This window comes from Aegilops tauschii, chromosome 4 (assembly GCF_002575655.3).
Source record: "Aegilops tauschii subsp. strangulata cultivar AL8/78 chromosome 4, Aet v6.0, whole genome shotgun sequence".
In the NCBI taxonomy this organism is placed as follows: domain Eukaryota; kingdom Viridiplantae; phylum Streptophyta; class Magnoliopsida; order Poales; family Poaceae; genus Aegilops; species Aegilops tauschii.
Window position 1 is genome coordinate 488,918,309 of NC_053038.3, and position 71,406 is coordinate 488,989,714.

At 48.0% G+C, this 71,406-nt stretch overlaps 4 protein-coding genes and 1 long non-coding RNA gene across 5 annotated transcripts in view; 2 read left to right on the forward strand and 3 right to left on the reverse strand.

The window, feature by feature from the left end:
• Window positions 1-5,179: 5,179 nt before the first annotated feature.
• LOC109780187 (WAT1-related protein At1g43650) lies at window positions 5,180-7,213 on the reverse strand. The gene is made up of 5 exons (XM_020338766.4): window positions 6,826-7,213; window positions 6,675-6,737; window positions 6,077-6,587; window positions 5,810-5,961; window positions 5,180-5,623 (listed from the first exon to the last, which is right to left on the reverse strand). Exons 1-5 carry the CDS (start codon window positions 7,032-7,034, stop codon window positions 5,407-5,409), a joined length of 1,152 nt encoding a protein of 383 aa, XP_020194355.1. The 5' UTR covers window positions 7,035-7,213; the 3' UTR covers window positions 5,180-5,406.
• Window positions 7,214-17,102: 9,889 nt separating this feature from the next.
• Window positions 17,103-20,396, forward strand: LOC109780185 (protein KINESIN LIGHT CHAIN-RELATED 2). Its single transcript, XM_020338765.4, has 2 exons — window positions 17,103-18,741; window positions 19,942-20,396. The coding sequence occupies exons 1-2, from the start codon at window positions 17,255-17,257 to the stop codon at window positions 20,123-20,125; spliced, it is 1,671 nt and encodes a 556-aa protein (XP_020194354.1). The 5' UTR covers window positions 17,103-17,254; the 3' UTR covers window positions 20,126-20,396.
• A 13,125-nt stretch (window positions 20,397-33,521) lies between these two features.
• LOC109780184 (RING-H2 finger protein ATL1-like) lies at window positions 33,522-35,016 on the reverse strand. Its single transcript, XM_020338764.3, has one exon. It carries the CDS (start codon window positions 34,575-34,577, stop codon window positions 33,786-33,788), a length of 792 nt encoding a protein of 263 aa, XP_020194353.1. The 5' UTR covers window positions 34,578-35,016; the 3' UTR covers window positions 33,522-33,785.
• Window positions 35,017-65,935: 30,919 nt separating this feature from the next.
• Window positions 65,936-67,654, reverse strand: LOC109780183 (RING-H2 finger protein ATL52). The gene has a single exon (XM_020338763.3). The coding sequence runs from the start codon at window positions 67,024-67,026 to the stop codon at window positions 66,172-66,174; it is 855 nt and encodes a 284-aa protein (XP_020194352.1). The 5' UTR covers window positions 67,027-67,654; the 3' UTR covers window positions 65,936-66,171.
• A 3,085-nt stretch (window positions 67,655-70,739) lies between these two features.
• LOC141021384 (uncharacterized) overlaps window positions 70,740-71,406 on the forward strand; it is a 922-nt gene continuing 255 nt past the window's right edge. Inside the window, exons 1-2 of the long non-coding RNA XR_012182569.1 lie at window positions 70,740-70,961; window positions 71,050-71,406. The exon at window positions 71,050-71,406 is cut by the window's right edge and continues 255 nt beyond it. This is a non-coding gene — a long non-coding RNA (uncharacterized lncRNA). The remainder of the gene's footprint in view (window positions 70,962-71,049) is intronic.

The following is a 71,406-nucleotide window of genomic DNA, read 5'->3' on the forward strand; positions in this document are numbered from 1 at the left end:
TGACCCCAAAGCCCTAGTTTTCAAAGATCTACGTGCCTCTTGGTTCCGCGGTCCTGGGCAAGGTCCGGGGGAGGGCAAGGCTGGCCGAGGAGGCAGAGGTGCAGGTGGCAGAGGCAACTCCAAAGGAGGCCGCGGTGGACGCGGTCTGGGTCAGTGTAGTCAAAATCATGAAGGGGAGATGCAGGTCAACCCAGAATCAGCGGCTGACTTGGAGATGGGAGAAGCGAACATGAACAGAAAGAGAGGAGTAACTATTCCTCTCCTCACAACTCCGGATGCGTCAAACCCGCAGAATGATCAATCAGCGGTAGCGACGGGAGTGGCCCCTGCAAGCTCCCCGTCTAAGCAAGACCAGAGAAGCCAAGAACAACCTCCAACCCTCTAGACAAGAACGACAACAAGAACTAGGTTGCGACTACACACACTGATGCGTGTTTGGCGGGCCCCAATGGTGGGTCACGCCTAGCGTAATGAGTTGCCTAGTTTGGAACTGTCGCGGGGCTGGCAAACCCGCGACAGTTCGAAGCTTCGGGACCTCTCGAAGAAACATGCCCCCTCTATTGTTTGTATCCTTGAAACTCAAATAGAGGGTTCGCGAGTAGAAAATCTAGTTGGTACTCTGGGCTATGATAAAAGCTTTCTTGTAAGCTGCTCCGGGAGGAGCGGTGGCATTGGAATATTTTGGAAAGAAGAAATAAAGCTAGAAATTATTGGCTACTCTGATTACCATATTGATGTTGATGTGAAAGAGCTAACAGAAACCCAGACTAGAATCACGTTTATCTATGGTGAAGCACAGACCCAAGAGAGGTATAAAACCTGGGACACTTTACGTGGTATAGCTGGTACGAGCAACCTTCCATGGGTGGTCATAGGCGATTTCAACGAGGTCCTCCATGCGCATGAACATGACGGAATTGGTTCGAGGAGCCAAGCTCAAATGGATGCATTTCGCGACGCCCTAGATACTTGCGGCCTCTCAGACATAGGCTACGAGGGCCTCAGTTGGACCTTTGAGAAGAAGGTAGTGGGAGGATCCTATATTAGAGTGAGGCTAGATCGAGGAGTGGCCAGCACGATTGGCTCTTGGCGTTCCCAGCGGCATCCCTGAAGCACTTAACAGCGGCGAGTTCAGATCATATACCTTTGCTGCTACGGATGCAGAATGAGCACGTACGAAGAAGGGGCCCTAGACCTTTCAAATATGAGGTAGCTTGGGAAAGGGACCCAACCCTCCCATCGGTGATTAGCAATGGCTGGACGCATGCATCAGCGGATACCGTGGAGCAGATACACACAAAACTCGACTCGTTGTCGGGAGACCTTGCTACATGGGACCGAGTGCAGTTTGGTAACGTCCGGTAGGAAATTAGGGCTTTAAAGATTGAGATCGAAGCACTATGTGCAGCAGCAGGTCAATCTGGACCGCCTCGGCAAGAAATCAAGATCAATGATCGCCTAATCGAGCTCTTTCACCGTGAAGAGATTCTGTGGAGGCAGAGAGAAAGAGTTGAATGGTTACTTTATGGCGATAAAAACACATATTTCTTCCACCTGCGTGCTAGCCGGAGGAGAAGGAAGAATCAGATTAGAGCCTTGCAACGGCCAGATGGACAACTCACTGATAATACAGATGAGATGGAGATGATGACAACAGCCTTCTACAAGGAGTTGTATACCACCGAGGGGGTGACGGAGATGGAACAAGTCCTGGACACCGTACCACGCAAAGTCACTCAAGAGATGAACACAGCATTGAACGCTCCATATAGCAGAGAAGAGGTGAAGGTTGCCTTATTCCAAATGTTCCCAACAAAGGCGCCGGGCCCTGACGGCTACCCAGCTCACTTTTTTCAGCGTCATTGGGATATTTGTGGGGAGGAGATCACTAAAGTGGTAATCAAGATTGTGGAAGGCACAGAGTCGGCCGCATGCATTAACGAAATAGTCTTGGTATTGATACCCAAGGTAAAAAATCCTACTCTGTTATCCCAATTCCGACCAATTAGTTTGTGTAATGTTCTTTACAAGATTGCATCAAAGGTGATATCTAACTGGTTGAAGCTGATACTCCCTGGCATAATATCCGAAGAGCAATCCGCCTTTGTCCCAGGCAGGTTGATAACAGATAATATTATCACAACTTATGAATGTCTCCACTTCATGAAGAGAAATAGGGCAAAGAAGCACCAGTCATACGCACTGAAACTTGATATGACGAAGGCCTATGACAGGATCGAATGGCCTTATCTCTAGGCCATCATGATCAAACTTGGTTTCAGTGAAAGGTGGGTGAATATAGTAATGTCATTGGTTACAACCGTCAAATTTTCAGTCATGTTCAATGGGAAGAAATTGGAAGAGTTTGAGCCATCACGAGGAATCAGACAAGGGGACCCCATATCTCCATACTTGTTCTTGCTAGCAGTAGAGGGCCTGTCGTGCCTGTTAAAATCAAAGAGTGAGTCATCCAATCTTGGTGGTTTGCAAGTGGCACCGTCGGCGCCACCGGTGAGCCATCTTTTATTTGCTGATGACAGCCTGCTGTTCTATAAGGCAAATAGTAATGGAGCTAATGAGGTGAACCTGGTACTGGATAGTTATTGCCAAGCGTCGGGTCAGCGAATCAACTTTGCAAAATCTTCTATATATTTTAGCAAAGGGGTTCCCAAAAATGTTAGAATGGAGATTAAGAATATATTGAATGTCCCAAATGAAACATTGAATGAGAAGTATCTAGGGATGCCCTCAGATGTGGGAAACTCAAAAAATGGTTCATTTAAATATTTGAAAGATCGATTATGGAGCAAGGTGCAAGGGTGGATAGAAAACACAATGTCATCAGCAGGTAAAGAAGTCTTGGTGAAGGCCGTTGCTCAGGTTGTCCCGGTTTTCTCTATGTCTTGCTTCAAGCTTCCAAGGGTTTTATGTGAACACCTCAATATGCTCATAAGGAAATTTTGGTGGGGCTGCAAAGATGGAAAAAGAAAGCCCCACTGGGTCTCGTGGAAAGCCATGACACAACCGAAAGGGATGGGAGGCCTAGGGTTTAAGGATTTCGAGCTTTTCAATCTCGCCATGTTAGCCCGCCAAGCATGGCGCATCCTGTAGAACCCGGAGGCACTCAGCGCTCGTATCCTAACGGAGGCACTCAGGCCACGTTGGGTGGTCATCCCAGCCAAATCTGCAGGGTAGTTATTGAAGGAAGAGACACACTAAAACAAGGCCTCATTCATAGAATTGTCAATGGAGAGACTACATCCATTTGGGAGGATACATGGCTGCCTAGAGATGAGATGTTGCGACCATACGGATGCTTAGTAAACAATCTGCCGACCCTGGTTTTCGAGATTATCGATCACACGAGTGCAACATGGGATGCACAGCGGATCAGGCAAGTTCTCTTGCCCATGGACGTGCAAACCATCATGAGGATTCCTATCTGCACACACAATGCTAGCGATTTCTGGAGTTGGAACTTCGAAAGGAATGGAATCTTCTCGGTCAAGTCTGCTTATCGTATGCTGGTAGTGACCCATCAGCATAGAGAGGCATGGCTGGAGAATGTCACCGGACCATCAACAGGGGTAGGCGACGAGCCGCAATGGAAGAATCTGTGGAAGATTAAAGTTCCCGGGAAAGTCAGAATGTTTCTTTGGAGACTCTCAAAGTAGTCGCTGCCAACTGAAGATGTTCGAGCGCATCGACACATGGCGGATTCACCTCTGTGCGGAATGTGTGGCGCCCCAGACTCTTGGAAACACTCCCTAATCAACTGCACAACCTCAAGGTGCACCTGGGCACTGGTCGATGACGAGCTAGCCAGTCAACTAGTGAATACCAATGAGACCAAGGCAAAACAGTGGTTGTTTACACTCATTGATTGCTTATCGCATGATCAGTTCATAATGGTGGCGGTCACACTCTGGGCAATTTGGACAGCTAGACGCAAAGCCATTCATGAGCATATCTTTCAAACCCCTCGAGCTACTCATTTGTTCGTAATAAGCTTCATACAGGAGCTTTCGGTCCTGTCCAAGAATGGAGCCACCACCATTACAGGAGGGGCTGCAGGGGGGCGCACCTCTACCCTGGCCACACGCCAGAAGGCCCCGCCGATGGGTTACGCGAAAATTCATGTCGATGCCGGAGTCAGAGCGGGCAGGGGAGGCTCGGCAGCGGCTGTTTGCCGAGATCACAATGGTGCTTATCTGGGAAGCTCAGCGCTGGTTATAGCCGGTCTGGATGATCCATTAATATTGGAAACTATCGCATGCATAGAGGCTCTTGCCCTAGCGGAAGACCTAAATATACGTAATGTGCTAATTGCGTTTGATTCCAAACGGGCTATATTGGACATCAACAATGCTAGCATGGGAAATAATGGTTCAATAGTTAGGGAGATTATTACCCGGTCAAGTGATTTTCTTTGTAAATTTACTTTTGAAGGTCGTGCAGCAAATAAGGAAGCACATAGCTTAGCTAGATTTGCTATTGGTAGAGGCCCGGGGCGGCATACTTGGCTAGGCCAGCCCCACAACCCTAATTGTATCCCACTCTCTGTGGATTTTGATGAATAAATTTGCTTTACCCCCTCAAAAAACACAAAGTTTAAAAAATGTTCAAGAATTTCATTTTTGTAGAAAAGTTACCAAATTTCTAAAAAGTTCTTCAATTTTGAAAAAATCGTCGTTTTTTAAAAGAATCATCAAATCTATAAAAGGTTCATCAATTTTGAAAAAAAAAGGTTACCAAATTTGAAAAAAATCATGGATTGTGAAGAAAAATCACAGCTTTGGAAAAAAGACCTCGATTTGAAAAAGTTCAGGCATTTGAGAAAAAAAAAGAAAAAAGGAAATGAAAATAAAAAACCAAATGAAAACCATTCAAAAAACCATGAAAAAAAGAGTCATAATCCTTTAAAAGCTTATAGAATCTCCATCAATTCTGGTTGGTCATTGGCCAAAAAAATGCAAACAGCCTCGCGCAGGTCGTTCGCTCAGGCTGTGCTGTCGAAGAAGGAAAAATAGTGAAATGAGCCGAGCCCAAGTGAAGGAGGGTGTGTGTGTGCCGGTTTTAGTTTGTACTATAACCGGCGTCTGAAGGTCCGAATAGGAAATGCTTATGTTCATGCTGTTTTGTCATACATGATTTGGGCTTGTACCGGAGATACGCGGCATTTCGCCAAAAAACATAGCACATGCTTTTTTTTGCGGGTTAAACAGTGCACATACTGATGCTGCAACAAAAGTTCAGATGGATGCCCCGTTGGTGGATCCATGTCAAAGAATTTTGCCACGATCAACTACAGAATTGTGTTTCTTTCGAACAAAGAAGTACTAGTACGTAGAACAACTGCAGAGCCATTGATGCAGGCCGCTTCTTCTGTTCTTCTGAGCCCTCCTCTTATCTCATCGCCTTGGTCTGTTCTTCTGAGCCATCCCGCGCCAAGGAGACGCCGACCATCTTCTTCCCCTGCCGCTGCTGCTTCTCGCAGTCCAGATCCGGCGAGCCGCCCTGCTCCTCGCCGGTCGCCGCTCCTGCAGCGTTGTACTCCTGGTCCTTGTCCTTGCCCCAGAGCAGCATGTAGAGGCCCAGGATGACCACCACTCCTCCGATTATGCTGGTTCATTAGCAACAGTAATTAGGCTGGTGAGACACACATAGTTGGTGCACGCACGCACGCAGCAGAGCACGGGCGCTCATGCGCATGTTGTGTCCAGGTTGCCGTGCCATGCCGGAATGGAGCACCGATTTAGTTGAGCTGAGCAGAGGCAAGCATGCACCGCACGCATGTACTACTACGTACCTTCCGACGTATAGGTTCTCGCCGAAGATGAAGTAGGCGAGGATGGCCACCATGATGGTGGACACCGGGTTGAACATGGTGACGAACACGGGGCCCTTCTTCTCTGTGCACCACAGCTGCGCGAACACCGTGAACCCGCTGCACGCGAGCCCCTGCACGTTCGTGCACGCGCGCAGTTCATGAGCACTGGCTACATGCATGGCGAGTGACATGGAGGACGGGGGAGAAGACGGTAATAATCTGAGAGAGACAAGGGCAGGCGCGTACGGAGTAGATGATGCACCAGAACTTGAGGCCGAAGCCGATGAGCCAGTCCTGCCTCTCGTGCTGCAGCAGCACCGCGAAGGCCAGCGACTGGACCCCGCCCACCGTGGCCATCCACGCCGTCAGCGACAGCTCCGCCGGGTACCGCTTCACGGACGTGGCCTGCATGATGTACCAGACGGACCAGCACACGCAGCTGGCCACGGCGAGGAGCGACCCCTTGAGCCAGGCGTTGTGCGCGGCGTCGCCGCCGCTGGGGATGTGCACCGGCGCCCTCCAGGGGCTCGCGATCGCCGCGCCCTTGTACAGCGTCATGGTGGTGACCCCCGCGAAGGACACCGCCGTGCCGGCCACCTTGGCGAGGCCCCGCGCGCTGCGCAGGTCCACGATCTCCATCCGGAGCGCGATGGCGATGACGAATGTGATGGAGGCCACGGTGTTGACCATGGAGGTGACGAAGGTCGGGGACGTGTACTTGAGGCTCGCGAAGTACATGTTCAGGGTCAAGCTCACCCTGCAAAAATCCGACTTCCTCTCAGGATCACTAGACAAATGTTCATCTACGTATATATGCACTCTTCTCAGCGGTTCTTCTTCTTACCCTAGAAGTGAGAGCACGAAGATCTCCAGGAACAGCATCCAGGTCATCTTGGGCCTCAACTTCCTGACGCCCAAAAATGAACACATATTCATCATCATATCGCCAAAGTCTGAATCTCCTGGTGTAATTGATGAACGCAAGAGCTTATTACTTCTCGTGGTAGTAGGCGAAGGGCCAGAGGAGGACGGCGACGAGGAGGTGGCGGTAGGTGACGTAGACGTAGGGGTTGAGCCCCCGGTTGAAGGCGGCCTCGGTGACGAAGTACATCAAGGTGTAGCACAGCTGCACCATGATCATCATGTTGTGCGGTGCGTACCTCCTCCACAACCCTCGCAGCCCCGTCGCAGCTCCTCCAGCCATGCCCAAGTTGATCGGTGTCGCTCGGTTTGAACTGGATCGAAGAAGAACGCCGAGTGCAGAGCCTGTCTTTATAAAAGGCGGTGGTGCCGTAGGTTATATAGCTGTGGTGATGGTGAAGCAGCAGCTAGCACCTGATGCATGGGGATGTCACTGTGATAATACAGTGTACTCCTACATATCCGTCTGAGACAGCTCCACCTGAGCAGCAGTGGCGCGTGCAATTTGACATGCACCTGTGCGGCTCTGAATCCACACAAGTGTATGTACGTACTTACTATGTAGCATGGGTGTTGCTTCCTGCTAGATTTGCACCAAGAACAGTGGCAGTACCGATGCTGTCGGTTTTGGTCAGAACTTTGGCTGTCAGTGCCCAAAAAGAATGGTTAACAATGCTGCTAGATGGAATCAGAATTAAGTGATGAGCTCTCTTGTTTCAGAACACAACACAAGCAAAACAAAACAGTAGTGCAATGTGACATGCCAATCATTAGAGATGTTAGTGTATGAAATGCAGAGAGAGAGAGAGAGAGAGAGAGAGAGAGAGAGAGAGAGAGAGAGAGTTGTCGCGTGCAGAAATAGTCGTGCTACTTAACCTACCATCTGTGACACGTTTCTCGCACACCGGATGAAAAGGACTCATGATCGAGGCAGTCTGAGGTTTTCCTTCTTGTCTGTTCAGGTGTCACGGAAAATAGGATCGCCTTGAAATCAAATCATGGCAGCCCCTTTCCCTTTCTCTTTCCAAGGAGAGCACCATATGCTGATCTCAAATGGCTGATCGAGAACATAATTTAACTAGTGGACAGGAGAATCCCGCAAGTGCCTAATGACCCCAAAAGTACAAAAAACAAAGTAAACCGTAATAAAGCGAAAACATTAAATAGCAGGGCCCCAAAAAAAGGAAAAGGAAATCCTTTCGTGTCAAATGCTCATCCTCATCGGTGCATGACAAAGGGGTAAATCAGCTGCGTAAAACTCGAGCCCCCTGTAATCTAGTACTCCCGCTGTCTCAAAATGTAAGACGTCTTTTGACACTAGAGACAGAGAGAGTACCATTCTTCAATTGATTGCTACAAAACACCCAGAGTGAGCTTCAATGGGGCACCCACTACTCAAACCCCATTATGCTAACCTTATCTTGCTCTCTCTAGTCACTACTCACTTTCCACCTTCTCTTTCCATTGCAGGAAGGGATTCCGTAATCGATCACGACTAATCAAAACCACATCAGTTAGCTCCCCCTCAATTGGATCGTCAGGGCTAGAAATGCAATTGATTGTTGGCATAGCTTTTGTGTGTGCAGACGCACCATCTGTGGTCGCGAGAGATGCTACTACCTACTTGTACCTAGTAGTGGTGGGTTAGTTGGGTGTGGCATCCAGGTAGGCTCCCTCCCTGTGCCACATCTCGTTAAAACCAATCCTAAGGCAGATGAATCTGTTCCTCCCTGCACTTATTTGGTGTTGTGAACAGAGCGAATATATTGCACAGTTGTTGCACAATGTTTTGTTTTGTGATGATAGGCCATTGGGGCTAATGAATCGATTCATTTGGTTGTGGAATATGCATATAGCGTCTATGTTCGTTGTCCGTCATGAAATCGGCGTTGTACGAAGAAAGATGCGGCGCCCATGGAAATAGCAGTAGAGAAACGTACAGATCGGATACTATGTGATATCCTATAAATTCAATTCAAAGGGGCACGCAGCCAGCGGCCCGCACACGCTGTTGGCCGGCCACACATTTTTCTTGGGATTCAGAAAGGTGGTTAGAGCATACTAGTACCACATCAGCTATATAGCCAACGCATATAATAAATTGGTTGTAGGTTAGTTGTAGTCTTTAATGCTTGCATGGAGAGAAATGCAAGGAAAGGAACAGTGATTGGTTGGCTGCATGCTCTGCCGTGCGCGCCGGCTGCATGCACGGTTAATTTTATCGTAGCTTGTGTTATCGCTCGGCGATGGATGAAGCGTCGGTTTTCTTCTCTCTCCTGCTTTCTCAATCCTCCATATAAGATTTTGAGGTGCTGATGTGGAACATCTTATACCCAGCTGACTAGGACTTATTGTACTTGCTCTTAGTCCCCTGCAATTAGTTAGGCTTTGATTATTTTGGTGCCCATTGCATGCATACTTTTGTCGGGGATTGCATGCTTCACCTGCCCCAACTTTCATGCCTATTTATTCGCCTTCCAAATTTAAATTTATTGTATCTTTTGCATCAAAAGTTTAATTTAGGTTTCATTTACATTTTTTTGCTTTTTGTGGTGAGGGCTTTGAAACAAGAACACTCTTGTAACCTCTTTGATAGTTTTAAAACTTAACTAGTTTCAAATACTAAAACTTGATAATCGTGATATTAAGTTTTTGCCAAGTTTCACTAAGTTTTACCAAGTTTTCATATGAATCAACTCAATTCGTAATATTAAGTTTTTGTTTAGGGTTTAAGTTTTAGTATTTGAAACTGGGTGAATTTACCATTCTTTCTTATAAGGTTTTAATAGTTCAAACAACTGCCATGTTCGCACGAGTTCTTGGCTGCAACGCTTCTGATAGCAAGGAGGTCTATGATCTATGAAGAGGACACTGAGATGGAAAAGAGAAGGTGGGTGGTGTCACAAACGGATATGTGCAATGATCAGTGATGATCTAAGACACAACCAAATAGAAGGAGGGTTCACAATGGGGTAGTGCTACTTGTGAATTGTGTTGGGATTTCCCCGAAGAGGAGAGGATGATGCAGTACAGTAGAGATAAGTATTTCCCTTAGTTAAGAACCAAGGTTATCAATCCAGTAGGAGAAGCAAGCAAAAACTCGTTAGCAGCACCTGCACACAAACAACAAATCCTTGCAACCCAACGCGAATAAGGGGTTGTTAATCCCTTGATGGTCACGAGCAAGATTAAATTGTATGGTATTTGATTGATAGATCAGACAAAAATACAAAATAAAAGAAATAAAAGAAAAACATACCAAGGTATTTTTGGTTTTAATATATGACAAAAGAGACCCAAGGGCCATAGTTTTCACTAGAGGCTTCTCTCTTGAAAATAGCATGCGGTGGGTAAACAAATTACTATTGGGCAATTGATAAAAAAGCAAATAATTATGATGATATCCAAGGCAATGATCATATATAGGCATGATGTCCGAGAATAGTAGACCGAGACGATTCTGCATCTACTACTATTAATCCACACATTGACCGCTATCCAGCATGCATCTAGTGTATTAAGTTCATGGAAAAACGGAGTAACACCTTAAGAAAGATGACATGATGTAGACAAGATAAACTCACATATGAATAAATCCCATCTTTTTACCCTTAATAGCAACGATACAATACGTGCCATGTCCCCTTCTGTCACTGGGATTGAGCACCGTAAGATCAAACCCATTACAAAGCACCTCTCCCATTGCAAGAAAAATCAATCTAGTTGGCCAGACCAAATAAATAGCCGGAGAGAAATACGAAGCTATATTAATCACGCATAAAAGAGTTCAGAGACGAAAAACTCAAATAGTTTTTATGGATAGATCTGATCATAAACTCATAATTCATCATATCCCAACAAACACACCACAAAAAGTGATTACATCGAATAGATCTCCAAAACATCAAGGAGAATATTGTATTGAAGATCAAATAGAGAGACGAAGACATCTAGCTACTAACTATGGACCCAAAGGTATGTGGTAAACTACTCACGCATCATCGGAAGGCAGCAAGGATGATGTAGAGCCCCTCCGTGATCGAATCCCCCTCCGGCAGAGTGCGGAAAAGGCCTCCAGATGGGATCTCATGGTTCTGGAACCTGCAGCGATGGAAAAAGTATTTCTTGAGCTCCCCTATTAGTTTCACAATTTTAGAGAATTTATAGAGGCGGAGTTAGGTCAAACGGAGCCATGTGGGCCCCAAGAGCCACCAGGGCGCGCCCCACCCCCTGGGCGCGCCCTGGTGCCTCATGGGCCACTGCTCCATCTTCTCGTCCCCTCCCGAAGCTTCCAGGGTCTCTTGTTGCCAAAATAAATCTTCAAAAAGTTTCGTGGCATTTGGACTTCGTTTGGTACTGATATTCAGCAAAACCAAAAACAAGCAAAAAACAGCAACTGGCACTGGGCACTAAGTTAATAGGTTAGTCCCAAAAAATGATATATAATTGCTTGAAGGTGTATATAAAACATCCAAGATTGATAATATAATAGCATGGAACAATAAAAAATTATAGATACGTTGGAGACATATCAGGTAGAGGGAAAGCGAGTCAGCACGTGACGGCCCGGGACGAAGCAAGAGCAACCATTGATTTTGTAGGTAAAAAGCGGATGACTATCTTGCGCTAAAAAAAAAACCACCGTCGCTCATCTAAAGATGTGTGGAGGATCATGTGACACAGTCCATTTCCTCCTATGAGTTAGATCTAAACAGTTGATTTTGTTTTTATACGCATTGCAAGGCAAGATGTTTTGCTTTTTTGTGTGCGATTGTCTAGCACATCTCGTTATTCTCCTCCATATCGTGTTTTTATTAGTATGTAAGATAGATAGTACATTGTAAATATCTATTGGTTGTGATGTATAGTGATTAAAAATGGGGTTCACTTGCTGATCAGATATATTGTTTTGTTGTGAGAATTTTAAGCTTACCCTTCTTTTCCACACATACCATATGTCAAACAATGGAGCTTTTACAATTATTTTTTTGACTATTCTTGGAGTCCGTGGAGATTTTTCTTGTGCTCTTACATAAGCATGTGAAATTCAAGGTTTTTCTCTCATAAGAATGATAATGAGAGGACTTTTTATTGAAATGAGAATGACATGTGTAGACATGAAGAATAAGAATGAGACATTTTTTTAATGAAATGAGAGTGAGATGTGTAGACATGAGCGGAAAATTTTAGTAGTTGTTTTAAGTTCATATCAATTTTCTTTATATATTCTAATGGTTGACATGGTTCCATTTTAATCTATTAGTACACTCACAGGTATGTATGCATAAATCAATTTATACATTATGCGTAGCACGTTTTTCCCGTGACGTCCTAGCCTTGAAAGAGACGCATCCTCACTTGTCTCACATCTTCTTCTTCTTCTTCTTTTTTTTTTTTTTGAGGATTACTTGTCTCACATCTGGATTGAAGATACCACTGACCAACTTTGGATTTGCAACCCACCTCCGTATACGACACGATCTCCAACAATACAGACTTCCATCAAGTCGAATTACATGCTTGTATAAGTGTGGATCTCTCACTATCTGAGCCAATAATTATAAACCGAACAATCAAAATAATTTGGTGATGTGGATCAGTGTGAGGCCTCAAAAACAACCCTATATTGTGCCTTTAGTATATATATACTCCATTTCCTTCTATGAGTTAGATTTAAACTGTTGATTTTATTTCCAGAATTACGGGTGCACACATGTACGGCCAGATGATTGTTTTTGGAGATGTGATTTTACTGAAATGAGAATGACTTGTGTAGACATGAGTGGAGGAATGAGAATGAGACGTTTTTTGAAGGAAACGAGAATGAGACATGCAGACATCAGGGGGAGGTTTTAGTGGATGTTTTAAAGTTCCTATCAACTTTTTTATATATATTCTAATTGATGATATGGCTGTCTTTCGATATATTAGTACACTCATAGGCGTGTATGCATAAACCAATGGGAAACGTCTAACGCCGGACGACTGGCTAGAAATTGGGCCGGTGCCTCGCACTCGTGTCGCCTCGTGCTAGCTGTGGACCACTCTTTCTTTATCTCTTTGCACGGATGCATCCATCTCTTCCCTTATCTAGTTGCTACCATGCATCCTTATCCTGTCGCTCGCCCCCACCAAATTCCCCACCATCATCTTCCTTGCCCGAGCTCCTCCCAGCTAGCACCATCTCTTCTCTCCACATCCTGCTCAGGTGCATCTGCGTTGGAAGTGGCGGCAGGGAGCAGTGAGGTTGCAGGGCGAGGCATGCTACGAGGCCGAGGCCATGGGGGCGCTGCTATGAGCCGTCCCTGGCCATGAGAGCTGCTCCAAGCGGCACAACATCCTGCGACCACCGGCTCGCGCGATGCTACAAACAGGTCGCGTGATGCTGCAACCGGCGTAGCACCCTGCTACTACTGCTGTCACAGCTGCTAGAGCTCTTCGAGGCCGGCCACGGCGACCATCGATGCCTAAAGTAGCAACCACCTCCGCACGGAGCTGGAACCGTAGCACCGGAAGCTGCAACCACCGCCGGAGAAAGCTGCAACCACCACCTAGTTTTGCATTTTTTGCTACAACCGTTCATTTTTTTGCTGGAACCAACACCATTTTATGTTACCACCGGCGCTTTGGGTTTCCTAGAACTAGCGCTCGATTTTGCATTTTTGTTACCATAGGCATTTTGATTTGCTGGAACGAGCTTCATTTTTTGCTACCACCAGCATTTTTGATTTGCTGGAACAATGTTCAATTTGTATTTTTTGCTACCATCGTTTTTGGGTTTGCTAGAACCATTTACATTTTTTGCTGCCACTGCCGTTTGGATGCGGCATCGTCGCCATTGATTCCACAGAGGAGCGTTGGGGCGGGGGACCAGCACGACGAGGAAGACGCTACCGGCGATGGCGCGAGCTATGGATCCGCGAACGGGCTGCTGTCGCGAGGTAATCGATGAGCGCGATCCACGCGCGAGGATTTTCCCCTCTCTTTTTTGCGAGGCGCTTAGCGAGATAGACGACGAAGTCAGCTGCGATCGAATGTCAGCGGGAACTGGATCGGGTGGCTAGGGTGCGACCGGCCGAACTGTTGGGCCGGCGCGCTGGGGCCTAGTACTCGCCTAAACCAATTTATACATTATGCCTACCACATTTTCCCTACCATGTCCTAGACTTACAAGAGAAGTCACGTCCCTACAGAGGTGCTAATAGGAGTAAGGTGTGCGTGCACGTGTTCATAAAGGTAAATGTAGGTGCGTATGTATGAGCGTCTGCGTCTGTACTGTGTTAAAAAAAGTCACATCGCAGTTGAAGATACTATCGGTCAGCTTTGGATTTGCAATCTACCTCCGTATACGTCACAATCTCCGACAATATGGACTTCCATCAAACGAATAAATTGTGTTCTTACAAGAGCGTGTGAAATTCAAGGTTTTTCTCTCATAGAATGAGATGTTGTTTTTAATGAAATGAGAACAAGATGTGGACATAAGAGGAAGAGTGAGATTTTTTTCTAATGAATTGAGAATGAGACGTGCACATGAGAGAAAGGTTTTAGTAGTTTTCTGAGTTCACTCCCCAACGATTTTCTTTAAATACTCTAATTGATGACATGGTTGTCTTTGACATATTAGAACACTCATATGTACGTATGCATAACTCAATTATGTGGGAGGAGACGTTCCCATCGACGACGAGATGCCTACGGTGACTTCGTAAATTTTAAGATGATATGTTGACTCAATCATTTGAAGGTGCTTATAAGGATAGGGTGTACGTGTGTGCATTCATAGGAGTAAGTGTATGCCTAGCCTGTTTCCCCCCGCCACGTCCTAGCCTTGCAAGAGCCGTGCATCCTCACGTTTGTCACATCCAGATTGATTGAAGATACTAACAGTCAGCTTTGGATTTGCAATCTACCTTCGTGTACAGCACAATCTCCAGTAATATTTTTTTTTGAAATAATCTCCAGTAATATTGACTCCCATCAAATGGGGTTACATGCTTATATACGTACGGATCTCTCATTAAATCCGATCTGCTAATAATAGATCAAACAATCAAATAATTTTGATGGCATAGATTGTCCTAAAATAGAACCATGTATTATGTGATAAACAGATAGGTAGAATTTCAACTGAAAGTTTTTTTATTGCTCAGCCAAATTACGTGACCGTTGGAATCGTAGTATGTTTTCATGTGGAGGTGACAGTGTTTTTTTTGTTTCTTTATACGCCTTTCTCTCGGCTGCGTGTCTGTTCGTCCTAGTCTGAGGCCAGCTCCGCAAGGGAGTTGATGAGCTGTTCAACGGGCAAAGGCACGTCGAAAATGGAGAAGGGAGGCAGCGGATGGCAGCTGCTGCCTAGAAATAGTGGGTCAGTTGAACATGGTATTCAGGTAGGTACCTTCCATGTGCCACACTTCATTAATTTCCTCTTTCTTCTTTCGTGGCGTCACAGAACCAAATCTTAGGGCGGCAGGGGTTTTTTTAGCTGTTGAATCTCTTCTTCCCGGCTTTGAGTTGGTCCTGAAGAGAGAGAATATATCACACAGTTGTTGCACATCGTTTTTATATGGTGCTACTTTGGGTCATGGTTGTATGCATGCCTACAGTTTTGACAAAAAATTGGCCACAATCCCCCCTCAGCCCCCCAAAGAAAAACAAACTATGGCAAAATTTCGCACTGCCTTTTCTTTGAAAGAAATTTCGTGCAGCCTTTTCTTTGAGAGAAATTTCGCACATATTCTTTAAGTTGAAAAGCCAGCCGAGAAAGAATAACGGGAGCTCCTATACGACGCGGTACGCGCTGGGAGGAGCGGCAACATGCACCCCTAGCTCCCCCCGCGCGCTCTCTGTTTTTTAATTTTTAATTTTCTGTTTTATTTTTTCTATTTAAATAATTCAGGATTACAAAAAGTTCCATTTCTTTTAAGAAAATGTGCATTTTGAAAAAAAATATCAAGAAATTATGAAATGTTTGCGGACTTAAAAGATATTCATGAATTCAAAAAACTTTCACTATTTCAAATACATTATTCAGAAATTCAAAAAATGTTCATGGTTTAAGAGAATGTTCATGAATTTGTGAAATATGTCCATGAAGTTTAAAAAATGTTCATGATTTAAAGAAAAGTTCATGAATTCAAAAGATGTTCACGGTTGAAGAGAATGTTCACAAATTTGTAAAAACAAATTGCAAATTGAAAAAATGTTTACGAATTTAAGAAACGTTCACTATTTTGAAAAGTGTTCAAGAATTTAAAAGATGTTCATGATTTCAAAAAATCTTCACGATTTACAAGAATGTTCAGGAATTTGCAGAAAGTAAGTCACAATTTCGAAAAAATGGGCCGGCCCATGCAAAAACCGGCACTCGGTTATATAGCGGGCCGGCCCACTTCCTTCTGCTGTTCTGCTTTTCCTGTTTTAAAGACCAAAAAAGGTGTGTAAGCTGTGACTCAAAACCCGTTCGTTTGTTAAAGAAGCAAATGCACCAACCAGTTGGATAGCATGACCCCATGTGCTACTTCCCTTTTTTTCTCTTCTTTATATAAATGCAAAAATGGCAGCAGTTTTCCCTGTTTCCTTTCCTTTTTCTTTTCTTTTTATTTTTTTCCCTTAAATTCGTGAAATTTTTCAAAGGTGGCGAAATTTTTGCAAAATCAGTGAAAGTTTTTTCAAATTAGATGAACTTTTTTCAAATTCGGCGAACTGTTTTTCAAATTGATGAACTTTCTCAAATTCAATGAACTTTTTTTCTAAAGTTGATGAACTTTTTTAAACTCGATGAACTTCTTTTTAAACTCTATGAACTTTTTTTCAAACTTGATGAACTCTTTCAAAATCAATGAACTTTTTTCGAAACCGATGATTTTTTTCTTCAAAATCGACAAGTTTATTTTCAAAATCGATGAACTCTTTTCAGAATCGATTAACCTTTTTTCAAATCGATGATCTTTTTCTTTCAAAAATCAATGAACTTGGATCATATTTTTGATTTTCTTCAAATTTGATATACTTTTTTGAGGGAGTTTCGCAAGAAAAACTTTTTGAGGAAGCTCGATGGAGAGCGAAGGTACCTGTGCGTGATCGACAGTGATTTTTTTTCTTTTCGAGCGTGTGCAAATCGAGGAGATCGATGCTGTGCTTTTTTAACGAGCCTGCCCAATTGTTCGTGCGTGTAGGCGCCAGCAACACGATCGGGCGCCGAGAGCTCTGGCGAGGAGGTCTCCCAAATAGGATTCCCCGAGGATCACAGCGTGGATGGAGTGACGCAGTGGCCTGCTAACCCGAGTCCAATGGGCCATTCGACCGGGCACATCTCGGCCCCAACCCAACAGCGCCCAAGCCCAGCGGAGCGGGCAGAGCCGAACGGTGCGCCTCCGCGAAGGGTCGCTGCTCACTCGGACTACCCGCCGGCGCCGCCGCACCGGCCGCTCGACGTTCCCCGGCTTAAACCCTCCTCCTCCTCGACCCCTCGCCGCCCCACAGCCGCTAAACCCAGCGGAGATGCGGCGCCTCCACAGATCCCTCCTCCTCGCCGCCCGCTCCAGCCCCCTCGCCCGCCACCGACCCCCTCCCCCTCTCCCTCTCCACCGGCCCCCGCCTCCCCGCCCGCACCGCCCTCTCCCCTTCTCCACCGCAGCCCTACCCACGCCCCCTCCCCCCGATGCGGCGCCAACCGCCCAGCCCGCCGCCGACGCCCTCGCCGCCCTCGAGGCCGCCGAGCGCCAGGAGTCCTCGGGCGACCACCAGAAGGCCCTCGACCTCGCCCTCAAGGTGCTCGGGCCCCTGCAGGAGTCCCGCGGCGGCTGGTCGCTCCCGGTCGCGCGCGCGCTCCGCCTCGCGGGCGCCGCGGCCTGCCGCCTCGGCTCCCTCACCGACAGCCTCGACTCCCTCGAGGCCGCCGCCGAGATCGTCGGTTCCCTGCAGGGCGGGGGCGCCGAGGCCGCCACCGTCGGCGCCGCCGTGCACGAGCAGCTCGCGCGCACCAAGACGGCCATCGGCCGCCGGTGGGACGCGGTGGCCAGCTTCCAGCGCGCGCTGGAGCTGAAGTGCCGGTTCCTGAATGCAGGGAGTGCGGAGTTGGGCGATGCTTACAGGGACGCCGCGGAGGCCTACGAGGGGGTGCTCTGCTTTGATAAGGCGCTGCCGTTGTGTCTGAAGGCGTTGGAGATTGCCGAGAAGCGGTCCGGTGAGGGATCCGCGGAGGCGGCCAAGGTCCGGAGGATCCTCGTGGTTGCTTATACTGGGATGGGTCGGAACGAGGAGGCGTTGGAGCAGAATGAGCTTGTTAGGATGGAGTATGAGAGGTTGGGGCTGGATGCAGAGCTTTCTCTGGTTGAAATCGACGGGGCCAGCCTGCGTATTCTGTTGGGGAGGACAGAGGACGCGATGAATGACCTTAAGAAGGTGATGAAGCGGGCTAGCAAGGAGAGCGAGGAGCGTGCACTAGCATTTGTCGCGATGGCGAAGATTTTGTGCTCCGAGGATAGGTCCAGTGACTCTACACGGTGCTTGGAGATTGCTCGTGAGACTCTTGATGCAAAGCGTTCCGTAAACACTGAGCGGGTCGCTGGGGCATACACCGAGATATCGATGTTGTATGAGTCAATGAATGAATTCGAGATGTCTTTGTGTTTGATGAAGAAAACACTTGCGTTTCTCGAGGGTGCCTCAGGGATGCAGCACATTCAGGGGAGCATCTCTGCAAGGATGGGTTTTCTCCTCCTGCTGACAAAACGAATTGATGAGTCTGTTCCTTTTCTGGAGAAAGCTATTGAGAAGTTGAAGAACTGCTTTGGACCACTGCATTTTGGGTTAGGATTTGCTTACAAGCATCTGGGCGAGGCTTATATTGAAATGGGTCAGCCGGAATCATCTCTTAAGTTCTTTGGTCTTGCAAGTGACATCATTAATGCTGCATTTGGGCCGAAACATGAGGATTCCATTGAGATCATTCAGTGCATTGCAAATGCGTATGGACTGATGGGGAGGTAATTTATTTTGCCCTGTTCATATTTTACTAGTCTTTGAAATAAAGATGCTGCTATCCTGTACAGTTACCTGTAGGCTATTAAATTATCCAGAGTTTATCTATGGAACTGAAGGCAGCATGGAAAATGTCTCAGTTGAAGTACTATACTCCCGCTCTGCCGTCGTAGAAACTGACTGAGCGATTTTGAGTTAGTGTCAGAAATATCGTCAACATTCTATATGTGTTATGTTGTGTAGCACATTCAATAGTATTTCATTTGCTTTTCCTATATGAAGTAATTGAGCAACTATATGGTCTATTGCCAATTATGATTAGTAGGTCATTATGCAACCACTGCTGCAGTTGTTGTTTGCATAGAAGAGTCTCCGGAAGTCCTGCTGTTGGTGCTTGCAAAATAACAACAACAACAACAACAATAATAAACTTTGCCTGCAGACTTTTTGTTTCCATATCGTTCTGGTGGTCTCATAGATGAAATATAGGAAGAAAAAAATGCTTAGTTGTTTCCTAATACAGCAAGGGACAGCCCTACATTGAGATAGAAAGTAACTGTACACAATTAGAAGGGAAATCCTGCTTACAGCACAGTTTAACCTTATAAACCCGAAAGTGTAAACTTAAGCTTGGCCAAGTAGGGATGTAGTGCTAATCTGCTAGTACTTACTAAGGGCAGAAAAGGTACGAGTCGTGACAGCTTAAGAATTGTAATATATACTATTATAATTATAAGTGATCTTTCTCGAGCACACTCCATGCCTACCTGCAGATATGGATGGATTTCCCATTAATTAGCAAATGTAACACTCTTGTATGAAAAAATGAAGATCCCATGTTTGGTGCTTTATGCCTTTATGACTAATGAATGAATCCGAAACTATATCCAAGTTGAACTATCTGTAGGTAATGCTTGTTCTGTTGGTTTGTGTGATGCTGTCAGCATTTTGCCGAATTGAACTCCCCCCTAGTTTGGCGCATGTACATGGTAAAAAGCAGATGCTGCATTAATTAGCATATGCGCTGTTGAGCAGTCGGTTATTTGATTGCTGACTTAAATTTATGTTTTGTGGGTTATATCTGTTATGGAACAACTGGATGCAATTTTCTGACCATGTTCTATCGATTTATAGTAAAGCACCTCTTATATATGTCGTGGATACCCCTGTCGCTATTTTACATTCGATACTGCTTCTTATTGCAGCTACAAGTATGCCATGGATTTTCAACAACGAGTTATAGATGCTTATGAAAGCTGTGGCCCTGGTTCGGCCTATGAGATAAGAGAAGCTCATAGGCTTCTAGAGCAGATAAGGAAGAAGGCGGAAGGGTCACCTTCTGCAGTATTTCCTGCAAATTCACTGCCCGTGCTTCCTGAAAACCGATAATGCCTCTCCTGGCATCTGTTAGATGAAGACGACTCAGTGGTAAACTAAGATTTCATCAGCGACCCTCTCAGGTCTTTTAACTACTATTTTGGCGCCCAATGTCATTATATGGTTCATTTATACTTACCAATGGAATTAGATGTGATCACGTCATGTGTTCTAGTATTTGGGAAGACAGAGCATGCAGATTACCCACCTTCAGATTATAGGTAGCATGTATGGTTGTACACAGTTTTCATCATCAATATTACTTGAAGAATGTTTCCATGTATTTTCTGATTTCATGGGGATCTTGCCACAATTATTTCTGGTTGGACTGGATTGACAATATTTAGCTACTATTCTGACCATTGTGGTTGAATCAGCTGCCATTAACTACTTTGCCGAACAAGTAAATATAAAAGAGTATCTCATGAAAGTGGCAGATAAACATCACTCACGGGCTAGGTTGGGTGCTGTGACTATATCGTTCACATCTGCCCTGTGAATTTTCTGTCATTTCAAGCATACCTGCCAAGTTCCAAATGGCAATACAACTATTGCCTGCAGGAGTGCGGTTGTGTATTAGGTTGTGCATCACACATGTTGATTCGCTGTGCCCAGCTATCTACATTTTTTGTTCATGTAATCTCCCTTGGGAAAGTGAGGACTGTTTGATTCTTGTGGTGCTTTCACTATTTGCTGCTGAGCGTCGAGATTCTGTTTTATTGATGATCATCTGGAAAATGACACTTTTGTCCTCTGGATGCTGAGTTACATGTACAATAGGGTCCAAGTCAGGAGTTTTTCCTCCCCTCCTGAGTAGATGGAAATAACAAAGCAAGGTCCTATAAAAGGTCCCCGCACTAACAGTGCTGGCAATGTTTCTATACCCAAATAGTTTGGTAGGTAAATGCATTTTTTTCCTTTCACTCACATGTACATATATGAGGCCCGCATTATAATTTTGATTCTCCTCAGTTGAAGCTCATATGCGATACCCAATATGGCCATCCATTTTAGTACTACTCCGCATTGTAACCAGATGCGCCAAATTCACCCATGTAGCTTGTCTTTTATAGAAGGTTTTACTTATTGCTGTTATTTGAACATTCCATGGGAATGGGATCACTAGTATGCTTCACACAACAATGTTCCTACGAAACTTGGTAGATCTTGGATGACTTTTGGCTTTTGCAGGCAGTGCGGCACATTGTTCGTGCATTGGAAATCTGGGTTGCCGCACTTTGGCGCTTTGCAAATCGATACTACTTGGAGGTGTATTCATCACCGCAAAACTGGATGTGTGTGCAAGTTGGAGATGTCAGGTGGGTGTGGGACTGCCTACAGTTTTGCGGTGACCCACCCTATTATTGATCATGATCTTTCGCAGTTCCGCTATCCAGGCAGCAATGCTCTCTTCTCTTGGGAATGCCAAATGAGTGCACAATCCTTGCAATGGTGGGACTGGGCAAAGGACAAAGGCAGGAACAGAAAGAATCCCATTAATCCCCAGCATGTGCATCCGCTAAGATTCGAGCTATGTGATTGCTGGTAGTAGGACAAGTTGGTAACCAGTCACACGTTGGATACATACTACTCTACTCCGGAGTAGTATCTCGGGCCGATGCCGGCGGACAGACAGGAAGGTAAGCAGTCCAGAGGTGTTCGTTATCCCGGCCGGGAATCTGCGCTGGCGCGTTCCTGTTGGTGAGCTCAGCGGCCTGCACGCAGATGATGATGCGTATGCAACAGGGATGGATGGTACGGCGCGCTGGTAGTTTGTTAATGGCGCCTGCTGAAGCAGCTCCGGTTGACCGTTCTCCCGCTCCGCTCCGGCCGGCCAGTATAACACCAGTCGTCCCAGAGACCACTGCGCCGGCCGCCGTACTCGGTGGTCTCGCCATTCCATTCACCCCGAGACGCCAAATTTGACAAATTTGACCTATAGACGAAATCAAATCATAGAATGAACTGTCCGTGAAACTATTTCACGCGGCTGACCCGTGGCGCCTAGCTCTCAGGCGCTGCACTAGTGCAACGTCTGGGAGCTAGGCGCTGCACTAGTGCAACGCCTAGGAGCTAGGCGCTGCACACTGACTTAGTAATTTTCTGATCACACGGATGCGACGCTGGCCGTGTAGCGCCTATCTGTGAGGCGTTGCACAGTGTAGTGTGGCGCCTTCGTGTCGGGCGTCACACAAAAAGGTCAGCCGCGTGAAATAGTTTCACGGATAGTTCATTCTGTGATTTGATTTCGTCTATAGGTCAAATTTGTCAAATTTGCCCCCCGAGACGCCCCGCATCCATCACGCTGTTACTTCAACAGTTGCGTTCACTCTCTCTTCTGCGTCTGTCTGTTCTGTCGTCTTCCGTGCCACTCCCTCCGTCCTACTCCCTTTGTTTCTAAATATTCGTCTTTTTAGAGATTTCAAATGGACTATCACATACGGATGTATATAGACATATTTTAGAGTGTAAATTCACTCATTTTGCTCGGTATGTAGTCACTTATTGAAATATCTAGAAAGCAAATATTTAGGAACGAAGGGAGTATAATACAAGAGCGTTTTTTACACCAGTTAAAAGCGTTCTTATGTTATGGGACGGAGGGAGTACATGGAACGCATCGGTGGGCATTGATTATGAAAGAGACTGGACTGGGCATGATTGCGGTGTCCTTGTAGTTCCATCAGCCGGCGACGACACGGAGCATGGTGAGGCAACCATCCGTCGCAGTGCCTTGTCCCGCGCAAGTGAAAATGGTAGCGCGTGGTGACCATGCATGCATGCATGCGGCGCAGCGATGCCCACTACCACCACCTTCCTTCTTGTGAGCGAGCCCTTGCATGCACTAGCTATGTGGCACACTGTGACACTGTTACGTACGGATGAGGGGCTTGCTTCTTGTCCCTCTGGTCACAAACAGTCTCTCCATGCTGCTGCTGCTGTTTGGGCTTCAACTCTCGAGGTCGGGGCATGCATTGGTCCCCGTCGCCGTCGCACCTTCAACGTTACCTTCTTTCTTCTCCCAACGTTTTCACGCAGCAACAACAACAAACACTGTTGGCCCTCGGTTCCAGTCAGCCTGTCTTTTTCCTAGTACCAAAGAAAGGTTAAAAATCTCAACGAAATTTCAGTTAAACTTCCGAAATTTCACATATTTCAGTGGGGTCCGAAATATTTTTAACCCCAAAATTTCGATGCAGATTCAAACTGATTTTAAAATAAATTTAAATTATGCTAAAATTCATTAAAATAAAGTGAAATTGGACATATCAAAACCCGAAACAATTTCCAAAGTTTCGCATATTTTGGTGTGGTTCGAAATTATTTTGTTTCCGAAAAAAAACCTCCGTTCCTAAATTTCGGTGTGGTTCAGTATGGACCAGATACGGATGAATATAGTTTAGATCTCTCAGTATGAATATATTTTGGTGTAGGTTCACTCATTTCGCTCAGTATGTGTAGTCCATATTGAGATCTCTAAAAAAACTTACATTTAGGAACGGAGGGAGTAGTGCACACAGTGCAGTCGTACCACCAACAGCTGCTAGGCGAACAATGTGGTACGTACGAAATACTGCACGAGATTGCAATATGTCGACCCATCACAGTGACCACTACTGTAGTAGTATACGTCCCTCTAGTATGTAGTCTCTACCCGAGCAAAGGGGGGGAAAGGACTAGCATTGCAGCTTCAGAGCAGGGCATTTTGCATTTTTGCCCAAAAGCTCACGTTCAGGGGCTTGGCTAGTTGGCTGCTAGTGAATGTCATTTTCTCTACTACTATAGTACAAGAAATTTTAAACTTGGGAGCCATCCATCCTGAGCAGAGGCACTTCTTAGCCGTTGATTCCCTCTATGGAGTGAATCCTTGTCGTTTATCATAGCAAACTCGAGTGATCCAACGGCTGTAGTTACCGGGATTCGCTCCATCCAGTCGCCCGCCAAAACGAGGTGGGCGGGATTTTTCTGGACCGATCGAGACACTGCACGGCTACCTGCACACCTTGCATCCTCACGTGATGGTGACTAGAAATTTTCTCATTCAAGATCTTCTATGGCTGGCTTTTGTAGTACCTATTGTGTAAACATAGATTTTTTTAATGAAGGAACAGATATCGTATTTGCAGTTCGACCGGGACACCACGTGCACTGCACGTGCGTCGTACTAGTAACACACAGTACGTGTTCACTACCACTACCAGTGAGTCATACATACAGCACAGTACCGGCAGTTGTTGGCTTGTGAAGGTCTCACCCTCCAGCAGCGATAGACCAAGACTGAGGTCCTTCTGATGGCCGGTGGTCAATGTCGTCGTCTTGGCGCTTACGCGTTGGCAGGCATCAAACAGTTAAACCTCCATGGCAGCAGGAGGGCCTCTGCATGCCGTCAAGAGGAGGACCCGTGATAAGCTGACACATGAGCTACAGGGAGTGGCCAGCCAGCCAGCCAGCCAGCCAGAGGAAAGATGCACGTCCCAGTGGCAATCTCGAGCTTGATCCTCTCTTTGCCGAATTGCCAGAAAATCCACGGCCAAATTAGTTAAACGGCTCACTGCATGCCGACAAAACTGCGCCGGCCATCTTGCCAATGAGTCCTGGTCCATGGGTGGCTGGCTGAATCTGAAAGGTTTAGGGCGTGTTTGGTTGCCGTTTGTAAGTGGCTGGCTGAACCTACCACCACATCCAAAAGAGGTGTCTGGCTGGCTGGCTGAATCTACCACCACATCCAAAAGAGGGTGTCGTCCTACCACCGCAAGTTCACCATCAGCGTGAGGGGTTAGTATATACCACCTCATCAAAATATACAGACCATCAAATAGTTTTTAAGCCCTAGCTACACAAAATGTACGTCGTCATCGTCATCGTCGTCGTCGCCACCACCGCCATCGCCGTCGGGGATCATGCACGCTCACAGGCAGCACTACTCTAGTAGTAGTGCTTGCCCAGCTAGCTCCTGAGCCATAGCACCCTGTGAGCGTCGGCCATGGCAACAAACCCAACACCCTGGGCCTTGTTGTCAAGCAAGTGGCTGGGAGCTGCCATGAGAGCCTCGTCGCTGAAGCCACCCTGGTGCATGACAGTGCCATACAGGTCAGGGTGGACGTCGAGGGGCTTGCACTCCCTGATGGCTGTTGCCACCTCCTTCACCGCCTCAGTCATGCTGCAGAAGACATTGATCTCCTCCTCCATCAGGCCTCCTCTCTTCTTCTTCCTATCATGGACGGGGTCAAATGGCTTGTCGAAGGGCTTCGCAGCGGGCTTGTCAGGGCCATCGAGGAGGGAAATCTGGCATGGGAGAACCAAGAGGCTCCCCCGAGCCCATGGCATGCTTCCCAATTGCCAGCCCGAAGGAGAAGATGTGCTGCATCTGGTTGTAGTTCTGTATGGGTGTGTTGAGGAACTCAGCGTCCCTTGGGTGGTCCTAAGAATGAAACCCAAGTGTTGTTAGTTGCGATTAGGAGTAGGCAATGGTGGACAGTATGAAAAGGAAGAGGGCTGTGAGCTAACCGCGACATGGCCGGCGTAGTGCTCTGCCTCCAGAACTATGCAGCAAGTGTTCTCATCCCATGAGGCACCGCTAAGGTCTCTCAGCCTGGACACTTGGATCCATCGACTTCTCCACTTCCTCAGGTGGTTGTACACCTGGGTGGCAGACACCTCTTGCCCACAGAACTCGAACACCTGCTTCGCAACGGTGTTCAAGTGCACCTCCTTGAAGCCCTTGTCAGTCCTAACTCCACTAGAGATGAGCTCACACATCTTGTTCAGCACGAACGTGGACATGAACGGCTGCCACTTCATGTTGTTCGACCTACCATCCTTCTTTGCCTTTGCTGCTGCTAGCTTGAGTGCAGCGGCAGCAACAGCAAGAGCAGTAGTTGGCTCAACGAGCACTACTGGCACCTAGAGGGAGTTAGAGGCGAACACCTCTGAATCAGGTTCCATCTGGGACATAGGCTGCGAGTCCTCGACAAACGATGGAGCAAGCTGGCTGTCGGACACGACAAGGGCCTGACTAAGATCTTGCGTCTGCGTGGTCATGTCCTACAATCGTAGCACGCATTGACAGTAAGCATAGCACACAACATACCGGACAATCGATGAAAGCAGAAGCATACATGTACACGGCTCATCACTATCATAGTAAGCACATGCTTCATCGCTATCATACCAAGCATACCGGACAATCTATGAGCAGGAACATACAACTACAACAAACAGCATGCTACAAATGGACAACCAATAGCTACAAATCACATATCTAAGCATGATTCAACACAAGCACAAGGTTCAACTTCAAACTCTACTACTAATCTAGCCTACCACATGCTTGAACATCTAGCCTTACCACAAATTGCAACCACAGCATAGCAATCAACCATAGCAGCTCACAGATCTGACCACTAATCAACCATGCATCTAGATCAAACCCTAGCTGCAGCTCAGATCTAGCTAGAAGGAACAGAGAGAAAGGGGATTGAACTCACAGAGGCCATGGCTGTAGCTTGAGGACGAGGGGGACGGTCGTGGAAGATCAACGCCGGCCGGTGAAGGAGCGCCGACGCCGTGGACCGCCGGCCCATGAAGATGCGCCGCTTACCTGCTCGTCGGTGCTGATGCGCGTCGGCTGGAAAGCTCGAACGGAGGGAGAATGGTGGCGGGAGTTGGGGCGGTGAGGGAGGGGCTAAATAGGGGTGGACTCGGCGGGAGGTAAGCCGAAATCCTCCCGCCGATTTTTCGGCGACGCGGGCGAGCTCGCGCCATCTCCCCTGCTCGCACGAGGGGAGAAGCGCGTCGCCCTCCCCTGCCTCGCACGAGCCAGGCTCGCGAGCTACTGCCGATTCGGGCATTTCCCCTGGGCCTGTCCTGGACGTGCTTTAAGTTCCGTGCGATGCGGGCCGCACAGTGAAAGCAGACGACCAAACGGGCCACTTTCTTCCCGCGCGGGCTAGGCTGGGCCTAATGCGGGCAACCAAACACGCCCTTACGCATTTGCTAGCATGCATGTACAGCCGGGTTTCTCAAACCAGCCAAACTCTGTCATGTCCAATATAATGCATAGAGTCAATGAATCCAGGCATCCCTCACCAATGTCTCTCTTCATTTTTCTTCCGTCTCTCGGTATCTTCTTCACTGGGTGCTCTCAAGTACTCCAGTCCATAGATCTGGATCACACCTACGCAGAATCGTCTTACACACTCGAGGATGAGATCTTCTCCAATGCGATGGTCGATGGGGCATCCATAAGCAAGGACTCGCATGGTGGTTGTAATCTTCAACAATTGACTTGCACTTGTTGCCCTGCTACATTCCTAGCTTCTTGGTTGAAATCAAGGACCATGTTTCTCCACAACTTCTGCAATGGTGTTGAAGAGAGATCACTGCATCCGGAATCGGCGCCGAAAATATTAAGAAGGGTATACTGCGTTCGGCGCAAATGTAATCCCTCAATGGACCATCATGACCCATGACTCTTATCTCGAAGAAACAACCTTCGACCAAACTAAGAATCACACCCTCGTCTCCTAAAATCCTCCTCCATAGCGACCACAGCATCAACTTGAATTAAACATCTCTCGCTTCCTACTCCGACGATGAATCATCGACGATCATCTCGCACAACCTCTTCATCTAAACATAGAAGACTTTACTGATCCATTTTTTAGATCTTCCTTTGATGAAAAAACATAGAGACAATTCGACAAACACCTTATGGCGGACGGGGTCGGAGTGATAGCGGCCAGCGATGCAGCTCCGGCTAGGGCCCCAAGACGGCGGAGAACACCACCAACGCTGCCTAGGTGGCCACACAAGAGCTTCCCGGGTGTGGAGGTGACGAACGGGTCTGGGTAATAGGGGCGGCGACAGCAATCGACTTCTCCAGTTCTGGTGCCGTCGACCGATTAGGGTTTGCGCTTGAGTTTTCTATGCCATCTCCAAGGTCGCTCGGATCGACTCCGGGTTGACCACAGGTGGGGATCATGTGAGCTACACAACGGCGGGTTCGTCGGTAGCGAAAAAGCCGATTTTGGCGTCGTCTAGTGAGGAAAAGGTGCGGGAGAGAGCGGCAGAATTGTGGGATGTCGGCGTGATCCAATTCCACCGCCGAGGGGTCGGCGACGCAACGGCAGGGGGCAGGTCGGTGCCACGAGGTAGATCGAGTGGCCGCGTAAATGTCCTAAGAAGTCGCGCGTCCAGACTAAAACTAGGCAGAACGTTGCGGTTTAGAGGAAGCAGAGTTATATTTTTGAGGACTACTAGAAATGCCCTTAAGTTAAGTTGCTTAAGTCTGACCATGTTTATAAAAATAAAATCACTTGCTAAAGATGAAGTGCTATATATACAATAGAGCAAAGAAGTAAGCCAGTGTTATTATTGTTGAAATCACTAATTAAGAAGCATTGTTTGTAAAGGTCACTCCCACCTCTCCAGGTTGCAAAGAGATTTTTTTTGTGGATCCGTTTATTCAAAATGTTTTATCTTTTAAACCATGCGTCAAAATTTTGAACCGTTTCAGCATTGGATTCCTCATGTCAAGATCTTCAAAACTAGATCCCATGTTGATAGGTTTTGACGGAACTTTATTTTTCACGAAAAAACCGGATGAAAAAACTGAACCGGGACCATTTTTTTTCGTTTCCAAAAAGAGGAGCAAACCCATGCCTCCATGAGAAGCAAGTCCGTGCTCTCGCATAAGGAAAAAAAAGAAAACATGTTTTTCCCCGTTTCCGAGAGGCATAACCGTGCTTCTCGCTGAAGCAAAACCGTGCCTCTCGCGAAAGAAGAAAATGGCATTTTTTTCGTTTTCGAGAGGCACGGCCGTGCCCAAATCCGTGCCTCTTGCCGAAGCAAAAAAAAACGCGTTTCTTCGCGCAATTTTTTTGTCCAAAAGTTAAGAAAGACCGGTGAAAAACCGAAAAGCCAAAAATCTTCGAAAAAACCATCTAAATATCCGAAAACGCTTGCGAGAAAATAAAAATGAAAAACAAAAGTCGAAGAGAGCGCGAAAGAAGATCTGTCGTGTGTAGCACCTGCCAACCAGGCATGACTCAGCGTAGCACCTGTTGGCCAGGCATGATTTGACAGCTCCACCAAAGCTCCATGCAAAACAAAGCCGCTCCACCTCCTGCCTCTGTGTACCAGCGCTGCTCCACAAACGATGCTCCCAAGAGAGAAACGGCATCGTAGTACCGCCATCGCCTGATCTGGAAGACCAGATCCTAGGATCTCCTCCGAAGCAGCATGACTGGGTCGACAACAGTTACACGACGATGCCTTCATCAAGGTAACGGCGCAAAACGCCGTCATCGCCAGCCAACGGCTCGGTTTTCACCAGCAACTATATACGTCTCTCCGACTCATAGCCGAGACTAGATGACGAATCTCAAGATCCGACCACCCAGCCGCGGGCCGATCACCTCTGACGGAAGAGATGGCCACCACCGCCGACTCCACCGGTCAGAATAGAACTGACCGGCGGTGCCGCCGACGACCACCAGCCCTCCACGCCGTCGCCGCCGCCCGAACAGGGCTGGCCACCGCGCCCGCAGCCTGCGCCGCCTCCGCCGCCGCCGCGCCACGTCCATCGCCGTTGCCGATCGGATCTGACGCGCCTGCACACGATATATACATCAAGCAGAGATCTTCTAAACAAATAAAATCAAACAGAGTTTTTTTTTGCGGGTAACAACCTGATACTCCATACAAGATCTCAACGAACGCAGCCTAGATTTCCTCTGTTTACTCAGGAAGATAGAGAAAAATCGATGAATCCACGGCTCCCAGGAATCCCTGGAGTGAAGGTAAAGCAGCACGTGAAAGAAAACCTTTTTTTTTGAAACGGAGGCAAAAGCTTTGCCTCATCCATTAAATAAGAGAGAATAGAGTTTGTTACAAGTCACTCAATACACGGCATGAGATCACTCTCGCGAAATAATGGACCCTAATTTTTTGGCACCGGCGATGACCCAAAGGTTGGCCTCGGTCTCTATGAAGGCAAGCAAAATAGTTGGAGGAGCGCTCTTGTGCTTGAAGACCCTTGCGTTTCGCTCATTCTAGACAGTCCACGAAACAAGCATGGTGAGGGACGCCTTAGCTTGGCGGTTTGGCGTTGGCGTTGTCGCAGGTACTTGCCCACCAAGCCTTAACTAAGTCGAACAGGGGCCAACCGTTGGTGTGAAGACCGAGAATATGGTATTTGTCAATGATCAAAGACCAAAGCCTTCGTGTGTAGCGGCATTTGTAGAAGAGGTGAGGCCCACATTCCTGCACTCTCATGCAGAGAGGGCAGAGACCACACTTGGGCCACCCACGTTTTGCCAAACGATCGGCAGTCCAAATTCTGTCTTGTAGCGCCAACCAAGCGAAGAACTTGACTTTTGGGGGGCCCAAGCCTTCCAAACCATTTTGCCTAGCTGCAGTTCCAGCAGCCGAAAGGGCGGCCGCCCTACCCCCACCTAGTCCTGGCCATCTCAGGCCCGGCCCTGTCGGCCCACCCAGGCCCGGCCCTAAAATCCAGGGCCTAGGCCCGATGGGCTTGCCCATGGGCCGGGCTTGGGCCTGAGTTTTGAGCCCACCAGCAGGGCCTGGACGGGCTTGGGCTTGGCATATTGGCATTTTAAGGAAGAGGCTCGGCCCAAGGGCTTTTCTGGGCTTTTTACCAGATGGGCCGGGCTTGGGCTTGAAAAATAGGCCCGATGGTAGGGCCTGGGAGGGCCTGGGCCTCAGTTTTCTGCCATGGGCTTTTTCAGGCCTGGCCCAAGCCCAGCCCGGCCCGGCCCATGGCCAGATATACCCCCACCCACCGTCCTCCGAATAGGTGGTGGTTCCGGTCACAACATCCAAAACGCGTGCAGGCCCAACGTTTTCCCCGCCGTCGGGCTTACATCCGTGCCCGTCCATTCGCACCGCACGGCCGGGGCGTTGTATCAGTATCATCGTCGATACATGGAGGCGAGGCGAGATGCCATTTCCCAATTATTCGACCGGGTAGGTTTCCTTGGTCCCCCATGGCCATGCATGGGGGCTAGGGCTGGCCGGCTATGAGAGAGGAGGGAGGCACCGCTGGCCGGAGTGTGGTGTCCGGTGCCCGAAAGCACGCCGCAACGTTGACATCTCACCCTCCGTTAGCAGCCCCCCACTCTATACATATGATTGTGACACCCTTATACGTACTGATGTGCCGGACGGACCAGCTAACCGAATCTACCCCAGCTATAGAGCTAGCCCGACTCGGCTCCATCGTGCGCCCGCGTGATATCACCTGTAAAAGGTTTACTTTACATAACTAACTAGAGTACTAAAATAGCATTGACCTTTCGCTGCCATTTCACAGAGCTGAGGGTCGTTAGTTTAAGATCAAATGACCGTCCTTTTCTCTTCTTCCTCACACAAAATTTCGCTTATCCAAATTGCAAATTCAGTTCAACCTACATGTAGCTACCGTGTTTCATAAAAAGTGCGAGACGCATGTTTTTTTCATGGACTGACACGTGTTTTAGTTTGTTTTTTTAACACGACGCAGATGCTCATCATACACGCATACACTCACCCCTATGAAGATGCGCACGCACATTATGCCCTTACTTTTTGATATATGTTTTTGTATAAATGGTTTAGTTGAAGTTGAAGCTCCCAAAGAGGCCGCACCCGCACACAAGCAGAAAAAACTGTTGCATAGCGAGGGGCCGCGCGTACGTGCGGTTGTCGTTGGAGCTGCCCGCCATTTTGGGCGTACGCGCGCGCCCAGCCGACGACGATGCCGCCGCCCGGCAGCGGCACATGCGTGATGCATGCATGGCAGGTGGCGCACGCCCGCCACAGGGCACGGCACGGCCGGCCGGCCGGGGCCGGGGCCGGCGAGGTAGCTAGCTAGCTCGCTAGCTTCCCGCTCTAGCGTGTCTGTGCATGGTGATGGATTGGACAACTCCCGGTCTCCACTGTCAGGCACGAACCCGTCGCGCTGTCCGTCCGTTCGTCCGTATACAAAGCTGCCTCCATGCCATGCCATGCCATGCAATCAAGCCAGCGCACGCACGCACGCACGCACGCACGCACGATCGACGGACGGATGCATGCCACCGCCAGCATGATGGCCTGATACAAAAACAAAAACCCTTTCTCGTCCCAGGCGCCACCACCTTTTATGCCCCTGTACTACGTGCAGGCGTACCACTGTGAGTGGCGTGCATAGGCTAGCTAGCTAGGCAGCGTGCGCCGCGGCTCCCCGGCCGGAGACGTCCAATCCGCGCGTTAACCACCCGGCCGGCCGTGCATATGTATTGGTACTGACCTCGGTGTCAGTGATGTGCCTGCAGACAAATTTTACTCCGCCCGTCCATCATGGTTTGTACTGAATCTTAGGCTCCAATTTCACTGGCGAAACGTTTGTTTTATACTGTATATGGCACAACATCAAATGAATTTCTGCACATATGCATACTGAATTTCAATACAGTACAGACGCAAGCGCTAATATAAACGCGCATACACTCATCCCTAGCTATGAACGCACACACGCACACCCTACACCTATGAGCACCTCCGAGAGACTGAGCCGGCATATCATCTTAAGATTATACGAAATCACTATAGACGCCTCGTAATCGACGGGAACATCTCCTCCCACTGAAAGCGTATCACCGGAAAAAAATCTAGGATAAATGCGAGCATCTGGATTTGAATCCTGGTGGGCTGAGGATACCACTGTCCACCTAACCATCCCAACTACAGGTTGATTCACGCCGGTGACAGAATCTTGAAGAAGACGGCTGGGTCATGTATCATGGGCGAATTAAGGTCCCACGGAGGAGAGGCATGCGATCGATCCATCCATCCACCCTCCAACTGTAAAGCGCAAGATCCATACGAAAGAGACGTGCAAACAACGCCGCGCCTAGCAAGCTAGCGCGCACGGCTCGGCTGTCCACCGGCCACAACACGTACGTACGCCGCACAACCACACCCAACATAGCTAGGATGCTACAGTAGTATGTAGTAGATACTATCATCCGTTGTTTCTCCCCCGTGAATAGTCATGCATCGTTGCGAAAAATGCCAACTGCGCTCGAGCTATACGGAGCTCGCTTTCAAAATTCAAATTTCAACAGCGGAAAAAAATTGTTTTTTTTGTGAGCACACAGACACATGTATACTATGTATGTGCAAAATTTCACAACATTATACTTTCACACCCAGGTACATAAAAAAGACAAATGCGTATTTTCAAAATGGGCCCTTTATTTTTGTTTTCAGCCTACAAATCACAATATTTTTAATCAAAATTTCACACGTTCGTGCATAACACATATATGTTTCCATGGATTTTTTTTCGGATTTGTTTTCTAAACTTTTAAATATGCCTTTTGTTCTTTTAGAAATACCGAGCTCCCACGAAAAGTCTGCACTCGGTTGCGAAAAATGCTCCGGTGCTGCTTCTACTACAACTTACTACTACTTGCTTAATTGCCAGCGTACATATGGACTGCCTACAAAAAATTAGAGTCGACCGCCATGCCATGCATCTAGACGCGGCCGAGGAGCGGATTTACACGTACGTAGGTACGTAGGCCTACCACCGCTACAGCAACGTACGAAGGCCAATGTACAATCGATCGATCGAATCGAAGAAAGAATGGGTATGAATGTACTACTGTCATACTGTGGCACTCGCCTAGCTCTGCTCGAGGAACTCCCGGACGACGGACACGTAGAGCTGCCGCTGCTTGGCGTCGCACGAGTCCATGGAGAGCGACCGCCGCATCGGCTGCACCGCCGCGAACTCCTCGTTCTTCCTCGTGCCCACGGCCTCGTCGCCCACGCTCTCCGCCTTCTTCTTCCGGCCCCTCCTGCCGTCGGACCAGGTCTCGCGCTCCCCTCTGACCTCGATCACGATGCTGCCGCCGCCGCCGTCGTCGTCGTTGCCGCTGGTCGGGAGCTGCTCGTCCCGACGGCAAAAGGCCGGCGGCGGCCGATGGTAGTGCGGGTGCGGGGCCGGCAGGGTGACGTCCCTCCGGCAGAAGGGGCACCGGGCGCTGCCCTGCAGCCAGGTGTCGATGCAGTCGATGTGGAAGGCGTGGGAGCAGCCGGGCAGCAGCCGGACGCGCTCCCGCTCCGCGAAGTCGCTCAGGCACACGGCGCACTCCGACACGGAGATCCTCGGCGCCATCGCGTCCTCCGCCGCCGTGAACCTGACGACGGGGAGCATGCGGATGAGCGGCAGCCCGAGGCCCCGCTTCTCCTCGGCCGCCGCCAGCGGGGCGGCGCCGGGGCTCACCGTCGCCGGGCCGCCGCGCGAGAGCAGCGCGCGGAGCGGCTGGCACCTGGTGACGAACGCGTAGTAGCCCGCCAGCAGCGCGAACGCCGCGAGTATCCCCACCACGGTGATCACCACCATCGGGACGCTCGCGCTCGACGACGACGACGGCGGCGGCGAGGGGGGCGGGAATGGCGATGCCGAGCTCATCTTGTAGGTAGCTGGCTGGCTGGCTTGCGCGCGCTCTCGCCCGACCTCGCTATCCGGTCGGACGGATACAGTTAAAGGCGGAAAGAGAAGGCCGAGGGAGACGTGGAGCGGCTCTCTGCACCGAGTACTGACAGACAACCGATGGCGCAACAGCACGGTGCAGCGAGCGAGCGAAGCGTGAGGTTCCGCTACAGAGGTGTGGTGCTTGTCTGGGGATGCACGGGGTCGAGGTTGAACGCTCGCGATCGCACGACCCGGTACGTATTTGAGGCACGGGCGGCCCTTGCAGTCTCGCGTCTATATGGGCGGCAGTTGAGTAGGTGAAGAAGAAAGGAGCACATTTTGCACAGCACAAGTGCCGTACGCGCCGTATGCGGTACGTGCACGGGCAACCACTAGCCACTAACGAGAGAGGCAGTGGTCGCGTGACCAATTTGTCCAAGGGAGTTGTTTTTCGGGTTGACAATCAGGCGCAGGAAGAAGCCCCCGTGCTTTCGAAGTTGTGATTAATTTCGCCCCATGCGCACACAGCCGCACAGTGACTGCATGTGCTTAGTGGAGGTCAAATTCCCCTGGGACGGACACAGGACGAGCTCAACTGTTACACTGACCGATGGACTGGGAAATGAGCGAGATGGAAACAGAGGAGCGAGGGAGGGAAGGTTCGTACGTTATACGGGCTCCCTCTTCGGGAGGCACCGCGGCCATTTACGCCACCTGCACTGCACAGTAGCGGTACATCACTCACATGCGTTACATTACGCTGGCTGCTGGGCTGGGCCCATCAAGGGGGACCGACCGGTTTTCTTCAACTGCCGCCTGTTGAGTGAGACCAAGACCTCATCATTAGGGATGAGAGCGGGCGTCCCGCATAAATATAGGATTAGTTCAAATTGAACCAAGTAAGAGTGGGGCAATCATAGCTACCCTAAACCAATTTTGCCTAGAAGCGGAGCGGATCCGACGCCGCTCTGCACTCAACGTCTCATAATACATGCGCACTATGTGTACCTATGTTATTTTATACTAGCACAAATGCCCGTGCGTTGCTACGGGAAAGAAATTTAGCGTGTCCGTCAAAATGTTCATCAGCGTGTTATACACCAGACGATGGCAGGTAGGCGGATTCCGAGATGTAGTCTTATTTTTCTTGCAAAAAATCAGAAATTGAATTGATAATCCAACTCTTAGACTCTAAAGGAATTACTTTTAAAGACAAATTTGGCAGCCGGCGAGTAGGCTACACCAATATCTAGACTTCTTTTTCTCGTAAAAAAACAAAAACTTTGGAAGAATTAACTTTAAAGATAAATTTGTTAGTTTGTTTGGACCCCGAAAGGATTTATTAAGTCGCAAGGAAGCCGCGCGGCAACCATAGTGTTTTTCTCAAGTGAGATGGCCTTGGCCTCGAACGACAGTGGATGGGTTTTTCAAAATGGTCGCCGAACTGGATCATGTATGTACTCCTAGCTTTCGTCCATCGAGGCTAGGGTGTTAATGCTTGCACCTCTTTGATTATTATGCATGCGTCATGTATACTTTTCATGTCTGCTAGTTTATTTCACTTTGAAGCAATTCATGCGCATGCTTTTTCTCAGGTTAGATTCCCATGAAATCTCTTATTGGCACATACTATTAGCCACCTGCAAATTTAATTTCTTGGTTTCCCTAGCCACACACAGGCGAATTTAATTTCTTCGTTTCACTCAAGTAAAAGAAACCCACACCGCATCCTCTGTCTGTTGATGGCTTAACTTGTTGATTCTCATTACTCATAGGTGTATATAAATTGGTGAACTTTGGTTTAAATAAGTGAGGTGGGATTATTAATTGATAAATGAATTTTATCTTTTGGCATGCGAGTCAGAGGAGCTCGTGTCAGGTGGAGGCCCAACCGAGTGACTTACATGGCCCAGGTTGAGGCCCAGCCAAGCGACAACGTACGAAGAATTTTTCCTATATATAAACAAAACAATTTTTTACCACTAAGGGATGAATGGACAAAAAATTTGGAGAAACGCACCGTCCTTTATTAGTAGTTATAGATTGTGTTCCTTCGTTTAGCAAGGGCCTTGAAGATTGCACCCACAATCATGCGGAGCCAGGATTGAGGCCAAGGAGATATCAATGGTATGCCCCTCCTCTGGCACCATGAGTCTCGCGGCCTTATGCTCCTAGATGCGTCTGCAGGCCTTTGTCGGTCGCTCTCCTTGATCGGCTTTGCCAGGTTCACATAATTAAAAATATGGCGTTCAATACTTTTTAAAATATTCATGTATTTTAATAAATTATTTAATAAATATGAAAAATCCTCCCGTAGTTGTAAAAATATATTTATTTCTATGTCTAAAATTATGTTCTTCAAATTATTAATAAGGAAAAGAAGGAAAGCAAATGAAAAAATATTCATGAAATTTTAAACACAATTCAAAAAATTGTTTGCATAATTAAAAAAGGTGTTCTTGCATTTGATAAAAAATGATCATACATTTAAAAGTAAGTGTCATCATTTTTTTAAATGCTTATGAATTTTCTAAAAAAAGTTTGACATGTTTTGAACTTCGTTTAGAAAATTATGTTAGTTACATAATATTTCTTAATAAAAGAGGGAAATATAAAAAAGAAAGACATAAAAAAATTAGAGACAGGACAAAGAGGAAAAATGAAATAAAAGCAAAAGTAGAATAAATAAAAGGGAAAAAAAGAAAAAAATAAATAAATACAGAAAAAACAGAGCCAAACTCGAGGAAACTAGAAAGGATCACAAAAATAAATTGGTACCATGGAGATAATAACAATTTTAGGGAGCACATGTTCTACCTACAGCCATGTTTGCAGTGGAGTAATCTTTGTTAGAACCCCTCACAAAAATCTCCGTTGGATTTATGTTTGCGGGCGTGAATGTGCTTGATCCTAATGTATGTGTGACATCAGTTGGCAATATGGAAAGGCCCATCATAGCTGCGCAAAACAGGTGCCGCGCATAGTGGAGTCCGTATAAAAACCGCATGCTCCGCTCAACCATGCTTGGGCCTCTAAGGCTGATTCCTTCTTATTGCCTGCACTGGAGTGGCATATAGCAATTGGGATCAATGTTTACAATTTTTTTCTTTCTTTTTGAGGGAAAGAGGGTCCTCCCCTCCGATCATTTTTTCTGAGAACAAATATCAGCATCTTCATTATCTTCACGAGAGCACGACAAAATGATGAAGATGACCCCAGCGGCGGATCTAATTCTCCACGTACTGCAGGGGATAGAGATGAAATACGCACCGTGTGAGGTGATATCCAAGTGCCCTTGTGCTATATGGGCCAACCCTTCAGGTTTTCCTCCACACCTGCTTCCCAACCTTACCAAAACCGGGTTTTTTACTTTCTTCTTTCTGTTTCCGTATTCTTCTCTTTTATCCTTTTATTTTTTATTTTCAAATTCTAAACATTCTATGATATTTAGGGGAAAAATGAAATTTGAGAACAATTTTGAAAATTGTTGACAATATTTTGAAATTCGTGAACATTTTCTAGAATTCAATACCATTTTTTGGAACTCGAGAACATTTTTATGAATTTGTGGACCTTTAATTGAACCCGCAAACTTTTATGAAGAAACTTATTAATATTTCTTGAATCAGCATACATTTTTTTAAATTTTGCGATTTTTTTTGGAATTCGTGAAGTATTTTAAAATTTCTCAACATTATAGGAAATTTTTTAATATTTTTTGAATTTGTGAATCACTAACAATTTTGGATTTGTGAACATTTTTTGAAATTGTGAACATAGTTTGTGAACACATTAATAATTTTTTAAATCTGGAAATATCTTTCAAATTCATGAACAGCATTCAAAATTATGAGCCTTTTCAAATTTGCAAACATTTTATAAAATTTGGAACATTTTTTTCAAGTTTGCAGATATTTGCTATAGATCGACAATTTTCCTGTGTATAGGATCCGCCAAAGCTAGGACATGGCTGCACATATGGGCCAGCCAAAGCTAGGACGGTCGCGCGTTTCCTGTGTATAGGTCGGGGAATAGGAGGTCCTGCCCAGTCAAAACTAGGTACGTACACTGCGGCTAATAGTTCAAAGTCCAAAGTTTGAAATTTCAAAGTCCACGATAGTATGACATAAATTGGGAGCCCAACCGACTCAGGCAATTAATTCCCTCCCAGGTTTATACTTTTTCATTGTTACTAAAACGAAAATCCTATTCCTACGTGTAGTTTTTTTTTTTTTGCGTGGATACGTGTAGTTTCTAGGAGCAGCTTACTGGAGGTTACTCCTCGCGGGTGACCTTCAAAGTTCAGTTTTGGTGGCCCGAGAGCACGTCAGATGGTGCGTCCAACTGCCGTCAGATGTCGCATGTTGGGTGCCTTTTTTCGATTTCATTTTCTTCGCTTTTTTATACGAGTTCCTCGTTTTGGATGGGTTTTAATGGTTTTTTTGGTCCATTTCGCCTAGTTTTGAAGAAAAAAAGTTGTGCAAAAAAATTGTGCTTCCACGCAAAGCACAAATTTAGTTATGTGAGAAGCACATCGAAAAAGAGAAAAAACTATGTGACACGAAAAGCGCAGATTTGCTTCTCGTGGAAGCACAAATTTGCTTCTACAAGAAGCAAAGCTGTGCTTCTCGAGGAAAAAATATCAGTGCTCCCACAAGAATCACAGATTTGTTCTCGTGGAAGTAAGAAAAGAAAAAAGAAAAATCACAACCGCGCTTCCGAGCTCCGGTTTTTTCCTTCTTCTTTTTTGTTTTTTTGCCGAACTGGTTTTTTGTCTTTTGACTTCTGGTTTTCCATAAAAAGAAGTTTGTCGAACTTATTAACTTGGGATCTAGTTTCAAAAATCTTGACACGAGAAATCTAACAGCGAAGACGGTTCGTGATTTGAACGCATTTTTGAACAGATAAATCTTTTGAATAAACGAATATATCTACTAAAAAGGACCGGGATAAGTGCTTGACGTGCGGTGGCTTGGAGCTTAGCCTGAACGCCCCCATGACCATAGATTGCGCCACGTTACCAGCTTACCGCATGCATGCACAACTGATGAAACTGATGATGTCAGTGGGAATCTTTTGGCTTTTCAATTTTTACAATGTGTTATCTCTTAAATGAGAAATTTGATTGACAAACTATTTTCACCGTTACATCTGTCGCGACGAGATCTTCGGAACGAGATATCATATCGAGATGTTTCGACGACTTTTTTTGTTAAAAGTTGCCATGTCTATTGCACATAAGTTGCCATGGTGTTTACACTGAAGTTAGAGCATCTCCAGCCGCGCCCCCAACAGGCCCCCCAGGCCACTTTTTCGGCGCCGGCGCCAAAAAAACGCCCCAGTTGCTCCCCCAGGACGCCGAAAATCGCCGGTTCGGCCCGTTTTTGGGCCCGGCGATCGCAGGCCGAACCCGGCGCACTGGGGGGCGATCGGGGGCTCCGGCGCAAGGGAAAAGCGCGGCTGGCCCACACCGTCAGGTGAAAAGTCAAGTTTTTCTTCCCCTACTCGCCTCCCACCCCTCATGCCCTCGGCCGCCATTAGTTGTATCCCGGCGCCGCCCGCCGCCCTTCTTCGCTAGATAGCCAATCCTCGCCGGAAAAAGAGCAGAGGTTCGCTGAGGCAGCCCCTCCACCAGCAGCTGGGCGTTTTTGCCACCGTTTCCGGCCGCGGAGGGGCAGTTTACGGCGGGTACATGATACGTCTCCAACGTATCTATAATTTTTTATTGTTCCATGCTATATTATATTCTGTTTTGGAGATTATTGGGCTTTATTATACATTTTTATATTATTTTTGGGACTAACCTATTAACCGGAGGCCCAACCCAGAATTGCTGTTTTTTGCCTATTTCAGAGTTTCGCAGAAAAAAAAATCAAACGGAGTCCAAACGGAATGAAACCTTCGGGAACGTGATTTTCGGAACGAACATGAACCAGAGGACTTGGACCCTACGTCAAGAAAGCTACCAGGAAGGCACGAGGTAGGGGGTCGCGCCTACCCCCCTGGGCGCGCCCTCCACCCTCGTGGGCCCCACGTTGCTCCACCGACGTACTTTTTCCTCCTATATATACCTACGTACCCCCAAACTACCAGATACGGAGCCAAAAACCTAATTCCACCGCCGCAACCTTCTGTACCCGTGAGATCCCATCTTGGGGCCTTTTCCGGAGCTCCGCCGGAGGAGGCATCGATCACGGAGGGCTTCTACATCAACACCATAGCCTCTCCGATGATGTGTGAGTAGTTTACTTCAGACCTTCGGGTCCATAGTTATTAGCTAGATGGCTTCTTCTCTCTTTTTGGATCTCAATACAATGTTCTCCCCCTCTCTTGTGGAGATCTATTCGATGTAATCTTCTTTTGCGATGTGTTTGTTGAGACCGATGAATTGTGGGTTTATGATCAAGTTTATCTATGAACATCTTCTCTGAATTCTTTTATGTATGATTGGTTATCTTTGCAAGTCTCTTCAAATTATCAGTTTGGTTTGGCCTACTAGATTGATCTTTCTTGCAATGGGAGAAGTGCTTAGCTTTGGGTTCAATCTTGCGGTGTCCTTTCCCAGTGACAGTAGGGGCAGAAAGGCACGTATTGTATTGTTGCCATCGAGGATAACAAGATGGGGTTTATTTCATATTGCATGAGTTTATCCCTCTACATCATGTCATCTTACTTAAAGCGTTACTCTGTTCTTTTGAACTTAATATTCTAGATGCATGCTGGATAGCGATCGATGTGTAGAGTAATAGTAGTAGATGCAGGCAGGAGTCGGTCTACTTGTCGCAGACGTGATGCCTATATACATGATCATACCTAGATATTCTCATAAATATGCTCAGTTCTGTCAATTGCTCAACAGTAATTTGTTTACCCACCGTAATACTTATGCTCTCGAGAGAAGCCACTAGTGAAACCTATGGCCCCGGGTCTATTTTCCATCATATTTAATCTCCTGACAACAAGCTATTTCTGGCGCCGTTTTTATTTTGCTTTCTTTACTTTGCATCTTTATCATAAAAATACCAAAAATATTATCTTATCATATCTATCAGATCTCACTCTCGTAAGTGACCGTGAAGGGATTGACAACCCCTTTATTGCGTTGGTTGCGAGGATTTATTTGTTTGTGTAGGTGCGAGGGACTCGTGCGTGGCCTCCTACTGGATTGATACCTTGGTTCTCAAAAACTGAGGGAAATACTTACGCTGCTTTACTGCATCACCCTTTCCTCTTCAAGGGAAAACCAACGCAGTGCTCAAGAGGTAGCAAGAAGGATTTCTGGCGCCGTTCCCGGGGAGTCTACGCAAAGTCAACATACCAAGTACCCATCACAAACCCTTATCTCCCGCATTACATTATTTGCCATTTTCCTCTCGTTTTCCTCTCCCCCACTTCACCCTTGCCGTTTTATTCGCCCTCTCTTTTCCGTTCGCCTCTTTTTCGCTTGCTTCTTGTTTGCTCGTGTGTTGGATTGCTTGCTTATCACGATGGCTCTACCTAGATTTGGTGATCTTCACCTTAAAAGGTTAGAAGAGATCGAAAGCAACGTCAGGAGTTTTATGGTCTTACAATGTGAGCATAATAATTTCTTTAGAAACGAGCTTAAGGAACAAAAAAGCTTTATGGGTTATATGAATAAAGAGCTCGATGATATGTCTAAAGAATTTGATGGTTTGAAATCTCAGATTGCTCATCTTGAGAAGTTAATAGCTGAAGTTTCGGATAAGCAGGCCACCTTAGTTAATAAGATGGCCGCTAAGCCGGATTTTTTTGGAAAAATAAAGATGAAGATCTAAAAGTTATTGATGTGTCCCCTATTAAATCTTTGTTTTGCAATATGAATCTTGATAATGATGGGACTGAATATGATCCACCTTTACCTAGAAGGCGTTCCAAAAATTCGGAGTTTTTAGATCTTGATGCAAAAATTGGTAAAAGTGGGATTGAAGATATCAAAACTCTAGATATTAATGAACCCACTATTTTGGATTTCAAGGAATTTAATTATGATAATTGCTCTTTGATAGATTGTATTTCCTTGTTGCAATCCGTGCTAAATTCTCCACATGCCTATAGTCAAAATAAAGCCTTTACCAAACATATCGTTGATGCTTTGATGCAATCTTATGAAGAAAAACTTGAGTTGGAAGTTTCTATCCCTAGAAAACTTTATGATGAGTGGGAACCTACTATTAAAATTAAAATTAAAGATCATGAATGCTATGCTTTGTGTGATTTGGGTGCTAGTGTTTCCACGATCCCAAAGACTTTGTGTGATTTGCTAGGTTTCCATGATTTTGATGATTTCTCTTTAAACTTGCACCTTGCGGATTCCATCATTAAGAAACCTATGGGAAGAATTAATGATGTTCTTATTGTTGCAAATAGGAATTATGTGCCCGTAGATTTTATTGTTCTTGATATAGATTGCAATCCTTCATGTCCTATTATTCTTGGTAGACCTTTCCTTAGAATGATTGGTGCAATTATTGATATGAAGGAAGGAAATATTAGATTCCAATTTCTGTTAAGGAAACGCATGGAACACTTCCCTAGAAAGAAAATAAAATTACCTTATGAAGCTATTATGAGAGCCACTTATGGATTGCCTACCAAAGATGGCAATACCTAGATCTGTCCTTGCTATTATGCCTAGCTAGGGGCGTTAAACGATAGCGCTTGTTGGGAGGCAACCCAATTTTATTTTTAGTTTTTTGCTTTTTGCTTCTGTTTACGAATAAATATTTGATCTAGCCTCTGGTTAGATGTGTTTTTATGTTTTAATTAGTGTTTGTGCCAAGTTTAACCTATAGGATCTTCTTGGATGATAGTTATTTGATCTTGCTGAAAATTTCAGAAACTTTCTGTTCACGAAAATAATTGTTAAAAATCACCAGAACGTGATAAAATATTGAATCCAATTGATACTGATCAATAAACAAATTTTCTAGGTCGTCCTATTTTGGCTGAATTTTTGGATTTCCAGAAGTTTGCGTTAGTTACAAATTACTACAGACTGTTCTGTTTTTGACAGATTCTGTTTTTCGTGTGTTGTTTGCTTATTTTGATGAATCTATGGCTAATGAAATAGTTTATAAACCATAGAGAAGTTGGAATACAGTAGGTTTAACACCAATATAAATATAGAATGAGTTCATTACAGTACTGAGGGAGTCCTGGATTAGGGGGTCCTCGGACGGCCGGACTATATACTTTAGCCGGACTGTTGGACTATGAAGATACAAGATTGAAGACTTCGACCCGTGTCCGGATGGGACTCTCCTTGGCATGGAAGGCAAGTTAGGCAATATGGATATGTAGATCTCCTCCCTTGTAACCGACTCTGTTAACCCTAGCCCCCTCCGGTGTCTATATAAACCGAAGGGTTTAGTCCGTAGGGCAACAACAACGATCATACCATAGGCTAGCTTCTAGGGTTTTAGCCTCTATGATCTCGTGGTAGATCAACTCTTGTAATACTCATATCATCAAGATCAATCAAGCAGGAAGTAGGGTATTACCTCCATCGAGAGGGCCCGAACCTGGGTAAACATCGTGTCCCCCGCCTCTTGTTACCATCCGCCTTAGACGCACAGTTCGGGACCCCCTACCCGAGATCTGCCGGTTTTGACACCGACATTGGTGCTTTCGTTGAGAGTTCCACTATGCCGTCACCGTAAGGCTTGATGGCTCCTTCAATCATCGGCAACGATGCGATCCAGGGTGAGGTTTTCCTCCCTAGACAGATCTTCGTATTCGACGGCTTCGTACTGCGGGCCAATTCGCTCGGCCATCTGGAGCAAATCGAAAGCTACGCCCCTGGGCATCAGGTCAGATTTGGAAACTTGAACTACGCTGCCGACATCCGCGGAGACTTGATCTTCGGCGGATTCGAGCCCATGTCAGGTGCGCCGCACGATCACGACGAGCATGATTTAGCTCTGCCGTCGGACTGTGTTCGGGAGATCACACCTCCAACTACTCCGGCCCTCAATCCGGAACAAATTGCGCCATCTGTGGACGGGCGGATGGACCCCGCCACAGAGGACGCACACTCAGTGGCAATAGCGCCGAATACTGGCTTCATCTCCTACGAGACCCGTGTTGCCGAACCGTCGGATTCGTCCCCGGCCATGGACTCCGAGCCGCTTGTGTCCGTGCCCATCAAATCTGATTGGGCACTGATCATGGAGTTTACCTCCGCGGATATCTTTCAGCACTCGCCTTTTGGCGACATATTAAACTCATTGAAGTCTCTCTCCCTGTCAGGAGACCCTTGGCCGAACTATGTCCGGCTAGAATGGGATGCAGACGACGAAGAAATTCGCGACCCACCCACCACCCACTTAGTACCCACTGTCGACGATTTAACCGACATGCTCGATTTCGACTCCGAAGACATCGACGGCATGGATGACGATGCAGGAGAGGAACAGGAACCATCGCCCACAGGGCGCTGGACAACCACTTCATCACATGACATATACATGGCGGATACACCCAAAGAAAACAATGGCGAGTAACGGAAGGATGCAGCGAAGGATAGCTCCCTCGAGAAGCAACCAAAGCATCGGCGTAGGCGCCGCTCCAAATCCCGCCTCGGCAAAAACAGCGATAACAGCGCAAGAGAAAATAACACCCCGGTCGACTCCAGAGGAAACGACGACCACATTGACCCAGCGATAGAGCAGGATGAACCAGCAAATGGCGAACATAGTACAGATCCACTGTCCGAACACGGCGACGCCGAGGATAAAGCTCATCAACCTCCCTCCGGAGAGGAAAACAGTCCGGACGAGGATGCACACATCATCCCGGAAAGGCACTTGGAACAAGAGAACCTCCGCGGAAGGCTTATTGCCACTGCGAGGAGTCTGAAGAAGCAGAAACAAAGGCTTAAGGCCGCGCAGAATACGCTCAACAGTAGATGGAACAAAGTGCTCGACAATGAAGAAAAGTATGGTGGTAGTTACCACACAAAGAGCTATCCAAAACGAAAGCTGTTGCCTGAATTTGATGATGAGGCCTTAGAGCCCACACAGCCGAAAAACAAAACGGCCGACCGGTCAGATCAACCACCTCGTGGCCGTAATAGAGTGGCTAACAAGGCCGCACATAAGTCAGCACACGATTCACGTGAGGACTTGCATCAGAAGATCGGGCGTGACCAGATCCATCTACGGATCAAGGAAACGCGCTCCAGTGCATAACCAAAACCGAACAATACAACCGTCAGAACGCCATGACACATCCAAATACAGGGGTGCCGCACACCCCCTATGTTTCACCGATGAGGTGCTGGACCACGAATTTCCAGAAGGATTCAAACCAGTGAACATAGAGGCGTACGACGGAACCACAGACCCTGGGGTCTGGATTGAGGACTTTATCCTCCATATCCATATGGCTCGCGGAGACGATCCCCACGCCATCAAGTACTTGCCCCTCAAGCTGAAAGGACCAGCTCGGCACTGGCTGAAGAGCCTCCTCGAAAACTCAATTGGAAGTTGGGAGGAGCTTGAGGATGCTTTTAGGGCTAATTTTCAAGGGACCTATGTCCGACCTCCGGATGCAGACGATTTAAGTCATATAATTCAACAGCCCGGAGAGTCAGCCCGAAAGCTTTGGAACAGATTTCTCACTAAGAAGAACCAAATCGTCGACTGCCCGGACGCCGAAGCCTTAGCATCTTTCAAACACAGCGTCCGAGACGAATGGCTCGCCAGACACCTCGGCCAAGAAAAGCCGAGAACAATGACAACCCTGACAAGCCTCATGATCCGCTTTTGCGCGGGCGAAGATAGCTGGCTAGCCCGTAGTAGCACCAGCGACCCAGGCACATCCGAAGTCAGGGATGGCAATGGAAAACCACGACGCAGTAAAAGCAAGCGTCGAAATAAAGAAGACAGCCCAGATAACACGGCGGTAAACGCCGGATTCAGGGGCTCTCGACCGGGTCAGCGGAAAAAGCCTTTCAAAGGCAGCAGAGATGGACCGTCCAGCCTAAACAAGATTCTAGACAAATCATGTCAGATTCATGGCACCCCTGATAAACCTGCAAATCACACCCACAGAGAATGCTGGGTCTTCAAGCAGGCCGGTAAGCTAAACGTCGAACACAAGGGGAGGGAGACACCAAGTGAAGACGAGGACGAGCCTCGCCAGCAAAGCACTGGGGGACAGAAAAAATTCCCACCGGAGGTCAAAACAGTGAACATGATCCACGTGACGAAGAGGAGAAGCAAACAAGCACTCCAAGACACACGCGCCGTAGAGCCCGTCACCCCTAAGTTCAACCCCTGGTTGGCCCGCCCGATCACTTTTGATCGCAGGGATCACCTGACAAGTATCCGGCACGGAGGATCGGCTGCCTTCATCTTAGACCCAATAATAAACGGATACCATCTCACACGAGTCCTTATGGACGGCGGCAGTAGTCTTAATCTGATATATCAGGACACAGTCCGCAAAATGGGGATAGACCCGACAAAAATCAGCCACAGTAATACTACCTTCAAGGGAGTAATACCAGGCCCAGAGGCCCGCTGCACGGGCTCTCTAGTACTAGAGATTGTATTCGGTTCTCCCGACAACTTCCGAAGCGAAAAGTTAACCTTCGACATCGCTCCATTCCAAAGTGGCTATCAAGCACTACTCGAAAGAGCAGCTTTTGCTCGTTTTAATGCAGTACCGCATTACGCTTCTCTCAAGCTCAAGATGCCCGGTCCATGTGGCATCATCACAATTAGCGGAAATATTGAACGTTCCTTACGTGCGGAAGAATGTGCGGCGGCTTTAACAGCCGAACACTAAACGACCTCTCCAACCAGAATAAATGATCGGTCGTCAAGACCGCGGACACGGCTAGACGAGTTCGGCGCATTACTAGCTATAACAGCTTAGATAAACCCGAGATTGGTTTGATGATTATACCCCCATAGGCGGTACCAGGGGCTTCCCGCGTGTAAACAGGGCTAGTTCGGCTCAACCTTACTTATCTTGAATTTTCATAGTTTATTGAGAATAACCAATTTTTCGCACGACAACTTTCACCTAAGTTCCTCTCTTTTACAGATGACAATCGTGCTACACCCTTCCAGGATACGGCACAACAGAGACACAGGCGCAGACGTGCAGCAGGGACCCACTCAAAGGTTTCTTTTTAGATTAAGACCCTGTGTAAACCTTTTTTACTGTCTCTTGTTGTTCACATCCTCCGGATACTCAGTATAACCAAGAAGGATGCTAACGTTATTGGCATTTCGCCACGTCAGAAAAATGCACGTACCTGGACACTCGGGGTTCATTATCAAGGGCGTTGCCCAGCCCGGTACATGTCGTAAAGACCGAATACCTTAGGGACTGTTCGGCGTCACGAGTTTGGCCTTATATGCATCAGCTCCGAATCATGTCTTTGGTCAAATGTTGGGTTTGCCCGGCTCCCGCGTTTTGCTACCTTACGTTCCGCTCTATCGGCTAAGGTGGCACTGGGAGAACTACTGCGACTGTGCCCTGGTTCATCCTGATGAGCACCTCAGTAGAGAAAGTCGTAAACTGGCTGTCATGATAAAGCGCGAGACTGGTCAACCACTCGATGACCTAGCGGAATCTTCGGGGTTCCTCCGCATTAACGAAGGGCCGGTTTTCCCGGCCATGTATGTACGCACACCGTGTTCGGATAGCCGCGGAAATACCAGGGGCTATATAGTAGCCCCACTGTCAAACTCCTATGGTTAAGTGAAAGTGTTAAAGCACTATAGTCCGATTGCCTCGTTCGCCGTGCTACCACCTCCTTAATGGACCAAGACGTTGGATCAAGTGTGAAGACACGCTTTTGCGAACACCCCCGCATTATATGTGTGGGGGCTGAAGCCGACGACTGCAAACTTTCAGGATACACACACACACACACACACACATAAACGACCGCGCAGGAGGCATAATAATACTTTCAGGCAAAAGTATAAACACAGCCTTTATAATCCAAATAACATTGTTCTTACAATTGAGATACATGTCACTAGAACATGATATGCTTCGAGCACTGAGCCTCTATTACACGAGCGCCTTCTAAGACTTCCTCAAAATAGTGCTCGGCTGATACCCGGCCTACCGCCGAACTCTGGGATGCAATAGTGGTGGCTTCCATCTCTGCCCAGTACGTCTTGACACGGGCAAGAGCCATCCGCGCACCCTCTATGCACGCCGACCTCTTCACAGCGTCGATATGCGGCACAACACCAAGGAATTGTTGCACTAGGCCAAAATAACTATTCGGCCTCGGTCTCTCCAGCCAAAGGTGATCCACGACGGACCTCATGGCAAGTCCGGACAACCTATGGAGCTCGGCCCACTCGGCCATTTGTTCATTTAACAGCAGCGGACGCGTTGGAGTGCGGAATTGTGACCAGAACAACCCTTCCACTACATGATCCTTCTGATCTTTGAAAAACTTGGTCGCATCAGCGGCACTCGCTGCTAAATCCAAGTACGCGTATGCAGAACTCCATAATTTATCCAGAGGGGCATACTTAGGGTCTCCAAACCTCGCCCGCAATAAGAAGGGCTTCCCAGCCGCAATATCTCCGGCTTGACGGAGTTCCTCCTTCACCGCTCTGATTTGCGAGCGGGTTTCCTTGGCCGCTTCCATGGCCTCCTTCAGTTCCACCGCCTTCGCTTGGCTTTCCTTTTCAAGAAGCTCATATCGGCCGGCAGCATCTTTCAGCTCAATAGCCATCTTGGCTATTTTTCTCTTTGCTCTGGCAATGGGCAGCCTGTTCGGCTCTTAGCTCTTCGACCACCTTTAGGGCGGCCGCATCATTCTTCCTGGATTGTTCCTTGGCTCGGGCAAGTTCGGCCCGAAGGGTCTCCACGGCGACAGCTCCATCTGCAGTCACAACATATTACAGATACTAGCATCATGCTCCTCTTAATATGTATTGATCCTAGGAGAATACATACCCTGTGCCTCATCAAGCCGCTTGTTTACAAGCACGATGTCGGCATCTGCCGCATCAAGTTGCCGCTTCAATTCGGCAAACTCACTAGTCCGGCCAGCCACCGGACCCGCAGCCACCTGCACATGAAAGCAGCACGGTTATTACCTGGGACTATGATCCTCTATTTGCCGTCTTTTTCGACAGCAACCAGAGTCTCAGGGGCTACTATCTGCATAGGCCACACCTAGCGTGTGCGGCATCGTCCAAAAAATATATATTACTTCACGTACCTCAAAGCCTTTCAGCAGAGTCATAAAAGCTTCATGCAACCCGCTTTCGGCGGATGAAATCCTCTCAACCACCGTGCCCATTAGAGCACGATGCGTTTCCGAGACAGCCGCTTGCTCCAGAAGATTCATCAGTGCATCCGATCGCACACCGGATGGTTCCGGACTCTTTCTGTGGCTCTCCTTAGGAGCCGAATACCCTGGACTTCGGTCGGCCGAAGGTTTACCTTCTGGCCTTGGCAGATCAGGAGAAATCCTCCATGACGACACCTCAGGGTTGCCCGCTTCACGAGGCGGGGAGGCACGGGGAGGTGTTTCGCTCTCCATCATCTCCGGAAGAAGATCCCCCGAAGACGAACTCTGTCGAGAAGGGCTACAATCCAAACTACAAGACGCACGCCTCGGTTACGTTCTCGGAAACGAAGCAGGATATATTTACTATAAAGTACTTTCGTTTACTTACAGCTCGGTAGAGGGCTAGTCCCCTTGCGGGTACTGTGCGGTAAGGATGCCCTCCGGGGTAGGACCCTCCGACAAAGGATTCTTCCCTTGCTTGGAGACCATTACTTCCAAGTCTTCAGAGGCGGTCCTCTTCCTTCCCTGGGGAGAGGGAATTTTAGATTCTTTCCCCCCGGTTATCCTCCTTCGCGGAGGCACTAACTCCCCCGGTTTGGATGAATAGTGAGTGAGGCTCGCTCTCGGCCTCTTTGTTCCTCCCTTTACTTTCCCCTGATGGCGCTTGATAAGGCGCAAGCTCAAGCATCCTGGCTAGTACAGGATCCGGTGAGCCCTCGGGAAGGGGGGCCGGACACCTGATCATCTTCGCCTTTTTTATCCAGTCCTGGTGAAAAGGCGACTTTTCAGAATGATGTTGTGATAAATTAAAAGACAATGTGTTCGGCCACGGAATTACTTACTTGAGTGTCTGGGCGATTGCAGTTCAGACCCGCATCCTCGGAGGTGTCCGGACACTCTATTTGTGATCCGAAGAACGATCTATACATCTCTTCGAGCGTCACGCCGAAGAAGTGCTGAATAGTTCGCGGTCCTTCCGGGTTGAACTCCCACATACGGAGAGGTCGACGTTTGCAAGGCAGGGCTCGATGAACTAGCATAACTTGCATTACCTTAACAAGGCTGACATCTCTCTCGTGGAGATCTCGGATGCGACTCTGCAATGTCGACACATCATTTACTGGCCCCCAGTCCAGCCCCTTGTTGACGCATGACGCCAGTTGTGGCGGGGGGCCCGAGCGGAAGGCAGGGGCGGCTACCCACTTAGTACCCCGGGGAGCTGCGATATAAAACCACTCCCGTTGCCATAAACTGGACACCTCCGGGAAGGAACCCTTTGGCCATGGAACATCGGCGCCTTTGCTTATTACGACACCTCCGCACTCTGCGTGTCGCCCCTCAAACATCTTCGGCTTCACATTGAAGGTCTTGAGCCATAAGCCGAAGTGTGGGGTAATGCGGAGGAAGGCTTCACACACGACGATGAACAACGAGATGTGAAGGATGGAATCCGGAGCCAGATCGTGGAAATCGAGCCCGTAGTAGAACATGAGCCCTCTGACAACGGGATCTAGACTGAAACCTAGCCCTCAGAGGAAGTGGGAGACGAATACAACACTCTCGCCAGGTTCGAGAGTGGGAATGACCTGCCCTCGAGCAGGCAGCCTGTGCGAGATTTCGCCGGTCAAATACCTAGCTTCTCTTAGCTTCTTGATGTCCTCCTCTGTGACGGAGGAGGGCACCCACCGACCTTGAAGGTTGGATCCGGACATGATTGTAGGTCCGAAGCGCCTAGCCTGAGCCTTGGGTGTTGGAACTCGAGGTGGGGGAAGGATTCGATTGAGCGCGAGAAGAAGGGGACATGCCTGGGCCTCTTTATAAAGAGGATGAATATCAAGCGTCCTCCGCGTGGCCGTTTGGGACCTAAAATTGAGGAGTCATACCAACAGGCACGATTGGGTTACCCATACCCGTATTAATGAGAATCCCGTGAAAAAAGGGACACGATCTCTGCTTCGACAGGACGTGCCAATAAAAACCGCCTCGCAACACGTGCAGTGGCAGGCTCGGAAAAACGGTTCGTCATGACCAGACCACGGCAGTACGTCACATTATGAAAAGCTGTCGACATATTGGATTTGTGGAAATATTATTCTCTCTACGGTGGTATGTGGAATTTGTTTTGCAGAGCCGGACACTATCCTTGTGTTCAAAATCTTCTATGGAGTATTCGGAGGAGGAACCCGCCTTGCAATGCCAAAGACAAATCTGCGCGCCGGACTCATCGTCATTGAAGCCTGGTTCAGGGGCTACTGAGGGAGTCCTGGATTAGGGGGTCCTCGGACGGCTGGACTATATACTTTAGCTGGACTGTTGGACTATGAAGATACAAGATTGAAGACTTCGACCCGTGTCCGGATGGGACTCTCCTTGGCGTGGGAGGCAAGTTAGGCAATACGGATATGTAGATCTCCTCCCTTGTAACCGACTCTGTGTAACCCTAGCCCCCTCCGGTGTCTATATAAACCGAAGGGTTTAGTCCGTAGGGCAACAACAACGATCATACCATAGGCTAGCTTCTAGGGTTTTAGCCTCTACGATCTCGTGGTAGATCAACTCTTTTAATACTCATATCATCAAGATCAATCAAGCAGGAAGTAGGGTATTACCTCCATCGAGAGGGCCCGAACCTGGGTAAACATCGTGTCCCCCGCCTCCTGTTACCATCCGCCTTAGACGCACAGTTCGGGACCCCCTACCCGAGATCCGCCGGTTTTGACACCGACAAGTACCTTGAAGTGGTGTTTTGTTTTCTTTCGCTAACGGAGCTCACGAGATTTTCTGCTGAGTTTTGTGTTGTGAAGTTTTCAAGTTTCGGGTGAAAGATTTCATGGATTATGGAACAAGGAGTGGCAAGAGCCTAAGCTTGGGGATGCCCATGGCACCCCAAGATAATCTAAGGACACCTAAAAGCCAAAGCTTGGGGATGCCCCGGAGGGCATCCCCTCTTTTGTCTACTTCCATAGGTAACTTTACTTGGAGCTATATTTTTATTCACCACATGATATGTGTTTTGCTTGGAGCGTCTTATATTATTAGAGTCTTTGTTTGTTGGTTTGCCACAATCATCCTTGCTGTACACACCTTTTGAGAGAGACACACATGATTCGGAAATTGTTAGAATACTCTATGTGCTTCACTTATATCTTTTGAGTTATATAGTTTTTGCTCTAGTGCTTCACTTATATCTTTTAGAGCACGGTGGTGGATTTGTTTTATAGAAACTATTGTTCTCTCATGCTTCACTTAGATTATTTTGAGAGTCCTACAAAACAGCATGGTAATTTGCTTTAATTATGATAGGCATTCAAGATTAGTAAAAAAATTCTTATGAGTGTGTTGAATACTATGAGAAGTTAGATGCTTGATAATTGTTTTGAGATATGGAGATGATGATATTAGATTCATGCTAGTCTAGTAGTTGTGAATTTGAGAAATACTTGTGTTAAAGTTTGTGATTCCCGCAGCATGCACGTATGGTGAACCGTTATGTGATGAAGTCGGAGCATGATTTATTTATTGATTGTCTTCCTTATGAGTGGTGGTCGGGGACGAGCGATGGTCTTTTCCTACCAATCTATCCCCCTAGGAGCATGCATGTAATACTTTGCTTTGATAACTTGTAGATTTTTTCAATAAGTATATGAGTTCTTTATGACTAATGTTGAGTCCACGGATTATACGCACTTTTCTTCCTTCCACCATTGCTAGCCTCTCTAATACTGCGCACTTTTTGCCGGTATCATACACCCACCATATACCTTCCTCAAAACAGCCACCATACCTACCTATCATGGCATTTCCATAGCCATTCCGAGATATATTGCCATGCAACTTACCACTGTTTCGTTTACTATGACATGCTCCATTATTGTCATATTGCTTCGCATGATCATGTAGTTGACATCATATTTGTGGCAAAGCCACTGTTCATAATTCTTTCATACATGTCACTCTTGATTCATTGCATATCCTGGTACACCGCCGGAGGCATTCATATAGAGTCATATTTTGTTCTAAGTATTGAGTTGTAATTGTTGAGTTGTAAGTAAATAAAAGTATGATGATCATCATTTTTTAGAGCATTGTCCCAAGTGAGGAAAGGATGATGGAGACTATGATTCCCCCACAAGTCGGGATGAGACTCCGGACGAAAAAAAAGAGGCCATAAAAAGAAAGAGAAAAGGCCCAAATAAAAAAATAAAAAAAGAGAAAAAAAGAGAGAAAAAAAGAGAAGGGACAATGTTACTATCCTTTTACCACACTTGTGCTTCAAAGTAGCACCATGATCTTCATGATAGAGAGTCTCCTATGATATCACTTTCATATACTAGTGGGAAATTTTGATTATAGAACTTGGCTTGTATATTCCAATGATGGGCTTCCTCAAAATGCCCTAGGTCTTCATGAGCAAGCGAGTTGGATGCACACCCACTTAGTTCCTTTTGTTGAGCTTTCATATACTTATAGCTCTAGTGCATCCGTTGCATGGCAATCCCTACTCACTCACATTGATATCTATTAATGGGCATCTCCATAGCCCGTTGATACGCCTAGTTGATGTGAGACTATCTTCTCCCTTTTTGTCTTCTCCACAACCACCATTCTATTCCACATATAGTGCTATGTCCATGGCTCACGCTCATGTATTGCGTGAAGATTGAAAAGGTTTGAGAACATCAAAAGTATGAAACAATTGCTTGGCTTGTCATCGGGGTTGTGCATGATTTAAATACTTTGTGTGGTGAAGATAGAGCATAGCCAGACTATATGATTTTGTAGGGATAACTTTCTTTGGCCATGTTATTTTGAGAAGACATAATTGCTTAGTTGGTATGCTTGAAGTATTATTATTTTTATGTCAATATTAAACTTTTGTCTTGAATCTTTCGGATCTGAATATTCATACCACAATTAAGAGAATTACATTGAAATTATGCCAAGTAGCATTCCACATCAAATTTTTTGTTTTTATCATTTACCTACTCGAGGACGAGCAGGAATTAAGCTTGGGGATGCTTGATACGTCTCCAACGTATCTATAATTTTTATTGTTCCATGCTACATTATATTCTGTTTTGGACATTATTGGGCTTTATTATACACTTCTATATTATTTTTGGGACTAACCTATTAACCGGAGGCCCAGCCCAGAATTGCTGTTTTTTTTGCCTATTTCAGAGTTTCGCAGAAAAAGAATATCAAACGGAGTCCAAACGGAATGAAACCTTCGGGAACGTGATTTTCGGAACGAACGTGAACCAGAGGACTTGGACCCTACGTCAAGAAAGCTACCAGGAAGGCACGAGGTAGGGGGGCGCGCCTACCCCCTGCGTGCGCCCTCCACCCTCGTGGGCCCCACGTTGCTCCACCGACATATTTCTTCCTCCTATATATACCTACGTACCCCCAAACTACCAGATACAGAGCCAAAAACCTAATTCCACCGCCGCAACCTTGTGTACCCGTGAGATCCCATCTTGGGGCCTTTTCCGGAGCTCCGCCGGAGGGGGCATCGATCACGGAGGGATTCTACATCAACACCATAGCCTCTCCGATGATGTGTGAGTAGTTTACTTCAGATCTTCGGGTCCATAGTTATTAGCTAGATGGCTTCTTCTCTCTTTTTGGATCTCAATACAATGTTCTCCCCCTCTCTTGTGGAGATCTATCCGATGTAATCTTCTTTTGCGGTGTGTTTGTTGAGACCGACGAATTGTGGGTTTATGATCAAGTTTATCTATGAACAATATTTGAATTTTCTCTGAATTCTTTTATGTATGATTGGTTATCTTTGCAAGTCTCTTCAAATTATCAGTTTGGTTTGGCCTACTAGATTGACCTTTCTTGCAATGGGAGAAGTGCTTAGCTTTGGGTTCAATCTTGCGGTGTCCTTTCCCAGTGACAGTAGGGGCAGCAAGGCACGTATTGTATTGTTCCCATCGAGGATAACAAGATGGGGTTTATTTCATATTGCATGAGTTTATCCCTCTACATCATGTCATCTTACTTAAAGCGTTACTCTTTTCTGTTGAATTTAATACTCTAGATGCATGCAGGAGTCGGTCTACTTGTCGCGGACGTGATGCCTATATACATGATCATACCTAGATATTCTCATAACTATGCTCAATTCTGTCAATTGCTCAACAATAATTTGTTTACCCACCGTAATACTTATGCTCTCGAGAGAAGCCACTAGTGAAACCTATGGCCCCCGGGTCTATTTTCCATCATATTTAATCTCCCGACAACAGGCTATTTCTGGCGCCGTTTTTATTTTGCTTTCTTTACTTTGCATCTTTATCATAAAAATTCCAAAAATATTATCTTATCATATCTATCAGATCTCACACTCGTAAGTGACCGTGAAGGGATTGACAACCCCTTTATTGCGTTGATTGCGAGGATTTATTTGTTTGTGTACATGCGAGGGACTCGTGCATGGCCTCCTACTGGATTGATACCTTGGTTCTCAAAAACTGAGGGAAATACTTACGCTGCTTTACTGCATCACCCTTTCCTCTTCAAGGGAAAACCAACGCAGTGCTCAAGAGGTAGCAAGAAGGATTTCTGGCGCCGTTCCCGGGGAGTCTACGCAAAAGTCAACATACCAAGTACCCATCACAAACCCTTATCTCCCGCATTACATTATTTGCCATTTTCCTCTCGTTTTCCTCTCCCCCACTTCACCCTTGCCGTTTTATTCGCCCTCTCTTTTCCGTTCGCCTCTTTTTCGCTTGCTTCTTGTTTGCTCGTGTGTTGGATTGCTTGCTTATCACGATGGCTCTACCTAGATTTGGTGATCTTCACCTTAAAAGGTTAGAAGAGATCGAAAGCAACGTCAGGAGTTTTATGGTCTTACAATGTGAGCATAATAATTTCTTTAGAAACGAGCTTAAGGAACAAAAAAGCTTTATGGGTTATATGAATAAAGAGCTCGATGATATGTCTAAAGAATTTGATGGTTTGAAATCTCAGATTGCTCATCTTGAGAAGTTAATAGCTGAAGTTTCGGATAAGCAGGCCACCTTAGTTAATAAGATGGCCGCTAAGCCGGATTTTTTTTGGGAAAATAAAGATGAAGATCTAAAAGTTATTGATGTGTCCCCTATTAAATCTTTGTTTTGCAATATGAATCTTGATAATGATGGGACTGAATATGATCCACCTTTACCTAGAAGGCGTTCCAAAAATTCGGAGTTTTTAGATCTTGATGCAAAAATTGGTAAAAGTGGGATTGAAGATATCAAAACTCTAGATATTAATGAACCCACTATTTTGGATTTCAAGGAATTTAATTATGATAATTGCTCTTTGATAGATTGTATTTCCTTGTTGCAATCCGTGCTAAATTCTCCACATGCCTATAGTCAAAATAAAGCCTTACCAAACATATCGTTGATGCTTTGATGCAATCTTATGAAGAAAAACTTGAGTTGGAAGTTTCTATCCCTAGAAAACTTTATGATGAGTGGGAACCTACTATTAAAATTAAAATTAAAGATCATGAATGCTATGCTTTGTGTGATTTGGGTGCTAGTGTTTCCACGATCCCAAAGACTTTGTGTGATTTGCTAGGTTTCCATGATTTTGATGATTTCTCTTCAAGGGAAAACCAACGCAGTGCTCAAGAGGTAGCAGTACACGCCCACCGGGCGCAAGGTGTTCGGCGATTTGCCTGCCTCGGCGATGGACTCGGACAACGAGGAAGCGCTCGCCGCACTGCTGGAAGAGGAAGCCGAGGCCGATGTCCAGGAAGAAGAGCATCTCATGGTGCCCGCCGCCCTCGCCCAGCTGCTGGCGAGCAATGAAAAGCCGCGGCAAGGTGGCTCGGCGCCGGGGCGGATGAAAGCAAAGAATCAGCATCGTCTCGAAGGTTACGACATGCTCTACTCCGACTACTTCGCCGATGCTCCACTTCACGGCGACAAAACATTTCGGCGCCGTTATCGGATGAGATGAAAGCTCTTCCTCAGGATTGTGAATTCCATCTGGGAGTTCGACAACTACTTCAAGTGCAAGATGGATTGCACCGGCAAACTTGGATTCACCTCGATCCAGAACTGCACGACAGCGATGAGGATGCTTGCATACGGAGCTCCCGGTGATTCACTCGACGACTATGGGCGCATGGCCGAGTCCATCACCATTGAGTGTTTCTACAAGTTTTGTCGGGCAGTGGTGGCAGTGTTTGGACCACAATACTTGAGAACACCCAATGCGGAAGACACTGCTCGGATCCTAGCACAGAATGCAGCAAGAGGATTTCCTGGGATGCTTGGAAGCATCGATTGCATGCATTGGAAATGGAAGAAATGCCCATTTGCTTGGCAGGGGATGTACAAAGGCGCGAAAGGCGGTTGCAGTGTGGTACTTGAGGCGGTGGCCACACATGACCTTTGGATTTGGCACTCCTTCTTTGGTATGCCAGGAACTCACAATGACATCAGCGTGCTGTAGTGCTTCCCTGTCTTTGCCAAACTTGTTGAAGGTCATTCTCCTCCGGTGAACTTCGAGGTCAATGGGCGGTACTACAACAAGGGGTACTACCTAGCTGATGGCATCTATCCGAGATGGTCTACATTTGTGAAGACTATCTCAGACGCTGTGCCAGGAGGCAAGAAGTCCCACTTTGCCAAGGTGCATGAGGCTTGCCGGAAGGATGTCGAGCGGGCATTTGGTGTGCTCCAATCTCGATTTGCTGTTGTCCGGTACCCTGCTCAGACCTGGTCGAAAGATCAAATGTGGGAGATCATGACTTGCTGTGTCATCTTGCACAACATGATCATCGAGAGCGAGCAAGAAGAGCCAGTGTTTGACACTGAACCATACTACAGGCAGGGTCCTCTAGCCAAAGTTGATCACCAGCTACCGGCAACCTGGACTGCCTACCTCAGTATGCGTCAGGAGATCCGAGACCCACAGGTGCATCATCAACTGCAGCAGGATCTGGTGGAGCACCTATGGAGGCTCAAGGGCGACGCCGGGCGTGACGTGTGATGAAATATGAGTTTTTATTTGTTGAACTATATAATTTGTATTGAACTATTTGTTATTGCACTATTTAGTTGAACTATTTGATTTTCTGTGATGAACTATGTGATAAAAAAATTATGTTGATAATTGAACATCGAGCCACGACGAACCACGCCGAATATGGGCCTATTCTCGCCCATATGGGCCCTTTAATCGCCGAAAGTGGGCCGAAACTGGGCCAATATCGGTGCCTGGGGGCGACGGCTGGATGCCCAACCACCCCCAGCGCCGATTGTATCGCCGGCTCGCCCCCAGGGGCGATTTTTATGCCTCCTGGGGGGGCAACGGCTGGAGATGCTCTTACCATTATATGTTTCAACGATTTTTTTGTACATTTAAAGTAAATTTTGACATGTTACAAAAAAGGAAATTAAGAAAATAAACTTGCGTGATGAATTACTAAAATTTGCCAGGACCCATATAATAATTTTGACATGGTTCATAATTAAAAAAGAAAACTGTCCTCAATTACTTTAAAAATGCGTGATCAATGACTCAAATTTGCCATGACCATACACTAAAACTGCAAAGGTGAACTACTTAAATTTGCAACGATATATGCACTAAATTTTGCCATAGTTCATCCAAAAACTAATTTCCATGGACAAAATACTAAAATTGTCATGGTCAAAATAAAAAATTGCGATGATCTGCAAACTAAAATTGTCTTGATCTATAAACTAAATTCCCATGATGAATTACTAAAAAGTTTTCATGATCCATGAATTAAATTTGTCATGGTTAATTACTAAGAATTTCCACAGTAAAGTAGTTGAAATACAGTGGTAGCTTTAAAAAATCTAGAAGAAAAATAGATGAAACATATCATGTCAACTGTATGTAAACACTATGGCAACTTTAGTGTAAACATCATGGTAACTTTTGGTCCAAAAAATAGTCGTCGAAACATATTAATATGGTATCTAGTTTTGAAGAGCTCATCGGGACGGATTTAATGATGAAAAGAGATATTTAGTCAGATTTTATTTAGAAGATAAAACATTTTTAAGTCTGAAAAACCAAAAAGATTACGTTGATACCATCTATTTGATCTGGCAAAAAGAATGATAATAGTGATGTTTGGACCATGTTGTTTCGTGTCACACGTGTGACACTTATTATTTATGAGTAAAAAGGAAAACAATCAGATTGTGACAAATGGCGCACATGCGCCTGAGATGGTGCGGTGACCTTTGCAAGGGGTACCCTAAACTAGACCTGGCCATCGGTTACCCGGCCTGGCCGACCTGACCCGATGCTGCCCATGGGTCGGGCCTGGGCCTGAGATTTGGGCCCGAAGCACATGTTGGGCCGAGCCTGGGCTTGGCATTTTCGCGTTTTAAGGAAGGGGCCCTGCCCGCGGCCCGAGGCCCGACAGGCTTTATCACTTTCAGGCCAGGCTTGGGCCCAAAAACTAGGCCCGACGGCCGGGCCAGACTCGGGCCTAGGTTTTCTGCCTCAGACTTTGGTAGGCCCGGCCTGAAGCCCGGCCAGTCCCGACAGATGGCTAGGTATACCCTAAACTAATGATTTTTAAAGTTTCCTACCACAACTCTTTGTACAGGTTTTTGCTAACTCTTTGTAGATGTTAAGTTGGATCGTAACTACCTCCATGAGTTTTCCTAACCGTCTTCAGATTTGACCAGTACATAAACTTTTCGAAAACACTAACGCCCACACGTGTGGGCGTCTGGCAACTCGCCGACATGTATGGATCCTCGTCCAACCAATTCTGCACGAATCTTGGCGCGTTCTAACAGTTTTTGTGTGCCACGTAGGACTAAGCTGGTGTGCGGGCATTCATCCGGTGGCCCACACGTCCTTTTTCACCACACGGGGGCTGGTGTGTGGGCGTTTAGCAATTCGCCCACACACCAGTTTTCACGCACGCAGATGAGGCTGGTGTGTGGGCGTTTATCACTTCGCCCACACACCCGTCTCCTCGCTCACACCCAAGCTGGCAGTTGTCATGTGTTTTTGCAGGGTACATGGCAACTGCCCTAGCTTTGCTCGTAAGCAGATGGCAACTCTCTTTTACTCGAGTTGCCATGTGTTTTTGCATGGTACATGGCAACTGCCCTAGCATGCACGTAAGCAGATGACAACTCTTTCTCTTTACATGGCAACTGCCCTAGCGTGCTTGTGAGCACATGACAACTCTCTCTTTTACCCGAACATGTTTTTTTCCATGCCTTTTTGTAGTGCTACATGGCAACTGCCTAGTATTAGTGGTGGCAACTCCTAAAGTTTTGAATCATGGCAACTGCAGTAGACCAGACCATACATGGCAACTGCAGTTGAGCAACCATGGCAACTGTAGTTGTCCGACATGGCAACCGAAGTTCAGCGAGATGGCAACTGCAGTTAAAGGAACATGGACGAGGGTCTGGACCATGGCAACTGCCGGACGCGCGGTGACTGTCACGCGGGGCGTGCGGGACCACGAGGTACGAGGCCTGACGTACGGGGCGTGTGGGCGTTATCTATTTCGCCCACACGTACGCGTGTGAGAGGGATCGGGAGGGAAAAAAGGGATGTGTGTGGGCGTTACTTGTTTTGCCCACACGTAGGTGTGTGGACTGTTCTTCTTATACACCACACAAAATGTGTGGGCAGACACCCTAACGCCCACACGTGTGGCACTTATCGGCGTCCAAACTTTTTTACAGGTTTTTAGAAAAATACACACACAAGGCCGAAGCATAAATAATAGTAAAAAAAACACACGCTAGCCCCTTAGCCGCCGTGCCCCATGCGTTTTGCTGCCGACCTGAGCTGAGCTCAGCCCCTGGCCCGTTTGCCGAGTCGTACGCCCGCCGCAGCCACCGTCCGCGCGGCTGCTGTGGCCCGGCTCTGTTCCCTCGCTCGTTCGTCCCACCCGCGTCAACACCGGCATCAGCATGGCGTCGAGCGCTCGCCCTGTTCCGCCGAGACCGCGTGCGTGCGTGCCCACGAAGGCGCGCCCACGATAGTGACCGCGCGCGCGCGCTAGAGGTCGGGCTACAGGCGCGGGCAGGGACGCGACACCTGCAGGCAGCGCTCAATAATTTCCGACCTGCTATTATTGCACCCCGCACGTACGCTAAAACTAAAATGAAACGACCCCCATGCCATGCATCTCTGCTACTTGTATTCCCTAGACGAATCGGTCTTGCACTACGCGGTCTGCGAAGAAGCGTCAGCGTCATCTCCTGGGGTTCCTTTCGGGTTCCGATAGTTTCTTTCTACCTGCGGCACGAGCACGGCTCGGCCGCTTGGCGATAGTCCCGTGTACAACCATAACAACAACTTCAATGGGGCGACCCAAACGGACGGTGATTTCGTCCGCTTTTTGTCCGTTTGGGTCGGCTGCCCGACCGGCGTCTGGCCTCTTTTAGATTTGGGTCGGTAGGGCGCCCAACGCGCCGACCCATTTCATGTCCGCGCGTAATTTCTAGAAAAAGGCCCACGGCTATAGATCATGCTAGCGGCCATGTCGTCGCCCTGGTTTTGGCGCTCCAGCGTGCGGGAAAGGATCCGCGCGCGGGGAATTGAGCGGCCAAGCGCGCGCTGGTTTGGCGCGCCGCGTCCGGCGCTCGTTATTAAGAGGGCGTTCCCTCCACACTCTGTCGGCCGCCCACTCGCTTCGCCACCTCTCACTCGCCTCGCCGCCTTTGCGCCACCATGTCGATGCGCCACCTGGGCGCTTTGGATTTTCACGGAGTCCGCGAGCGCCGCTCCGGCGCCTTCTCCTCCGAAATCTGGTTTGGCAAAAAAACGCCTCAGTCTCGGCACCTATGACACCGCAGAGGAGCCAGCGGGCGCAGGATCTCACGCCTCTCCCGCGGCTTTTCACCGACGAGGATCGTCGTGACAACCGTAGGCGGCAGCGTCGCCTCGCCATCGCCGAGATGGACGTGGAAGCCATGGCGGTGTGGCGTGAACGCTTCCCGCAGGACATCGTCAACGAGCGCCAGTTCTACAAGCAACGGAGGACGGAGATGGAGGCGAGGAGGATAGAGCGAGCCGCCTATTGGGAGGACAAGCGTGCGCGGAAGCAGGCCGCTCAATTGAACATGAAGCTAGGAGAAGCGTCGTCATGGGACTCCGAGGACGAGCGGTATGCTGACGCCTAAATTCAGACGTGGGAGGAGGACACTACCGAGTCGGAGTCAGAAAACGATGCATAGTTGATCTTTTCTTTTAAGCAGTCTATGCTATGAAGTATCTATGTATCCTTATATTATCCGGCCACCCCCCGCGAGTAGTTCATCTTTTTTTTAATAGTTGATCCTTGGTACTATCTATGTTGAACTGGCCGGCGGTGTCGGCGACGAAGAAGGCGGGCTAGGGTGCAATGTTGGATGGGGAGAGGGCAATGTGACACCGACCAGCGGGCCCGGGGAGGGGAGAGGGCGAGCGCGCGCGTGTCCGTCTCGTGTCCGCACCCACGCAACTCCAGCTCAAAAATGGGCCGGGAATGGGTCGCCCGTGGACGAAAAGCGGACGCGCGTCCATTTGGGTCGGCGTGTTAGCCCGCCTTTTGTGTCCGCGCCGACCCAAACGGACGGCGGCGGACGAAATGGGTCGCCCCATTGAGTTGTTCTAAGGTCGTTCGATCGACCGGTAATTCATGTGAGCACGAACATCATTGTTGGGCTTGCCGGCCGGAGTCAATTGCAAGAAACCACCACATTTGCGGCTAGATTTGCGGAAAACCACCAAGTCGCTAATCTGTTGCAAAAAACACCGTAAAATCACTTAAGTCGTTGCAAAAAACACTGAACGGGTGATTTGGCTTGTTTATTCACTTTCTTACAAGTGGGGCCAGATTGTACGGAATTGACTTGAAAAAAAAATAACACAAACATCCCTAGATTAAAAAAATAAAAGCAATCAGACCCTCCCCTCCCCCCGCGTGTGGACGAGTTGTGCGTTGGCGGCGGCGCGGTCACGGCTGGCCTCTGCCGCCTGCATGTCCAGGTCGCCGACCATCGTCCTGCCGCCGCTCCTCCCATCTTCATGGTCCAAGGTGCAGTTGTAGGGGACGAGAAGCTACATGTTCTTCCTGCTGACGGTGTAGGGCCCCAGCCCGAGGCCCGGCGAGATGTTGAACCACCACGGCGGGCAGCCGGCGCGGGGCGGGACGAGAAGATTATGGTTCACGGCGACGAGGGAGGAGTTCTCCGCGAAGACCCGGGTGACCTGGTATTGCCCGAGCATGGAGCGGCTGAAGAACGCCTGGCCGCCGTCGCAGTTGAGCTCGAAGGACGGGTGACCCGCACGGCGGCCGGCCGCCGCCCTCCTCCAGCCAGAACGGGTAGGTGATGTTCAGGTCGCCGCACCTCTTGGGCGAGCAGGCGGCCCCGGCCGGCACCGGCATCCGGAGAAAGGAAGCGGAGAGCAGCAGGAGGAGTGGCTGGAGCAGCGACATGGATTGGATTGTGCCGGCGATGGGAAGCAGAGTGGTTGACCGAACGGAGCGGGCGAGGTCTAGTTAACGGGACAGAACGGAGGGTGGGATGTGAGACTTGGAGAAAAAATGGCGGTGGCCATGGCGGCCTGACCGGTCAAGAGCGGCGGCAGATGGCAGCAGCGCGGCGGAGGCGCGTAGTGGATAGGGCGCCTGTGTTGGGAGGGTCTGATTGCTTTTATTTTTTAATCTAGGAATGTATGTGTTAGAAAGTGATTAAACGGGCAAAATTATCCGATCAATGCTTTTTACAACGACTTAACAAATTTTTCGGTGTTTTATACACCGAATTAACGATTTGATGGTTTTCTGTAAACCTAGCCACAAATGTGGTGGTTTTTTGCAATTGACTCCACCGGCCGTGTCGCCACGATCGATCAACAGGATGGCGTCTTAGTTTTCGAGGAGCTAGCTAGCTAGCATAGTTGGAAGTCAACCCCGCTGCACCGTTAATCATGAGGAGATCCACATGCGTAGATGCGACGACGACTAGCCTAGCTTATTATTGTCAGCAGTCGATCTCCACACGCAATTCTATATATACTCTCTCTCGTTGTCTCTCTCTTTGTTAGTTTGTGTGTGTGTGTGTACGCGGCTCGATTGGCCGTTGCACACACAAGGTCAACGCTGCAAACCTCACATGCGGACGATGAACCAAGAGGGTTGATCATGTGCCGAAAGATAGTCTATGCATCCTAGTGGCACATATACATATGGTAATGATGGCCATGGAGAGAAGAGGCTTCTATACATGTGTCGCACTGGCTTGTGGTCCCGGTGAAGCTTCCATGCTGCCACCACTTGCCACTCGACCAATTGCTTAACCATCAAACCAAGTACTAGTATCTCAGAAGAGAGGAAGGGGAGTAGGATTACTGGTGATGGATGCGTGGCTTATGTAAGTATGTTGATAGATGGCTACTTAAGCAAAGATATTGTTGCTTCATGGGCAAAAGTGGTGATGTGTCATGTGGGTTAGACAGCCTACCCTTGTGACGTTGACTTGCAAGGCCATAAAGTAATCAAGGCGATCGGTGACATATCCTGGTGTATCGCCGCTGCACGGCCCCCCTCGATCTTGCTTGTCGTCGATCCATCGCCACCGTCCAGGCGTGCTTCCAACGCCAAGCAGAAGATGTCTTGTCTCAAGTCCGATCCAAATCAAATCAAATCAGTTCGTGAAGGAGACGAAGTAAGGATAATGGAGCGAGCAATATCCATGGCCTCGCCTGGCAGGCACGCCTTTTCTTTTCATTGTCATCGCTCTCAGCTTTTGTCACGGGTGATTTGCTGCGCGATCGATGTTACTAGGCGCTTGACGTCTGATCCGAAATGTGCCCGTGAATGCACGGTGCACACCAACGAGTAATCAACGTCGATGGATCGCCAGAAGAAATCAGTGGAAACGGCTTGCTAATGGCAGTGTTGTTACACTTGAGTGACGTCTGATCCGAATTTGCCCGTATGCATTGCATGCATGCATGCATGGTGCACCAACTAGCTAGCAGCCGCTGATTACGCACCGTGGATCAAGCCAGTGCCAAAAATGCATGGACACACGCATGAACATTAATTCGAGCTAGATTGCACGAACAAATCAATGGAATAATGGCAGAGTTCATCCAAAAACTACTAGCAGTCTCCTACGGGCTGTACATTGCTTGCATGAACACAAAACAGTAATCAAACCATCCTCGGCTACATTAGGCAGGCAGGCAAGCGGGGAGTTTAATCAACAGCAAAAGCATCGATCACGTACGAACCGGCCGATCGAGTTCGTGTGTGTGTCATGGACGGACTCATGGGTCGAGGTGGATGGGCAGCACCGTGCTCCGCGAGCTCCGCCCGAGCCCGAACGACGACATAAGCCGCCGGAACCGCCCGCTCGTCTCGCCGACGCCGGCCGGGGTGGCGGCCACGCTGCTGCTGCTGCCGGCCACGTCGGCATGGCTCGGCAGCTCGGCCTCCTTCCGCGGCTTCCGTCCGCGATCGCCCGGGAAGAAGTCCATGGACAAGGACCGCCTGATGGGCTCCTGCACGGCGACGCCCTGCTTGGGAAACCGGCACGAGCCCCCGGCGTGGGCCATATTCCTCGAGGGGGCTGCGTCGATGCGGGCGGCGAACGCGTCGTGGTCGTCGCAGCAGGCTTTGCCGGCGGGGGGCGCGGCCGGGCCGGTGACCTCGGTCCGGCAGAGCGGGCAGCTGACGTTGTGGTGGAGCCAGGTGTCGATGCAGTCGATGTGGAAGGCGTGGGAGCAGGCGGGCAGCATCTTGAGCCGCTCCCCGGGCGCGAACTCGGAGAGGCACACGGCGCACTCGAGCGCCTTCCCGGCCGGGCGGTACCGGACGACGGGGAGCGCGGCGACGACGTCCGGGTCGACCCCGCCGGGCAGCTGGTCGGCGTCGTGGTCGGTGAAGAAGACGGCGGAGACGCGGTCCACGAGCTCGTCGCGGCGGGTGCGCGGGAGCAGGCTGGCGCCGCTGGCGCGGAGCCAGCAGCGGACGACGAGCAGGTAGTAGCTGACGAGGATGACGGAGGTGACCATGAAGCCGATGGCGATGACGATCGCGATGGGGAACGCCGCCGACGGGCTGACGTACGGCGGCGGCGCCGCCCCGGGCGCGTCCGCCACGCCCGCCAACGCCGCGTCCATTGCCGATGGATGGATGGATCGCCCCGACCGGCTGGGGCAAGTTAAGAAATAGGAGGAGGCGTTGAAATGGGGATGAGGATGGCAGGAGGCGTCAGGCTGGGGCGTGGAGGTGGCGAGTGATCCAAGGAAGGGAGGCGAGCTGCAGGTTTGTACGCGGTGGGTAACTGGGCGGAGCGTGGTCGACGTCGCGCGCGTCGGCTGATAGAAAAATGGCCAACTCGCCGCCAGGCCAGGAGCTGACTCGCGCGAGTGGCAACGAGAAGCATCCTGCGCGCGGGCGCGCGCGGTAGTCCAGTGCCGGTTCGCGACGGCAACGGCATGGCGCCAGGTCAACTCGCCACCGGCCGATGCGCGTACTGTACCGGCGCGTGCGCGGCTGCATCGTTTTCCCGACGACGACCCGGCGCGCGTACCTTGCGCCTGTATTCCGAACTCGGTTTGTCCGGCTCGACGAATTGGTCAATCGCGCCGCTCGTACTGTGTCGTCAAGGCAGATAGATATTTCAAAAGAAAAAAAGGGGGCAAATTGTATGCATCTCAGTTTACCTAATCGGAGTAGTTTATGTGGACGTTACCAATCGTTAGTTCGAAACTACTCCTCTTGTTGTTTATGTATCCGTCGAGCGAACCAACGCATTGTAAATGGGGAAAACCTGATTATAATGGTGAAAAAAAATGGTGGTTCGCTACGAGGTCCTCATTTTTTTTTTGAAACAAGGCAAAAGACTTTGTCATTTTCATTGATTAAGAAGGAGAATTGCCTGGTTAATTGATGAAAAATCGGGCTGGAACCGACACAATCCAGCCCACAAAATGGGCACCACCGGCCAATCTGGCCACCGACATGAAACACAGAGCTGCAGTACAGCTGGGCAAGCCACGACGGCACATGCCAACAGATGGCCACACGCGCAAACAACCGACGGCTCCGACTTTGACGACGAGTATCACGAGGGAAATATGCAGGACTTGCGCCGACCGTGCTCACCGCAAACGACCACCGAGTGCCTGTCATCATCGCCGCCTGGACTCGCTCCACCGCAGCTCCGACTTCAAAGCAACCAAGCAACCCACGGAAGAGCGCCTCGGACACGCCGGGAAGATCCGACTACCAAAGCCCGAGCCGCGACCGAAGCTCCTCTCGACGCCATCATCGTTGCCATACAGAAATCAGTGCCCCCGAAACAGCCTCCTCAGCAAACCACGCGGCGAAGATGCCGCCAACCACCGCGGCGAAGATGCCGTCAACCACCGGTCTCCAGTTGTAGCCGGCTCCAAGACGATGCCCCAAGGAGGAAGGGTCGAGTCCAGCTTAGCAAGATATTCAAACATTGTTCGTCTTCAGAAACTGAGATCCTTGCATCTTTAATTGATGTCCGCTGCATATAAGTCCCTAATCAATCTGCAACTGCTGATGCTGTCGACCTGGACAGACGTCGAATGGTTCTGGAAAGACATGCCAGCAACTTCAGTTCAGTACACGACACGACGGCCTGTGTGGCATGGTTCTCAACTTGTTTCGAAATATTCTAGTCACCACGGGAATCTCTGTGATTTCAGCGATTTTGGCTTGTATTTTCTCCAAAGGACCCAAGCATTCACTTGAAATTGAATATTTTTTTTTGAAAATCTCAAAAATAGAAAGAAGTATATAAATCACCCCCAAATTCACAACAATGGAGCCGTGTCCCCTTGAAGTCAGTTTTTGTATAATTTTTGCCCTCATTTCTATAAAACCATATAAATTACCCCCTTGAGTGGTTTGAAGCTAACATGTCCAATTTGGGCGGTTTTGACCAATGTTTAGATCGTTGAATCCCCTCTCCTTTCCCCAAGTTCGGTTCTGGTCCGACAACATCTTGTACGCCTCCATTTGGAACGCCGGCTTGGATTGCGCCTCGTTCATGGACTTGGGTAGGATGGTGGCTTTCCTGTAGCCGTGTTTTTGTGTGTGAAAATGATTCAAATTCTATTATCAAAGTTCAACGAAAGTACAAGCATCTTGAACATAATAAAAATTACATTGAGATTTTAAGACCCTAAACAACCACTACTGCCGCCAGAACGAGCCATCGACGCGCCGCTGTAGCCGCTCCCTTACCGGAGCCGGCTTGACCTTGTCGATGACAGTCGGGAAGTCTTCGTGCACGTGCCCCTAAGGACGAGTGCCCTGCAGCCGCAGTTGTCGTCGTTGAACCCTTGCATAGATCGGAAGCACCTGACATCAAATCTCGCCACACAAGAGAAACCCTAACCTCGCCATCCCAAAGAGACGGAAGGAATATACGCCGGAGCTCCGTCGACTATGTCCGGACATACGTACTCGAGGAGGATCGGAGCCCGAAAAACAAATTCGAAGATATAGCGTCGCCATCCGCCCAAGCACTGCACATGCGAGGACTAAAAAACACTAACCTATACTACTAACAGGAGCGGAGGCACCGGGATTCCCCTCCCTGCCACCGGCCGCCGGAGCAGCAGGCAGTGGGGAGGCGAATCCACGATCTCGCCGACGAAGTTTGCAAGTCTTGTAACAAAAGACTAGTAGATCTAGCGGTGTGGTCGAGCCGCGTCGGTTGTTGTAGTTGAGCACCTTGGAGAAGCCGATGCTCTTGTAGTATTGCCCCTGCGAGCCATAAAGGCAACCTCTGCATCCATCTCCCGCGGGTACGCGCCTCTCATGGCGCTCATAAACTCACCTTGCTGCCACTCCCACAACATCTCCCATCCGTCGAGCTGACCAAGCGGCATGTTGTTCTCGAGTGTGGTCAACAACAGGTACGTGATCTCGTGCATATCCAACACATCTTAGGTGATCACAAGGTCGTCGGTCGCGTGAGGGAGGTAGATGTCATCAATGGTGCTTCCGGCCGACAACAAGTTGGACGCTGACCATCATTTTGGAGAGATTCTTGGGGGAAAGAGAAGGGGGTCACCGATCTAAACACCAATCGAAACCACCCAATAGTGGACATGTTTGCTTCAAAATCACTCAAGGAGGTGATTTATATGGTTGTATAGATTTGAGAGTAGAAACTGTATCAAAATTGAATTCAGGAGGATATGACCCTACTGAGATGGATGTGAGGGTGATTTTTATACTTCTTTCTTGCAAATACCCTGAAATTTACTTGAATTCTAGTGTACTACTCAAATGAATGAATTATCTTTACCAAAAGTAAATATTTCAGTGTGTACTGACATTATTGAAATTCAGTAATTTCATTAGTCTCTCTACCAAGGAGTACAAAGTTATGGTGGACTGGCTCCTTGGAGTTTGTTATTTGAAAAAACTGGAAAATGATGTTTTCAAGTTTAAAAAAAAAAATCAGTGAAAACTTATACATATTTGTCACCGCTCTGTAATTTTTCATTCAAAATCATTATGATTTGCAAGCCACACACAAAAATAACGGCCCAACAAAAAACTGCCCCACTTTCACATACGGATTTGTCTTTTTTGTCTACGCCACGTATGAAAGTATATTGCATAAATTCTTTTTCAAACGTGTTATACATGTATTTCTATCCCACCGCACCCCATCGGCCCATCCTGGCTCCTCTGTCGTAACCTTTTGTCCCTGTTGGAGGTAATTTTACATCGATGTTACAACGCCCACGCCTCTGAATGTCACACGTCGTGGGATGGATGGAGTAGAAAAAAAAGTGGTCCAGGGATTACAAGCCAGCCACATCCCTGTTTTATTCTGGTTAGATAATGAGAGCGGTTCCAGCGGCGGCGACTGGGCTCGACTGTGTGATGGTCAACGCCTCAACGGGGCAGCCGGGATGGCGTGGTGAGCGGCGGCTGGCCTCGGTCGCTGTGGTGGATGATCGGAAGCATAGTTTGCGGAGGCGGCGCTATTGTGGCAGTGGCGGTCACCTCAGATCCTCCATGGCTGGCGCGACTCCCGTGACTTCCTCTCCCTCGGCTTGTAAGGTTCCCGTTCCTTCCATCCCCCAACTCTCTTTTTTCATTGTCTTTGATTCCTCCCTCTGAATGCTGACCCCATTATGGAGGAGGCCACCACTCCATGAGCCCAAGGACTGACATCGGATTGATTCGGGGGCGTGAGAAACTGCTGCATTGGCCTCGCGGTTCGGCCGTGTACGGTCTGGCGGCAGACGACAGCGTCGTAGCGGTATGACGCCGGGCGGCCGGGGGACCATTTGGAGCTGAAGCGGTGGGTTAGAGGAGTGCCAGATTGGATAGGATACATGGCCTTCATTTTTGCAACATGGATTTGTTAGTGTTCGTAACTTTCCCAATTTTCTGATGTTGATTTCCGAGATCTGGAGAGTTTGATCTAAACTAAAGAATTATTTACCTGGCCCAATAAATTCCCCGATGCAGGGTGTAGCTCTGTTACAGACTACCAG

Coding starts and splice junctions, on each gene's coding strand:
- LOC109780187 (XM_020338766.4), bottom strand. CDS start 7,034: ATGGCTGGAGGAGCTGCGACGGGGCTGCGAGGGTTGTGGAGGAGGTAC. Junction 5,962..6,076: donor TCTGGTGCATCATCTACTCC/GTACGCGCCTGC, acceptor ACGAACGTGCAG/GGGCTCGCGTGCAGCGGGTT. Junction 5,624..5,809: donor GAGAACCTATACGTCGGAAG/GTACGTAGTAGT, acceptor CTAATGAACCAG/CATAATCGGAGGAGTGGTGG.
- LOC109780185 (XM_020338765.4), top strand. CDS start 17,255: ATGCGGCGCCTCCACAGATCCCTCCTCCTCGCCGCCCGCTCCAGCCCC. Junction 18,742..19,941: donor GCGTATGGACTGATGGGGAG/GTAATTTATTTT, acceptor TTCTTATTGCAG/CTACAAGTATGCCATGGATT.
- LOC109780184 (XM_020338764.3), bottom strand. CDS start 34,577: ATGAGCTCGGCATCGCCATTCCCGCCCCCCTCGCCGCCGCCGTCGTCG.
- LOC109780183 (XM_020338763.3), bottom strand. CDS start 67,026: ATGGACGCGGCGTTGGCGGGCGTGGCGGACGCGCCCGGGGCGGCGCCG.